This window comes from Bufo bufo, chromosome 6 (assembly GCF_905171765.1).
Source record: "Bufo bufo chromosome 6, aBufBuf1.1, whole genome shotgun sequence".
In the NCBI taxonomy this organism is placed as follows: Eukaryota; Metazoa; Chordata; class Amphibia; order Anura; family Bufonidae; genus Bufo; species Bufo bufo.
Window position 1 is genome coordinate 297,800,249 of NC_053394.1, and position 56,014 is coordinate 297,856,262.

The window sequence follows — 56,014 nt, forward strand, 5'->3', positions numbered from 1 at the left end:
AATATGGCTTTGGCATACTGGGGTGAAAAAACCCTCTAATATACTGTACATCTGGGATTAGACATGCATAAGTGACTGTCACATTTAGGCCAGAAATACGGCTTTTTAGTTACTGGGGTGAAAAAACCCTCTAATATACTGCACATCTGGGATTAGATATGCATAAGTGACTGTCACATTTAGGCCAGAAATACGGCTTTTTAGTTACTGGGGTGAAAAAAGCCTCTAATATATTGCACATCTGGGATTACACATGCATAAGTGACTGTCACATTTAGGCCATAAATACGGCTTTGGCATACGGGGGTGAAAAAAGCCTCTGATATACTGCACATCTGGGATTACACGTGCATAAGTGACTGTCACATTTAGGCCAGAAATACGGCTTTTTGGTTACTGGGGTGAAAAACCCACTAATGTACTGCACATCTGGGATTAGACAAGCATAAGTGACTAGATGAAGTAGAAAAATGCTCCAGCACCAGAGGACGTTTTGTACAAAATCCCGTTCTTTATTGAATTCTTCACCAAAATACAGGTACAGACAGCGACAGTGGCACGGGGACCCACTGCTTCCCACGACCATAAGTCGACTGTCACATTTAGGCCAGAAATACGGCTTTTTGGTTACTGGGGTGAAAAAACCCTCTGATATACTGAACATCTGGGATAAGACGTGCATAAGTCAGTGTCACATTTAGGCCACAAATACCGCTGTCATATAGAGTTAAAAATAAATAAAATTGAGTGCAATACCCTACATCAGGGTTTTTATTGGCGGTTAATTATTTTAACAGACTTAACCACTTTTGACTTTGCTTTGTAAATGCTAACTATGAGGCAAACATCTAATAAGGGATGCGGTCATGGTCGTGGTGGTGGTGTTGGTGGAGCCTCTGGTGCAGGGAGAGGACGTGGCCGTTCTGCCACAGCTACACGTCCTACTGAACCTACAACCTCAGGTTCCAGTAACCGCCAGAATCTACAGCGATGTTTGGTCGGGCCTAATGCCGTTCTAAGGATGGTAAGGCCTGAGCAAGTACAGGCGCTAGTCAAGCACGTTCGCATTATCTCCCACCCAGTCTTCTGCAGAAAGCGCACAGGTGGCGCCTGAAACCCATGCCCATCAGTCTGTCACATCACCCCCGTGGGAACCTGTCTGAGCCTCAAGTCATGCAGCAGTCTCTTATGCTGTTTAAAGACTCTGCTGGCAGGGTTTCCCAAGGGCATCCACCTAGCCCTTCCACAGGGGTGGAAGACATAGAATGCACTGACGCACAACCACTTATGTTTCCTGATGAGGACATGGGAATACCACCTCAGCACGTCTCTAATGATGACGAAACACAGGTGCCAACTGCTGCGTCTTTCTGCAGTGTGCAGACCGAAAAGGAGGTCAGGGAGGAAGACTGGGTGGAAGACAATGCAGGGGACGATGAGGTCCTAGACCCCACATGGAATGAAGGTCGTGCTACTGACTTTCAGAGTTCGGAGGAAGAGGCAGTGGTGAGACCGAGCGTAGCAAAAGCGGGAGCAGGGTGCAAAAGCAGAGCAGTCGTCTCCAAAACAGTTCGCCTGCTACTGGCCACCATCACCAGGGACCGAGCACACCAAAGGCAGCTTCAAGGAGTTCCCTGGCATGGCACTTCTTCACACAATGTGCTGACGAAAAGACCAGAGTGGTTTGCTCGCTGTGCCATCAGAGCCTGAAGCGAGGCATTAACGTTCTGAACCTTAGCACAACCTGCATGACCAGGCATCTACATGTGAGACACGAGCTGCAGTGGAGTAAGCACCTTCAAAACCAAGAAAGGGCTCAGTCTTCTGCTGCTGCCTCGGCCTCTTCCTCCGCCTCTGGAGGAACGTTGGCACCTGCCGCCCAGCAAACAGAGGATGTGCCACCAACAACACCACCTCCGTCACCAAGCATCCCCACCATGTCACACGGGAGCGTTCAGCTCTCCATCTCACAAACCTTTGATCCCTAGCCACCCTCGATCCCTGGCCCTGAATGCCAGCATTTCTAAACTGCTGGCCTTTGAAATGCTGTCATTCAGGCTGGTGGAGACGGACAGCTTCAAACAGATCGTGTCGCTTGCTGTCACACAGTACGTCGTTCCCAGCCGCCACTACTTCTCCAGGAGAGCCGTGCCCTCCCTGCACAACCAAGTATCGGATAAAATCAAGTGTGCACTGCGCAACGCCATCTGTGGCATGGTCCACCTAACCACAGATACGTGGACCAGTAAGCACGGCCAGGGACGCTATATCTCCCTAACTGCACATTGGGTAAATGTAGTGGCGGCTGAGCCCCAGGCGGAGAGCTGTTTGGCGCACGTCCTTCTGCCGCCAAGGATCGCAGGGCATCATTCTTTGCCTCATGTTGCCTCCTCTTCCTACTCGGCTTCCTCCTCCTCTTCTACCACCTCCTCATCCGGTCAGCGACAGACATTCACCACCAACTTCAGCACAGCCAGGGGTAAACTTCAGCAGGCCGTTCTGAAACTGATGTGTTTGGGGGACAGGCCCCACACCGCGCAGGAGTTGTGGTGGGGTATAGAACAACAGACCGACGAGTGGTTGCTGCCAGTGGGCATCAAGCCCGGCCTGGTGGTGTGCGATAATGGGCGAATTCTCGTTGCAGCTCTGGGACTAGCCGATTTGACGCACATCCCTTGCCTGGCGCATGTGCTGATTTGGTGGTGCAGAAATTAATTCACAACTACCCCGACATGTCAGAGCTGCTGCATAAAGTGCGGGCCGTCTGTGCGCGCTTCCGGCGTTCTCATCCTGCCGCCGCCGGCTGACTGCTCTACAGCGTAACTTCGGCCTTCCCGCTCACCGCCTCATATGCGACGTGCCCACTAGGTGGAACTCCACCTTGCACATGCTGGACAGACTGTGCGAGCAGCAGCAGGCCATAGTGGAGTTTCAGCTGCAGCACGCACGGGTGAGTCGCACTGCGGAACAGCACCACTTCACCACCAATGACTGGGCCTCCATGCGAGACCTGTGTGCCCTGTTTCGAGTACTCCACCAACATGGCCAGTAACGATGACGCTGTTAATGTGCCATCCTTAATTCCCTCACTGGAGCGTGATTGAAAGATGCGCAACTACAGGAGCACGCTGGTAGACGCGCTCCTGAGAGCATTCCCGACTGACGCCGGGGGACAAGTGGAAGCACAAGGCGAAGGCAGGGGAGGAGGAAGAGGTCGCGAACGCAGCTGTGTCAGCTCCAGCACCTCAGAAGGCAGGGTTAGCATGGCCGACCAATGTGGAAAAGCTTTGTCACCTCGCCGCAACAACCGGCCCCAACTGCTGATATGGAGCGTGTTAGCAGGAGGCAGCATTTGAACAACATGGTGGAACAGTACCTGTGCACACGACTACACGTACTGACTGATGGTTTTGCCCCATTCAACTTCTGGGTCTCCAAATTGTCCACATGGCCAGAGCTTTCCCTGTATGCCTTGGAGGTGCTGGCCTGCCCTGCAGCCAGTGTACTCTCTGAACGTGTATTTAGCACAGAAGGAGGCATCATTACAGACAGACGCAGCCGCCTGTCCACAGCCAACGTGGACAAGCTCACGTTCAATTAAATGAACCAGGCTTGGATCCCACAAGACTTGTCTGTACCTTGTGCAGAATAGACATTTATACCACCATCAAACATACATTCTTGTACTCAAGTCAAGTGCAATGATTCTTTGTTTTCTTTTTTTTTATTTGTCCCAATATTTTGGGGGCTACCTACCCCAATAAAAAAAATAAAAAAAAACATTGTTGGCTACCTCCTCCTCCTCCATTGCTACCGCCTCCACCTACAACACCACATTCACCGCCTCCTCAACCTCCGACTTCATATCCACCTCCTTCTCTGAGTTGCAGGTTAATAATTTGTAAATTTTTAGTTATTTTATTTCATTTTAAGTCATTTCCCTATCCACATTTGTTTGCAGAGCAGTTGCAATGCTCTTAAGCACATTTTACTGCCTTTTACATCCCTCTAGCCTTTTCAAGGACTATTTTAGAGCCATTTTAATGCAAAAAAGTGCCCATTTTAGTGCCCTAAATTGAAAAAATTCTTATTTTCAATTGTCGGGTGACATTTTACCATTTTTGGCGTATACAAACCCCTGCTGTGCCTCAGTGACAGGGGCCTAAATCTCTCAAAATCCTCTGTTCTATTGCTGGGTAACATGAACCCCATGGGTGACAAGGAATTACAAAATTAGAAACAAAAGAAGGAAGGTATATGGAAGAAGATAAAGAACTAGCTGTCTGCCTCAATGACTACTTCTGTTCAGTCTTTACAAAGGAAAATGAAGGAAAAGGACCTCAGTTAGGAAAGAAGACTAATGAATCTTTTGATGCATGTGTCTTTACAGAGGAAGAGGTTCTAAGTCAGCTGTCTAAAATCAATACAAATAAGTCACAGGGGCCTGATGGGATACACCCAAAGCTATTAAAAGAGCACAGCGGTGAACTAGCAAAACCATTAACAGATTTATTTAACCAATCACTGGCAACAGGAGTCGTCCCAGAAGATTGGAAATTAGCAAATGTTGTGCCGATTCACAAGAATGGTAGCAGGGAGGAATCGGGCAACTATAGGCCGGTAAGCCTGACATCAATAGTGGGGAAATTAATGGAAACCATACTTAAGGAGAGGATTGTGGAACATCTAAAATCCCATGGATTGAAAGATGAAAAACATCATGGGTTTTCTTCAGGGAGATCATGTCAAACTAATCTTATTGATTTTTTTGATTGGGTGACTAAAACAATAGATGGCGGAGGAGCAGTAGACATTGCTTATCTAGACTTCAGTAAGGCTTTCGATACTGTCCCACACAGAAGGCTTATCAATAAATTGCAGTCTTTGGGTTTGGACTCCCATATTGTTGAATGGATTAGGCAGTGGCTGAGGGACAGGCAACAGAGGGTTGTAGTCAATGGAGTATATTCAGACCAAGGTCTTGTTACCAGTGGGGTACCTCAGGGATCTGTTCTGGGACCCATATTGTTTAATATCTTTATCAGCGAAATTGCAGAAGGCCTCGATGGTAAGGTGTGTCTTTTTGCTGATGACACAAAGATTTGTAACAGGGTTGATGTTCCTGGAGGGATACACCAAATGGAAAAGGATTTAGGAAAACTAGAGGAATGGTCAAAAATCTGGCAACTAAAATTTTATGTGGATAAGTGCAAAATAATGCACCTGGGGCGTAAAAACCCGAGAGCAGAATATAAAATCAGTGATACAGTCCTAACCTCAGTATCTGAGGAAAGGGATTTAGGGGTCATTATTTCAGAAGACTTAAAGGTAGGCAGACAATTTCATAGAGCAGCAGGAAATGCTAGCAGAATGCTTGGGTGTATAGGGAGAGGCAGGGCCGGGCCGACACAGAGGCTGGGGAGGCTCCAGCCTCAGGGCGCAGCCTGGCGTGGGCGGAAAAACAAACCTCTTTTTTTTTTTTTTATCACTTACTTGCTGCCGGGCGCCCTCCCCTCTCCTCCCCTCCCCAGCCAGTGTTCACTCTAAGCTGCGCTTGTAGATAGGAGCAGGAGGCTGCTGATTGGCCAGTATCAGCTAGCTGCCCTGCCATTGGTCCATCCTTTCACACCCCCTTCTCTCTGGAGCTGAACACAGCAGGAGGTTGTGAAGCCTGCGTTCTCACAGTGGATCATGTGACCATGAAGGAGCATGTGACCAGTGACGTCACAGACCTCCTTCTAACAAATCCATTCTAGCATCTACCCAGCATGTATGGCAGGACTCTGCTGAGCAAAGACCATGTGCCCAGGTGAGGTGACCACAGAAGTGCCCTGGCATCTGTCTGCTGCTGGAAGCTCAATGTGGAGCTTTATGAATGTAAAAACTAATAGCCAAGAGGCTAAACAAAGCCCTGCTTGTCTGCTTCTGACCCTAATCTTAACACATAACATTCATTTGATTGCAATTTACTCTAACACCTAAAGGGATTTTTTTAAAGCCTGCTGTTTCTCTAGAAGATGACCTTATGCTGATAGTAGTGTTAATAGAGTCTCAAAGGTCTGTAAAAATAGGGTAACTGCTTATATAGACCCTTGAGACTCTATTAACACTACTATAAATATAAGGTCACCTAGAGAAAGAACAAGTTTTTTAAATTATCTTTTTCCTTTAGGTGTTAAAACATAACTTATTTGATTGCTTGAACACCTAAAGGAAAACAAATGAAAAACCTGCTGTTTCTCAAGATGACCTTATGTTGATAGCAGTGGTAATAGAGTCTGAAAGGTCTATAGAAGCAGTTACCCTATTTTTACAGACCTTTGAGGCTCTATTAACACTACTATCAACATAAGGTCATCTAGAGACACAGCAGGTTTTTAAAAAGATTTTTCCTTTAGGTGTTACAGCAATCAAATGAAAGTTATGTTTTAACACCTAAAGGAAAAACATAATTAAAAAAACCTGCTGTTTCTCTAAATGACCTGATGTTGATAGTAGTGTTAATAGAGTCTCAAAGGTTTGTAAAAATATTGTACCTGCTTCTATAGACCTTTGAGACTCTATTACCATGACTTTTAGCATAAGATCATCTGGAGAAACATCAGGTTTAAAAAAAATAATAATATTTCTTTAGGTGTTAGAGCAATCAAATGGAGGGGGAGAAATGTGACATGGGTGAGGATGGGGTTACATGATGGGCCGGAGACAATGACTGTAGTCTGTCTGTGCCATGGACGGGGAGAAATATGACACGGAGGGCTGATGGCTAACATGGGGTCTGATCTCAGGCATTGGGGCTGTGCTTGTGAGCTGGGGTCTGATGGCTGGTCTGACCTGAGGTGGAATGAAAAATATTGTTTCCTATTATCCTCCTTTAAAACCTAGGTGCGTCTTATGGGACGAACCTACATTTTGGCGCACCCCCCCCCCCCCTTCCCGCAGGTGAGCTGAAGGGGGAGGGGGGGTCGGGGGCGCCAAAATGTAGGTTCGCTTGTGTTGGTAAAAAACTTTGCACCGGCCCTGGGCGCAGGCAGGGGGGGGGGGCGCACTTGGGCAGCTCAGCCTCTGTTGGTGGTGGACCTTGTCCCAGCCCTGGGGAGAGGCATACTAGTAGAAAGAGGGAGGTGTTCATGCCGCTCTACAGAGCACTAGTGAGGCCTCATTTGTAGTATTGTGCTCAGTACTGGAGACCATATCTCCAGAAGGATATTGATACTTTGGAGAGAGTTCAGAGAAGAGCTACTAAACTAGTACATGGATTGCAGGATATAACTTACCAGGAAAGATTAAAGGACCTTAAGGCTACATTCACACGTCAGTATTTTTCTATAATCCGATTTTCTGTCCGTTTTTTGCGGATCCGTTGTTCCTGAAAATGTTTCCGTATGTCATCCGTTTTTTGCGGATCCGCAAAAAACGGAAACATGTATAAATTTCAATAAGCAAATAAAGTTGTTTGGATTTCTTTAAAAAAAAAAAAAAAATTAAAATGTAATTTCCAGGAACGGATTCCGTATAAAACGGATGACATACGGAATGACATCCGTATGTCATCCGTTTTTTGCGGATCCATTGACTTTGTATTGTACCAGGATCCGATTTTTCAGGACAAGAATAGGACATGTTTTATATTTAAACGGACATGCGGAACGGAACAACGGAAACGGACAGCACACATTGTGCTGTCCGATTTTTTCCAGGACCCATTGAAAATGAATGGGTCCAGATCTGGTCCTGATCTGTTCCTGAAAAAACGGAACAGATCAGGAAAGAAAAAACGGACGTGTGAATGGACCCTAACATGTATAGCTTGGAAGAAAGACGAGACAGAGGGGATATGATAGAAACTTTGAAAAATATAAAGGGAATCAACAAGGTAAAAGAGGAAAGAATATTTAAAAGAAGAAAAACTGCTACAAGAGGACATAGTTTTAAATTAGAGGGGCAAAGGTTTAAAAGTAATATCAGGAAGTATTACTTTACTGAGAGAGTAGTGGATGCATGGAATAGCCTTCCTGCAGAAGTGGTAGCTGCAAATACAGTGAAGAAGTTTAAGCATGCATGGGATAGGCATAAGGCCATCCTTCATATAAGATAGGGCCAGGGGCTATCCATAGTATTCAGTATATTGGGCAGACTAGATGGGCCAAATGGTTCTTATCTGCCGACACATTCTATGTTTCTATGTTTTGCCATGAATGAACCCCTGCTGTGCCTGGGTGACAGGGGCCTAAATCTCTCAAAATCCTCTGTTCTATTGCTGGGTGACAAGAACCCCCTTTTGCCGTGAATGAACCCCTGCTGCTGTGCCTGGGTGACAGGGGCCTAAATCTCTCAAAATCCTCTATTCTATTGCTGGGTGACATGAACCCCCTTTTGCGGTGAATGAACCCCTGCTGTGCCTGGGTGACAGGGGCCTAAATCTCTCAAAATCCTCTGTTCTATTGCTGGGTGACATGAACCCCCTTTTGCCGTGAATGAACCCCTGCTGTGCCTGGGTGACAGGGGCCTAAATCTCTCAAAATCCTCTGTTCTATTGCTGGGTGACAAGAACCCCCTTTTGCCGTGAATGAACCCCTGCTGCTGTGCCTGGGTGACAGGGGCCTAAATCTCTCAAAATCCTCTATTCTATTGCTGGGTGACATGAAGCCCCTTTTGCCGTGAATGAACCCCTGCTGTGCCTGGGTGACAGGGGCCTAAATCTCTCAAAATCCTCTGTTCTATTGCTGGGTGACAAGAACCTCCTTTTGCCGTGAATGAACTGCTCTGCATTGGTTACAGGGAACTAAATTTAGTGAAAACTGATCAGAAGATGTTACTGATCAGAAGATGCGCAACTACCAGCGCACGCTGCTGATGATAGCATTCCCACCTGACAGCAGGGGCACAGTGGAAGCACAAGGCAAAATCAGAGGAGGAGGAAGAGGTCGCCAACGCAGCTGGGGCACCACCAGCACTTGAGAAGGCAGGGTTAGCATGGCCCAAATGTGGAAAAGCTTTGACAGCCTTGGAGGTGCTGACCTGCCCTGCAGCCAGTGTATAGTGTGAACGTGTGTTTAGCACGGCAGAGAGCATTATCACAGGCCGCAGCCAATGTGGACAAGCTTACGTTTATTAAAATGAACTAGGCATGAATCCCACAGGACTTGTCCGTACCTTGTGCAGAATAGACATTTATACCAGCCTCAACCATCTATTCTTGTACTCAAGTGCACTTATTCTTCGTTTTATTTTGTTATATGTCCCAATATTTTGGGGGATACCCCAATTTAAAAATAAAAAAATAACACAAATCAGTGTTGGCTACCTATTCCTCCTTCACCGCCGCTTCCACCTACACCGCCACGTCAACCTACACCATCAAATCCACCCATCCACCGCCTCCTCAATCTCCTACTCCTAGATCCAGATTGTTATTTTTAATTCTTCTGTATTTTATGTTATTTTAAGTCATTTCCCTATCCACATTTGTTTGCAGAACAGTTGCCATGCTCTTAAGCACATTTTGATGCCTTTTGCAGCCCTCTAGCCTTTCCAGGACTATTTTAGAGCCTTTTTAGTGCCCAAAAGTTTGGGCCCCCATTGCCTTCAATGGGGTTCGGGTTCGGGGTCAAGATCGGGTCAAGTTCGGGTCCCGAACCCGAACTTTTTTTCAAGTTCGGCCAAAACTGCCGAACCCGTAAATCCAGGTGTCCGCTCAACTCTAGTTAGGATGGCAACAGTAATATGGGGACACGTAACCAAACAGCAGGCACATTTTTAGGGGGACCTAGGGTAGCACATAATGGTACAATATTGGAGGTTACAAAAGGAACACAACAGAAAGCAGCAGGAGGAAAATTAAAGGGGTTGGTCACTTTCTGGCTACTTTTGACTGATGTGTAGGTAACACATGACACTTACTAATATAGCCTATGTTGATATTCTGTGCTGTTTGCTATATTTTGTAATATCCTCTTCTTAGACAAATGTTCTGGGCTGTCCACATAGAGCTCCTGTCCATAAGATGGCCATTAATGGAGCGTCATGTGACCAGAAACATTACTCAGCTTCGTCCATTATAATACTCTACACCTGCACTAAACTCCCAACAGTGCAGATGGTCGGTGTAGTGTATTTGAAGGAGTGATGACTCTGGAGTTATTTTTGCCTGGTCAAATGACCCTCCATTAGCTGCCATTTTATGGACAGGATAGGACCTCCATGTGGACAGCAGGAAAGACTTGGCAAACAAAGGGGCACACTTTATGAAATTGGTGCAGAATATCATTAAAAGATATAATAGTTAGGGCAACATGGTCATCTTACCAACACCCTTGACAGCAGTAGCTACAAAGTGGCCAGCTCCTTTAAAGCAAATAACTACAATCAGAGAACACCATAATACTTAGACTGTAGTGAGAATTGTGTCCTTCAACAGCTGTAGGTCCATACCTAATTCTCCCATATGTCAAACACAGTCCTTGAAAAGGCTTATCATATACAGTACATCAATATGTGCTGCAATCGTACTAAGATTCTTTAAAATCTCCCCAAAAAGGAAGCTAAAAAAACTATTACTAATATATCAGAAAGTCCCTCATGACTACAGCCTTGCTTCGTGAGCTCTGCGAGTTGGCGAGCAAATGGAAATGTTATAATTGCTAAGATATTTGGCAGAGCTGCTTGTTCTGTCTCATCATGTCCCTGGTCAAAAAAGTAACCTCCCATACCTCAGGATGCAAATAATAATTTTACATTCAAGAAGAAAAAATACAGCCCCTGAAACCAAGGCTGTTAGAGTAATTTGTGTTTATATTTCATTTTATTAATGATGAGAGATCTACCCTTTCAAGATTCAGCTGGCTGCAATCACAGGAAAGAATATATACAGTATACTGTATTCATATATACTGGCTTGACAAAGGCTACATAGAGAGAGCTGAAACGTTGCTGTTCACACAAGGGTGAATAAAATACCCTTCTGCTTTTTACGGAGATTTGTGTGCTGCCTTGGATTCTTTTTCTACGTATACTGCATTCATATATACAGAACATTTCAGACAAACAGACAGATACTTATTCATCATGCAATACCATCAGAAAGGCACCTGATTGGCACCAAATGTATTCTGCAGCAGCAGAACAACAACCTCAAACATACAGCCAATGTCATTAAGAACTATCTTTTGCATCAAGAAGAGCAAGGGGTCCTGAAAGTGATGATATGATCTCAAATGAGCCTGTATGGGATTACTTGAAGAGACAGAAGGATTGGAGCAAGTCTACATCCACAGAAGAGTTGTGACTAGTTCTCCAAGATGTTTGGAACAACCTTCCCGCTTAGTTCCTTCAAAAACTGTGTGCAAATTTACGTAGAAGAACTGCTGCTCTATGGAAATCATGAACAGACTGGAGCCAGAGGTGGCATTTAGTGTTGAGCAAAGCGAAGCCTTTGAAGCTAAATTTGGTCTGAAGTTTAGGAAAACTTTGATTCGCAACGAATCCGAATCAGTTTTTGATAAAATGGCTGCTGCACATGTTACAAAATGAAAGTAAGAAGCCTGGGAACGTGAGATCACCCACAATGATGTGCAACCAGCCAATCCGCAGATAGCCATCCCTTGTGATGCCCTATAAAGCCCTCATCCTGCATGGCCTTCGCCATTGTCCTCTGAGCTGAGCATAGGGAGAGATGTTGAAAGATGTTGCTGAAAACGATTAATAGAAGAATATTGGAGAGGGAGAGTGCAGGGACAGTGCAGGGACAGTGCAGGGACAGTGCAGGGAGAGAGCAGGGAGAGAGCAGGGACAGTGCAGGCAGACTTATGCTGAGTCAGTTTTATTTATTTATTCCTACATTTACTTATTCCTACACCAGCAATAAACTAAGATTTGTAATTCAATACCAATAAGGCTACTTTTACTCTTGCTCTTTACCTTTCCGCTATTGAGATCCATCATAGGATCTCAATAGCGCTGGTAAAACGCTTCCGTTTTCTCCCCATTCATTGTCAATGGGGACAAAACTGAACTGAATGAAATGGAATGCTGCAAAATGTGTCCCCACACAATGTAAGTCAATGGGGACGGATCCGTTTTCTCTGACACAATAGAAAACGGCTCCGTCCACCATTTGACTTTCAATGGTGTTCATGACGGATCTGTCTTGGCTATTTTAAAGATAATACAACCGGATCCATTCATAATGGATGCAGACGGTTGTATTATCAGAACGGAAGCGTTTTTGCTGATCTTTGATGGATCCAGCAAAAACGCATGTGTGAAACTAGCCTAAGATGAAAGCCTTTATTATTCCGTTGCCAGCATGCCAACCAATACCATCCAATCTGCACCCGTTAGGAGGGCCAGATCTTAATGATGACCATCCTCATTCATTGCTGGCTTTACTTCTTCCAAATCTTCCTATAAAGTCTCCCTGTCCTAGAAAAGTCAGCAAGATGCAGAGAGAGGAGGAGATGGATGTTCCTGATGACATATTCTCATCAACATTAGATGATGTTGAAAAGGAGGAAAAGCAGATGGCAGAAGAACGGCTCCCACCTGTAGGGCAGGAGAGCGCTGGGTTGGAGAAGTGGGTATGCCAGAGCTGATTAATATTCTGTGTTTACTGTCAAATAACCTGCAGGAGATTGCAGACCAGAACAGCAATAATTTGCATATTGTGCCCTCACCTAACCAGCCAAACCCCATACTAGCAACGGTCCCTGTTTAAAGGTGTCAATGTAGAAGGACTGTACAGTGTGGTCTTCATTATTAAATGAAAGGCAGCTGTGGGCTAATTGGCTGTGCCTTTCTTCACCGTAGCATGGCTGCAACTCGTCCGCAGCACGAACACTCCGTAGTGCCAACCCTAAGGCAGAGTGGCCTGGGTATACCTGATTTATAGTGATTTGTGATTAATTAATTCCTAACTAATTAAATTTCTTGGCTAACTTTTAGTTGCCTAAAAGAATTTTTCAAAACGTTGCTCATCTCTAGTGGCATCCTGAGACAATGCCATGTTTATGACACACCCAATGTGCAACTCAATAATTAGGCTGGGTGTTCACATACTTTTGGCTAAATAAAGTACTGTATATGTAAATGATTCAGCAATATAGACAATTTTGGTAATAATTATCATATCTACCGGTATTCGTGCAAGCCAAATCACAATAGTCTTTAGAATGGAGCACCAAAAGCAGCTACTTTGCCTCTTGTCTCAAGTTGGTGAGGAATACATAACAAGAATACGAGGAATATATACTGTAACCTTCCACTAGCACTTAATTTATGCTCTTAAAATAGAAACCTGCTCAGTAGTTTTCGCCAGAGACAGCGCCACTGTTATCCATTGGCCAAAGCTGGTATTGCAGCTCAGCCTCATCGAGTATTTAAACTGAAAGAGACCCAGGGTTTAGATGGTCACCACCAGTCTTGCTGAAATTTTCAAAGTTGCAACAGAGCTTAAGTAATTAGTTCATGGTCATTGTTAATTTTTTTTATTTATTTTTTTTAAAGTAGGGGGAGGGGGGTCTTGCCTACAAAACAGCTATTCTGGTTTCCTACTCAATAAAAATTAGGACAAAGGAAAACTGGAATGGACAACCACAAGACTGTATCACAGTGGTATAAAGGGTTACATGTGCTGTACCAAGGCTAGCTTAGGCTACTTTCACACTTGCGGCAGTGTGATCCGGCCGGATCCGCCAATTTGGATGTGACTGAAAGCATTTGTGAGACAGATCCAGATGCGGATCAGTCTCACAAATGCTTTGCAAGAACGGATCCGTCTCTCCGCTTGTCATGCGGACAGACGGATCCGTCTTGTATTTTTTTTTTAGATTTTTACCAGTCTGCGCATGCGCAGGCCGGAAGGACGGATCCGACACTAATACATTCCTATGGGGAAAAATGCCTGCATTCAGGCAAGTCTTCATTTTTTTTCGCCGGAGATAAAACCGTAGCATGCTACGGTTTTATCTTTTGCCTGATCAGTCAAAACGACTGAACTGAAGACATCCTGATGCATCCTGAATGGATTAGGGCTCTTTTACACTTGCGTTGTTGGGTTCCGGCATAGAGTTCCATCGTCGGGGCTCTATGCCGGAAGAATCCTGATCAGGATTATCCCAATGCATTCTGAATGGAGAGAAATCCGTTCAGGATGCATCAGGATGCCTTCAGTTCCGAAACTGAACTTTTTTGGCCGGAGAAAATACCGCAGCATGCTGCGCTTTTTGCTCCGGTCAAAAATCCTGAACACTTGCTGCAAGGCCGGATCCGGAATTAATGCCCATTGAAAGGCATTAATCCGTATCCGGCCTTAAGCTAAACGTCGTTTCGGCGCATTACCGGATCCGACGTTTAGCTTTTTCTCAATGGTTACCATGGCTTCCAGGACGCTAAAGTCCTGGTTGCCATGGTAAAGTGTAGTGGGGAGCGGGGGAGCAGTATACTTACCGTCCGTGCGGCTCCCGGGGCGCTTCAGAGTGACGTCAGGGCGCCCCACGCTCATGGATGACGTGTCGCATGGATCACGTCATCCATGCGCATGGGGCGCTCTGACGTCATTCTGAAGCGCTCCGGAAGCCGCACAGACGGTAAGTATACTGCTCCCCCGCTCCCCACTACTACTATGACAACCAGGACTTTAATAGCGTCCTAGGTGCCATAGTAACACTGAACACATTTTGAAGACGGATCCGTCTTCAAATGTTTTCAGTTCACTTGCGTTGTTACGGATCCGGCGGGCACCTCCGGCAAATGGAGTGCACGACGGATCCGGACAACGCAAGTGTGAAAGAGCCCTTACTCACCATTCAGAATGCATGGGGATATGCCTGATCAGTTATTTTCCAGTATAGAGCCCCTGTGACGGAAGAAAAACGCTAGTGTGAAAGTACCCTTATCCAATTGAAAAAAATTCTGAGGAGAACGCTAGGGTTCTCTTCTTTTCTTTGATATATATTTATTTGGCTATAGCACCTATGTACCCCCAGGCAAGATCAATGACAACCTGGGCTACAGAAAGTAGGCATCTCACCATGTGGCACGGTTCCTGTGGCTTCCAGCAAAAGTCTTCGAATATGAAGCATTAATAATTTGTTTAGACAAGTTTAGAAAGCCTTCAGCAGCTTAAAGACAATATAATGATGGGATAATGACACTCCACCCATATTACCTGTTTGATTTAATAAACATAGCTGTAGGCAAAAATATTTGCACATAGAAGAACATATTAAATAGGAATAAATTATTCACCTGGGCACCAAATCCCTAATCTTACACAACAGTTATTTCTTCCAACTGAAGATTAAAAGAGGATACACCCATCATTATTTCATATAAAAAGAAGGGAAACCTAACTGCACTACCGTCTGGTCGTTACAACAGCCACAGATTGCACTGAAAGCTCCACCATCATGACAAGCCAATATGCAAGGTCGTTAGGTGGTGGCCAAAGTTCAGGGTCTGCTTCATTTAGGAGATCAACACAATTCAGTCAGAAATCTGGGGGAAGTAGTGCAGGTGGAGGATATGGTGGGGGTCAAGGAGGAATAATAATGAATGGAGCAGGCTTTGGAAATTTTGGCTATGATGAATTCGGTGGTGAATTTGGTGAAGGTTTTGCTGCGGGGGGTGGTGGAGGTTATGGATCAGGATTTGGTGGAGGTGTTAGTAGTGGCTATGGAGGGGGATTTGGTGGAGCAGCTGGTGGCGGAGGTGCATTTGGTGGAAGTGGGGGTGTAAGATTTGGTGGAGGAGTTAGTGGTGGATATGGTGGAGGATTTGGTGGAGGCATAGGTGGAGGATTCGGGGGTGGAGGAGGTGCAATGGATGGAATTTTAGGAACCAGTGAAAAACACACCATGCAGAACCTAAATGATCGTTTGGCTGCCTACTTAGAAAAGGTCAAGGATTTAGAGGAGGATAATACTGATCTTGAGCGCAAAATCCGAGAGTGGTATGAAAAACACCGCCCAGGCTCCACTACTGAAGGAGCACCAGACTACAGCAAGTATGAAAAAATTATTGAGGATCTCAGGAATAAGGTAAGACATTACCATTGAGTGATTCCAGTTTTTCATTTAATGTATGTTGTGTTTACTACTGTGCATTGGGCTGCTTCATAGATGGCTTCAAATTCCTGTTCCAGATGGGAAAATGCATGTATACAATGGCTGACCTAAAGGGGTTCTCCAAGTTTTAACAACATTGACAATGGCCTTTGGATAAAGCTTACATTTTTAAAACCCATATTTTAGAAAAGCCATTAAATGAACTATATAACTATTGATGTAAAATTATGTACCAGAAATGTTGCCTCTTGGGCCCACATAATTGATGTAAGCTAATGTTGTGATCCTCCATTTTGCTTGAAGGTTGAAAGGACCTGAGCAGGGTTGTTAATCCTTCAACTTGAGGGAGACTAACAGTTGCTTTAGTGTCATACCATAATTCAGTTCTAGACATGAGTTAGAAGCGTCAATTTTTCATGTTTGGTTTTTGTGTCATAATAGTATGAAATCATTGTTTACACCTCATATTTTAGATCTTAGCTGCCACTATTGACAACGCCAAGATCATTTTGCAAATTGACAATGCCAGGCTGGCATGCGATGACTTCAGACTAAAGTGAGTAATATAATCAGGTTTATATGTTTAAGGTGAATAGCTGGTTGCACTTGAACCCATAAAGATGACAGTATATTAATGGAGATGATGTCTTCACAGATATGAGAACGAGCTGGCTCTCCGACAGAGTGTGGAGGCTGATATTAATGGTTTACGCAGAGTCCTTGATGAACTAACCTTAGCAAAAAGTGACCTGGAAGTACAGATTGAAAGCTTTAATGAAGAATTGATATATCTCAAGAAGAACCATCAAGAGGTAGGAAGTCAAACTCTATGTGGCTTTTACTGTGTGTCTGCCACTGGCACTAGACTGGTTTATGTGCAAATATAAATGTAAATATGTTCTTAGAAGACTACTCCTCCAAAAGACCATTTTTCACTACAATTTTGGGTTGTCATCTCAATGAGGTTTTACTGTTTTTAAAACTGTATGTTGCTGCTTTGCACCATCCAAAAGATCGATTCTATGCTGGATCCAACCCTGTCAGATGCAAGAATTGCACTACTGGAAATATTCATCAGAACTTTGACCGCTTTTTTTCAAAATTGTGTAGACCAAGTTTGAGGTCCACTATGACATCATATGCCACTTCTTTATAGCATGAACATTCAAGGGGTTGTTTAAGATAATAATAATTAAAAAAAAGCATTATACTTACCCCTAGTTCCAGTCCCAGTTTGGTCCACCTACCGTTGTTTTAAAAAAGATAGCAGTGGTAACGTGCCTGAATATGGCAGGTGGCCGCTGAAGCCAACCACTGTTTTCAGTGGTCTGCCGCTGAGGACAGTGATTAGCTGCATAAGTCACTATGCACATCATCAGCATGCCACATAGTGAAATCCTAGGATAGGGCATGTAACCACTGCAGCCAATCACAGTACTCATCGGTACACTGCTGAGGACAGAGATTGGCTGCAGTGGTCCCATACCCTATCCAGGCATGTTACCACTGCTATTTATAAACAAACAGAAGTAGGAAGACCGCACCAGCTCCGCCCAGAACGGTGCTGGAGAAAGTGATGAATATAATATGATTACATTTTGATACATTTTTGTACAAGATTTTTAATTACCAGACAACCCCTTTAATGGCTTCTTCTAATTAAGGATAAGATCATTTTTCAACCTCTCAAAATCATTGGAAGGTTACAAATGTAGTAGAGCAGAGTTTGTCACTTGGCTGAATATGAAGCACTTATTGTGTATTCTCCAGACATCAATGCACATTTAGGCCTCTTTCACACGGGCGAGATTTCCGTGCGGGTGCAATGCGTGAGGTGAACACATTGCACCCGCACTGAATCCGGACCCATTCAATTCTATGTGCACATGAGCGGTGATTTTCACGCATCACTTGTGCGTTGCGTGAAAATCGCAGCATGCTCTACTTTGTGTGTTTTTCACGCAACGCAGGCTCCATAGAAGTGAATGGGTCTACATGAAAATCGCAAGCAAGTGCGGATGCGGTGCGATTTTCATGCACGGTTTCTAGGAGACGATCGGGATGGGGACCCGATCATTATTATTTTTAAGAGAAAATAATAGCATTCTTAATACAGAATGCTAAGTAAAATGTGGATTGAGGGATTAAAAAAAAATTATAATTAACTCATCTCCTCCTCTTGATCGCATAGTTGGCGGGCTCTTCTTACTTCTTTAATCATGAGCTGCCGGCTAAAGGACCTGTGGTGATGTCACATCACATGGTCCAATCACATGGTCCATCATCGTGGTGATGGATCATGTGATTGGATCATGAGATGAGCTCAGTGACGTCACCACAGGTCCTGAAGAAAGAGCAGGAGACTGGCAGCTACGCGATCAATTGGAGGAGGTGAGTTAATTATTTTTTATTTTTTAACCCTCAATTGACCTTCTACTAAGCATTCTGTGTTAAAGAATGTTATTATTTCCCTTATAACCATGTTCTAAGGGAAAATAATAAAATCTACACTACAACTAACCCAAACCTGAACTTCATTGAAGAAGTTCGGATCTGAGTACCACATTCAGTTTTTTTCTCACGCGCGTGTCAAACGCATTGCACTCGTGCGGAAAAAACTGAACCACGCAACGCAATCGCAGTCAAAACTGACTGAAAATGTGTGCTCACTCGCACGATTTCTCCGCCATGCACCCGCATCCTATCCGGCCCCAATCCATAACACCCATGTGAAAGAGGCCTTAGGAAGTTACATAAGACAAAGGTGTTGATGAACTTTTGGATGGATGATGAATACAGCATGATATAAATGATGATTATGATTGATGTTGACTCCCATAATCTACAATTATCCTTTAAATAAATAACTGAAATATGTTCAAGTAGCTGAAGTTCAAACATATTTTCCCTCTGGCAACTGAGCTTTTGATGTCTAGAACCTGCCTGTTCATGACTTACATCTGCAGGAATTCTTCAAATCTTTGATTATGGGTGCTCTGTAATTTACATTCTCTCCTCGGTGGTGTCAAGAAAGTCCCAAATTCTACAGTATGGAGACCCTGAGCAAAGTCTTCCCTTCTGAGTAATGGATTTATTTAAGACCCTTCAAATAATGCTTGTATGAGAGTAGGAACAACGGTCTGTCTGTTGTCCAGAAAGTGTCTTGTGTTTGGGCTGCATCTGATATTGCAGCTCATCCCAGTGCCTTGGTGGCTGCAATACCTGCCATAGCCATGGAAAAAGGTGCCTTGGTGGCTGCAATACCTGCCATAGCCATGGAAAAAGGTGCCTTGGTGGCTGCAATACCTGCCATAGCCATGGAAAAAGGTGCCTTGGTGGCTGCAATACCTGCCATAGCCATGGAAAAAGGTAGCACTGTTTATGGGATGGGGGGTGGTGAAATGTAGACCCTTAATATAATATGTACAAATTATGAACTCTGTAAGATGATAGGCTGAGAGGGGCAGGTAATCCTGGTGCCACTTTGAAGGTCTATCAGACATTAGATTGTCAATGGGACCCAACAAAATTAGTATGTTTGTCCAGCTACTGTCTATGGGCAACTTTTGGGCAAAGATTAATACTATAAAATAGTTAATAAAGTAAGTTTCCAAAATAAAGCCAGAACTCTATTATAACCAGAGGCAACCAACACTAATTAAAAAGCCTATGAAAATGTATACACTGTTGTCCACCAATATTGGGTTGTTCATTCAAAGAGGACCTGTCTGCTATTTTTCTAAAAATATTTAAAGCCCCTTGAAATAGCTATTCTGTCACATCTTTGCCTAGAAGTCTGCAAGGTGTGGATCCTCTGTTATTCTTCCTAGAATCATACAATTAAATTGCCAACTGGGTGATAGCATTCATCTTGTCAATAGGGTGTGTCCTTACATATTCTGACACTGACTAACCACAGCAAACACTGTCAGACTGTGTAGGCACACACCCCATTGACAAGAGGAGTGGTAACACCCAGTTGAAAATGTATTCATAGCAGAGGAACAATGCAGACTTCTAAGGCTACTTTCACACTAGCGTTTCCATTTTCCGGTATTGAGATCCGTCATAGGGTCTCAATTCCGGGGAAAAAACGCTTCCGTTTTGTCCCCATTCATTGTCAGTGGGGACAAAATGTAGCTGAACAGAACGAAATGCTCCAAAATGCACTCCGTTCAGTTCTCGTACCGGAGAGCAAACCGCAGAATGCTATCCGTCATGGGATGCGGAGCAAGATGGATCCTTCATGACCCACCATGCAATTCAATAGATGCGGATCCGTTTTCTCTGACACAATAGAAAACGGATCCGTCCCCCGTTGACTTTCAATGGAGTTCATGACAGATCCATCTTGGCTATGTTACAGATAATACAACCGGATCCGTTCATAACGGATGCAGATGGTTGTTTTATCAGTAACGGAAGCGTTTTTGCTGAACCCTCTGTTGGTGTGAAAGTAGCCTAAGAAAAGATGCTCTAGAACTGTTATCCGATGGGGGAGTATTTCCTAAAACAGACATGTTAGGAGTCTGAAAGGTCTCTGTAATACTGAGACACAATGTGCTTCAGTGATATTCTCCAATAGTTTAGTTAAAGTTAAGCTAATAAACAGAGATTAAGATGACCCTATACGCTGATATTACAGTTGTATCTTATATGTCGATGCTACATATTATTCTTCAAAAGCGATAATGAGCTTAATTCAATTTCCTTTTGTTGTATCTAGGAGATGAATTCTCTTCAAGGTTCACAAACCGGAGAAGTTACAGTTGAGATGAATGCTACTCCGGGTACAGATCTGACCAAAATTCTGAACAACATGAGGGAACAGTATGAAGCAATTGCTGAGAAGAACAGAAAGGAAGCTGAGGCTCGGTTCCTTGAGCAGGTATATGGAGATATCATGTTTTTATGTAAAAAAGGTAATGAGAGGGGTAAGCCATGGTGTATGTGCCCAGAGTCCAGGGTTCCAAGATGAAGGCCACACAAACCACTCTAAATTGGATAGGGTCTTTACGGTAGATTCAGGACTAGGGGTGCAAACATAAGGGTAACAATTCTTACTTAAAAGAGGAAAGTGCCTGTTCTGGACCCTTAACTATTAGTCAGCGGCATTACTTAAAAAAAAAAAAGCAGGGCCACATAGCAAATTTTTGAACAGGCCCCCCCGCCAAGCAACTTCCCTGCAATCCCCATCCTGTCAGCACTGACCGCATTCGCCTTTCAAACCCCCACTCACTAAGTCCTGTAAAAAACATGAAAATGAAACACTTACTAGTATTGGACAGGAGGAGGAGTCAAGAGTTTACTTTACAGTATGCCACCTGGGCCCTGTATGCCCCCTTAATATCCCACACAGTAGCTATTTCCCCTTAGTGCCCCCTTCACAGTAGTCATGCCCCCTTAGTGCTCCCACACAGTTATGCCCCTTTAGTGTCCCCACACAGTAATTATGCCCCTTTAGTGCCCTCACTCAAAAGTTACACCCTCTTAAAGCTTCCACCCAGTAGCTATGCCCCCTTAGTTCTGAAACACAGTAAAATGCCCACTTAGTGACCCCCCTCTAGTGTTGCCTCTGTAAAATTATCAAAAGTAATACTCGCCTAGCTCAGTTCCCCTGTTGAACAGAGCACATCATGCTCTTCTCAGCAGCATTGTACTTGTTGAGGTAAGAAGAAGAGGGCACAGACCTAGCTGCTGTGTATGTTATCCATTATGGTGTGGGCCTCACCTGCCACACGCACCCACAGTAGTCATTACATCTGCAAGCCCTGTAGGGCCACTAGTAGTTCCGCCCCTGCTTATAGCATTCGTAACCAACATCTCTCACTCTGGAGGATCTAGCACATCTATATGTCACAAGGACCGACCTATTCAATGAGAACTGTTTGCTGTGACTCTTTATATCCCCTGCAGGGAAGGGAATTAGACACTCGCTGTCAGGTACCACCATGGTTTACGGGTAAATATTGTGGGTCCTAGCAGTATGTCACCCTCTAATGATCTAATTGTCAATGGGCTCTTTGTACCTAAAAGAATCGTGTGAAGGACACAACTTCTTTCATACATACCATCCCCAAAAAAAAAACTACATGTGATTTCATATGTTAATTTAGAATTGATTTGTAATCTACTACTTTGCTGTTTCAGAGTAGGGAGCTGAAGAAAGAAATTACAGCCGGGGTGGCCGAGGTGCAGACCAGCACTACTGAGATCTCTGACCTGAAAAGAAGTCTTCAGTCCCTGGAGATAGAGCTACAGTCCCAGTTGGCAATGGTATGAATATAATAGTGTTAAACAAGAATACTAGAGCCTATGAGTAATCTAATTCTAAATCTAAGTCTAAATCTAAATCTAAATCTAAGTAATCTAAATCTAAGTCTAATGAATAGATGGGAAATTGATGCTACATAGATTTACCATATTACACAACACAATAAGACAAATGCTCAAGGCTAGTGATCTTTGTTAGCTACAAAACTACAAGTTCTGGCCTGCTGTAAGCCGCAGCTTTCCAACAGCAGGAACACCAAAGGTTACAGATTACCACTGAAAGCAATGGTGCCAAGGTTAGGGAACTTTCACACTTGCGGCAGAGGATTCCGGCAGGCAGTTACGTCGCAAACGGATGCATTTGTGAGATGGATCCGGATGCGGATCCGTCTCACAAATGCATTGCAATACCGGATCCGTCTTTCCGGTTGTCATCCGGAAAAACAGATCCGGTATTTATTATTTTTCTCATTTTTAAAGGTCTGCCTATGCGCAGACCGCAAAACCGGATCCATTTTTTCTGGAACACTTGGGGCCAGATCCGGCATTAATGCATTTCAAAGGAAATTGTTGCCGGATCCGGCATTCCAGCAAGTGTTCCGAATTTTTGGCCAGAGAGAAAACTGCAGCACGCTGAGGTATTTTGTCCGGCCAAAAAACATAAGAGGGACTGAACTGATGCACCCATTCGGAATGCATTAGGATAAAACTGATAATTTTTCCCGGAATTGAGCCTCTGTGACTGAACTCAATACCGGAAAACAAAAACGCTAGCGTGAAAGTGCCCTTAGTAATCTCTTACACCCCACCATTCATTTTCTCTGATGTCAAAGTTTAGAGTTCCAGTTCCTGGTGTTGATTTGTCTTCTTCCTGATCAATAATTTTTAGTGCTGGGAAGGAGCCATAATGAGCCTACATGATCACAACAAGTCTGTTCTTGAAAGGAATCTGTCGTTTTCTCAAGAGAACTGGGGGCTATAATCTGTCATTTGCTAAATTCTTTATGATATCAGGAACTACTGTCAGATGATAGATGCTCCCTTTTCTTCGATTTGCTAAGCAAGTGGTCCAACTATTCACACAGACATGAAGCCGACATGGCAGTGCAGAGGCCTTATGCTTCGCTTGTACCAGGTTTGTGGGCAGCCGTACAGGCTTTGTTGAGTGACAGAAGGAATCTCTGAAATCTTGTGTGTGAAATCAAAGCTATACAGAGGTACAGTAGAGGTCTCATGCACCTCTAACTCAGCCTTGCTACAGCTGTGTACAATACAGAGCTGTTGTAGGTGCATGTGTCCACCTGAAGGAACATATGCTGCCATACCATATCCTATGCCTCAGTTATCGTCATCTATTGGCATCTTCATTGCAGGGAAGTATGATTTAATATATCACATATTATAGTATCTTTACTATACTTCCACCTATAAAAGGTAAAATCCTTAAAAGGGTTTTCCAAGACTTTAATACTGATGACCTATCCTCCGGATAATTCATCAGTATCTGATCAGTGGGGGTCCAACACCCGGACCCCTGCTGATCAGCTGTTTGAGAAGGCACCGGCGCTCCAGTGAGCACCACTGCCTTCTCTGTGCTTACCAAGCACAGCGCAGTACATTGTATAGTGGCTGTGCCCCATTCATTTCTATTGGGGTGGCTTGCGCCTAGGCCACGAGATTTATGAACGTGTCATCACTGGCCTAGGAAAAGGTGTGAGCTCCGCTGCCTTCTCAAACAGCTGATTGGTGGAAGGCCCAGGTGTTTGACCCCACCGATCAGATACTACTGACCTATCCTTAAAATAGGTCATCAATATTAAAGCCTCAGAAAAGACTTTAATACATGATACATGATTACTTTTGTTCACATCTGCAGAAAAGATCCCTTGAATCCACATTGGCAGAAACTGAAGGTCGGTATTGTGCCCAGATTGCACAAATACAGAACATTATCAGTAGCGTGGAAGAACAATTGGCCCAGCTGAGATGTGACATGGAACGTCAAAGCGATGAGTATAATCGGCTGCTCGATATAAAAGTCCGGTTGGAGCAAGAAATTGAGAAATATCGTCAGCTACTCGATGGAGAATGGTATGGAAGATAAATAAGAATAAATTATGGTATGATGGCTTCTTCTCACATCCATGTTTTGACTAACAAAACTCTTCCATACTCAAGGTCAAAACTGGGCATTTCATCAAGTTCTTCTACAGTTAGAAGGTCCCCGGCAACTTCAGTGGACTCCTCTAAAGGTAAGCTGTCTTCAAGAATTACCATGAAACAGAATAACCTGAATAACGTGCTGTCTAAGACATTAGCATGTACAGTATGCAGTAATAGTGAAAACCAATCTGCCATCTTGTACATGAAACAACATAAAAAAAAGTCAAAGACAACTCAGACATAATTCTCCAAATATGCTAAGTTAATTATCACAAAAACAATGAGTAACATCAAGTCCCCTTTAAAAATGTAATCTTTATTTAGATACGGTAGATATTAAAATAGATCTTCGCAAATTTGTTTGTTGTTTCTCTACTATTCACGAAGATCTATTTGATTATATATCTAAATAAAGATTTAATTTTTAAAGGGGACTTGATGTTACTCATTGTTTTTGTGATAATTAAATTCATCTATTGAGTATTCCCATAGGATATATCTAGGATTATAGTGTGGATGATATAGAGTGAAAATATGCTAAGTTTAAAACAGACTTTGTAAGGGCTGTCTCATTAAGATATTGACGTCAAGGAACATCTCTCTCTTTGGGGGACCTGACCCATCCATGTATTACATGGTCATTCATTTATTTGGATAGTGTACTATAGGAATGCAAGGCTGCCCATAACTGTGTGGTAACTATTATCTCCAGCTGGACCACAAAAATTCCCATTTGGCATGAATGAAGATTAAGTGGATACTGAAAACGTCTAGTGCCACCTCTCTGAAGGAAATGAATATGTCCAAACTCCTAGTTCCCCCTTTGGTAGATGGCTTGGATTAGTAGGCCATTTCTCATACACATCGGCAATGGCAATGTAATGTAATTAAACATATAATTAAACAAGTAGAGACATATTCCAACTTATTGGTCATGTATTAGTCACAGCAACAATTAGTCAGCAACACTGAACTTTACATATCCAAAAATGTATTTCCCCAGTTAAATTATCAACTTTATTTTTCCTCCAAAGATCCAAACAGAACAAGACTTGTCAAGACCGTTGTTGAAAACCTGGTGGATGGCAAAGTCGTCTCTTCAGAGGTTAGGGAAGTAAAAGAGAAATATTAACACAGACCTTTGCAGAAGCTGAGGAAACTTCCATTTCAGACCTTCCAGACCATTATCTTTCAAGGACCTTCTATTGTGCCTCCTTTTATAATGCTTTATGTGTCCTTTGCATGTTCTGTCCAATAAACGTTTGCAAGCAAGTTTATCTGTAATTGTGTAAGTTCGTCTTAGGCTATTTTCACACTCACGTTTGGTGCGGATCCGTCATGGATCTGCACAAACACATCCGTTCAGATAATACAACCGTTCAGAACGGATCTGTTTGTATTATCTTTAACCACCTCCGGACCGCTGTACGCACAGACGCGTCCTGGAGGTGGTTGATTCATTCCGAGTGGACGCGCCGTCGCGTCCTCTCGCGATGGCCGAGATTTCCTGTGAATGCGCGCACACAGGCGCGCGCGCTCACAGGAACGGAAGGTAAGAAAGTGGATCTCCAGCCTGCCAGCGGCGATCGTTCGCTGGCAGGCTGGAGATGTGATTTTTTTTAACCCCTAACAGGTATATTAGACGCTGTTATGATAACAGCGTCTAATATACCTGCTACCTGGTCCTCTGGTGGTCCCCTTTGTTTGGATCGACCACCAGAGGACACAGGTAGCTCAGTAATATGTTGCACCAAGCACCACACTACACTACACCCCCCCCCCCCCGTCACTTATTAACCCCTTATTCACCCTTGATCACCCCTGATCACCCCATATAGACTCCCTGATCACCCCCCTGTCATTGATTACACCCCTGTCATTGATCACACCCCTGTAAAGCTCCATTCAGACGTCCGCATGATTTTTACGGATCCACTGATAGATGGATCGGATCCGCAAAACACACACGGACGTCTGAATGGAGCCTTACAGGGGCATGATCAATGACAGGGGGGTGATCACCCCATATAGACTCCCTGATCACCCCCCTGTCATTGATTACACCCCTGTCATTGATCACCCCCCTGTAAAGCTCCATTCAGACGTCCGCATGATTTTTACGGATCCACTGATAGATGGATCGGATCCGCAAAACGCACACGGACGTCTGAATGGAGCCTTACAGGGGCATGATCATTGACTGTGTTGATCACCCCATATAGACTCCCTGATCACCCCCCTGTCATTGATTACCCCCCTGTCATTGATCACCCCCCTGTAAAGCTCCATTCAGACGTCCGCATGATTTTTACGGATCCACTGATAGATGGATCGGATCCGCAAAACGCACACGGACATCTGAATGGAGCCTTACAGGGGCATGATCAATGACTGTGGTGATCACCCCATATAGACTCCCTGATCACCCCCCTGTCATTGATTACACCCCTGTCATTGATCACACCCCTGTAAAGCTCCATTCAGACGTCCGCATGATTTTTACGGATCCACTGATAGATGGATCGGATCCGCAAAACGCACACGGACGTCTGAATGGAGCCTTACAGGGGCATGATCAATGACTGTGGTGATCACCCCATATAGGCTCCCTGATCACCCCCCTGTCATTGATTACACCCCTGTCATTGATCACCCCCCTGTAAAGCTCCATTCAGACGTCCGCATGATTTTTACGGATCCACTGATAGATGGATCGGATCCGCAAAACGCACACGGACGTCTGAATGGAGCCTTACAGGGGCATGATCAATGACTGTGGTGATCACCCCATATAGACTCCCTGATCACCCCCCTGTCATTGATTACCCCCCTGTCATTGATCACCCCCCTGTAAAGCTCCATTCAGACGTCCGCATGATTTTTACGGATCCACTGATAGATGGATCGGATCCGCAAAACGCACACGGACGTCTGAATGGAGCCTTACAGGGGCATGATCAATGACTGTGGTGATCACCCCATATAGACTCCCTGATCACCCCCCTGTCATTGATTACACCCCTGTCATTGATCACCCCCCTGTAAAGCTCCATTCAGACGTCCGCATGATTTTTACGGATCCACTGATAGATGGATCGGATCCGCAAAACGCACACGGACGTCTGAATGGAGCCTTACAGGGGCATGATCAATGACTGTGGTGATCACCCCATATAGACTCCCTGATCACCCCCCTGTCATTGATTACCCCCCTGTCATTGATCACCCCCCTGTAAAGCTCCATTCAGACGTCCGCATGATTTTTACGGATCCACTGATAGATGGATCGGATCCGCAAAACGCACACGGACGTCTGAATGGAGCCTTACAGGGGCATGATCAATGACTGTGGTGATCACCCCATATAGACTCCCTGATCACCCCCCTGTCATTGATTACCCCCCTGTCATTGATCACACCCCTGTAAAGCTCCATTCAGACGTCCGCATGATTTTTACGGATCCACTGATAGATGGATCGGATCCGCAAAACGCACACGGACGTCTGAATGGAGCCTTACAGGGGCATGATCAATGACTGTGGTGATCACCCCATATAGACTCCCTGATCACCCCCCTGTCATTGATTACCCCCCTGTCATTGATCACCCCCCTGTAAAGCTCCATTCAGATGTCCGCATGATTTTTACGGATCCACTGATAGATGGATCGGATCCGCAAAACGCACACGGACGTCTGAATGGAGCCTTACAGGGGCATGATCAATGACTGTGGTGATCACCCCATATAGACTCCCTGATCACCCCCCTGTCATTGATTACCCCCCTGTCATTGATCACACCCCTGTAAAGCTCCATTCAGACGTCCGCATGATTTTTACGGATCCACTGATAGATGGATTGGATCCGCAAAACGCACACGGACGTCTGAATGGAGCCTTACAGGGGCATGATCAATGACTGTGGTGATCACCCCATATAGACTCCCTGATCACCCCCCTGTCATTGATTACCCCCCTGTCATTGATCACCCCCCTGTAAAGCTCCATTCAGATGTCCGCATGATTTTTACGGATCCACTTATAGATGGATCGGATCCGCAAAAAGCACACGGACGTCTGAATGGAGCCTTACAGGGGCGTGATCAATGACTGTGGTGATCACCCCCCTGTCATTGATCACCCCCCTGTCATTGATCACCCCCCTGTCATTGATCACCCCCCCTGTCATTGATCAACCCCCCTGTCATTGATCACCCCTCTGTAAGGCTCCATTCAGAAATTTTTTTGGCCCAAGTTAGCGGAATTTTTTTTTTTTTTCTTACGAAGTCTCATATTCCACTAACTTGTGTCAAAAAATTAAATCTCACATGAACTCACCATACCCCTCACGGAATCCAAATGCGTAAAATTTTTTAGACATTTATATTCCAGACTTCTTCTCACGCTTTAGGGCCCCTAGAATGCCAGGGCAGTATAAATACCCCACATGTGACCCTATTTCGGAAAGAAGACACCCCCAGGTATTCCGTGAGGGGCATATTGAGTCCATGAAAGATTGAAATTTTTGTCCCAAATTAGCGGAAAGGGAGACTTTGTGAGAAAAAAATAAATAAAATCAATTTCCGCTAACTTGTGCCAAAAAAAAAAAAATTCTATGAACTCGCCATGCCCCTCATTGGATACCTTGGGGTGTCTTCTTTCCAAAATGGGGTCACATGTGGGGTATTTATACTGCCCTGGCATTCTAGGGGCCCTAAAGCGTGAGAAGAAGTCTGGGATCCAAATGTCTAAAAATGCCCTCATAAAAGGAATGTGGGCCCCTTTGCGCATTTAGGCTGCAAAAAAGTGTCACACATCTGGTATCGCCGTACTCAGGAGAAGTTGGGGAATGTGTTTTGGGGTGTCATTTTACATATACCCATGCTGGGTGAGAGAAATATCTTGGCAAAAGACAACTTTTCCCATTTTTTTATACAAAGTTGGCATTTGACCAAGATATTTATCTCACCCAGCATGGGTATATGTAAAATGACACCCCAAAACACATTCCCCAACTTCTCCCGAGTACGGAGATACCACATGTGTGGCACTTTTTTGCAGCCTAGGTGGGCAAAGGGGCCCACATTCCAAAGAGCACCTTTCGGATTTCACAGGTCATTTACCTACTTACCACATATTAGGGCCCCTGGAAAATGCCAGGGCAGTATAACTACCTCACAAGTGACCCCATTTTGGAAAGAAGACACCCCAAGGTATACCGTGAGGGGCATGGCGAGTTCCTAGAATTTTTTATTTTTTGTCACAAGTTAGTGGAAAATGATGATTTTTTTTTTTTTTTTTTTTTTCTTACAAAGTCTCATATTCCACTAACTTGTGACAAAAAATAAAAACTTCCATGAACTCACTATGCCCATCAGCGAATACCTTGGGGTGTCTTCTTTCCAAAATGGGGTCACTTGTGGGGTGTCATTTTACATATACCCATGCTGGGTGAGAGAAATATCTTGGCAAAAGACAACTTTTCCCATTTTTTTATACAAAGTTGGCATTTGACCAAGATATTTATCTCACCCAGCATGGGTATATGTAAAAAGACACCCCAAAACACATTCCTCAACTTCTCCTGAATACAGAGATACCAGATGTGTGACACTTTTTTGCAGCCTAGGTGGGCAAAGGGGCCCATATTCCAAAGAGCACCTTTCGGATTTCACTGGTCGTTTTTTACAGAATTTGATTTCAAACTCCTTACCACACATTTGGGCCCCTAGAATGCCAGGGCAGTATAACTACCCCACAAGTGACCCCATTTTGGAAAGAAGAGACCCCAAGGTATTTCGTGATGGGCATAGTGAGTTCATAGAACTTTTTATTTTTTGTCACAAGTTAGTGGAATATGAGACTTTGTAAGAAAAAAAAATAAAAAATAAAAAATCATCATTTTCCGCTAACTTGTGACAAAAAATAAAAAGTTCTATGAACTCACTATGCCCATCAGCGAATACCTTAGGGTGTCTACTTTCCGAAATGGGGTCATTTGTGGGGTGTTTGTACTGTCTGGGCATTGTAGAACCTCAGGAAACATGACAGGTGCTCAGAAAGTCAGAGCTGCTTCAAAAAGCGGAAATTCACATTTTTGTACCATAGTTTGTAAACGCTATAACTTTTACCCAAACCATTTTTTTTTTACCCAAACATTTTTTTTTTATCAAAGACATGTAGAACAATAAATTTAGAGCAAAATTTATATATGGATCTCGTTTTTTTTGCAAAATTTTACAACTGAAAGTGAAAAATGTCATTTTTTTGCAAAAAAATCGTTAAATTTCGATTAATAACAAAAAAAGTTAAAATGTCAGCAGCAATGAAATACCACCAAATGAAAGCTCTATTAGTGAGAAGAAAAGGAGGTAAAATTCATTTGGGTGGTAAGTTGCATGACCGAGCAATAAACGGTGAAAGTAGTGTAGGTCAGAAGTGTAAAAAGTGGCCTGGTCTTTCAGGGTGTTTAAGCACTGGGGGCTGAGGTGGTTAACATAGCCAAGATCCGTCTTGAACACCATTGAAATTCAATGGAGGACTGATCCGTTTTCTATTGTGCCAGATTGTGTCAGTGAAAACGGATCCGTCCCCATTGACTTACTTTGTGTGTCAGGACGGATCCGTTTGGCTCAGTTTGCCTCCAAATCGGAATGAAGGCGGAACGGAGGCAAACTGATGCATTCTGAGCGGATCCTTATCCATTCAGAATGCTTTAGGGCAAAACTGATCCGTTTTGCACCGCTTGTGAGATCCCTGAATGGATCTCACAAACGGAAACGAAAACGCCAGTGTGAAAGTAGCCTTAGCAACGTAATATAGTTTTTCATGCAGATAATTCTAGAAATGTTTCCAAGGCACATCCTCTTGAATTATGATCAGGTGTTGTCCTAAGCTGAGCAATCCCTTTTAAATATTTAGGGGGAGATTTATCAAACTGGTGTAAAGTTGAACCGGTTTAGTTGCCCATAGCAACCAATCAGATTCCAGCTTTCATTTTCCAAAGGAGCTGTCCAAAATGAAAGGTGGAATCTGATTGGTTGCTATGGGTAACTAAGCCAGTTCTACTTTACACAGGTTTGATAAATGACCCCCTTAGTTTTAAGTCTGTTCCAGATGAGGTGAAAGCCTGTAGATTCACTGGAAGTCTGAGTATTGCAGCTGGAAGATAAGGATCTAAAGGGGTTAGGGCTTCTACAAACATGCCTCAAAGTAGGTGTTCCAGGAAATGTTGTGGGTTTCCCTGGTTGCATAGGAGGAGGGTTTAAAATGTTCCAGAAATAGTGCTTCAACTGTTCTGTGGTATAGGAATACAGATACTGAAATACATTGTGGACACCTAAAACTGGCCTCAGCACACACACATCTCCCACACCTATCAATGAGCAAATAAGGACATATGGACAAGACAAGGATTTATTTTACAAGACAAGGTCTTCACCTTTCCTTTTTTAGGCTAAGGGCTATGCTGGTCATAACAACATAAAAACCATGCAGCACTGGCATATGTCACCTGGATGGCAGCATAGAAAAAACTACAAAGGTCAACCACTTCCCAGGTCAAAAATCACATTGAAATTTTTTATCCTGAGCTTTACTTTATAATATATGTGTTACAAGTTGGTACATATGTTACCTACTACCTATAATAATTATGAGACATCTAAAGCACATGGACCATATGATCTATGATGTTTATTTCTATAGAGAAGACCAACCAATGGGAATTACATTTATTTTGGGGTATTTTCTGGTGTATAGCAGTGATATACTGCCAGTTATACAACAGGTGGTCTCATAGCCTTCCCAAAAGGACTCAAAGTTCTCCCAGCATTGCTTGTGAAACTTTGGACAACCTCTTGTGATGGAGGCAATCTCCAGTAAGTATTGAGGATGGACCACATGGTTGCATTAAAGTAAGATTTTAGCCAAGTGTGGGATCGGGGAAAGATGGAATGTGAGCCCCTTGAATGCTCAAATATTTTGTCCCATTCAATCAATTCAGATAGTATGCAGGTGGTATGCAGAGAGCAGGAGATATTCTAGGGTCTTAAAAGATTAAGAACACAAGTCCTAAGTCTTGTATCCTTGTAGGGTTGAAAATGCCCTCTGTAATTCTTGGTAATTGTACATTATAAATGGTGACTTTACAGGTGGCCTGTGAAACCGGGATAATGCCTTTGTAGGCCATATATCATCAGACAGGATTGGAGTGGGTGAGCATGGTGACCATGCCCATCAGAAGGAGCGGAGCAGAGGGGGACATGAACCACCGCCATAACACCCACAAAGTAATATTGTCCCTTTGTGCCCCCTGGGGAATAATAATGTGGCCTTGACAGTAATAAAGTATCCCTTTTCTGCCCCAATCTAATAATATTGATCCCCTTGTGCCCAACTCACAGTAAAAATAATTAAAGGTGGACATTTTGTGTCGTGGCATTTATGTTTTGGGGCAGAAAGAGGGTAATATTATTATCACCCTGTTTCTGCCCCTAGGACAGTAAAAAAAAAACACTTGTGCCCCTTACACTGCCTTAGATGCCCTTAGAGGAGGTACTGGCTCTCCTTAAAGAGCACCTGTCTGTCAGCAGGATCGACCCCGTTAAAGCAGATATACTGCCTAGTAGTGTTGATCCTGTTGATTAAATGGATACCTGTCTTGTGAAAATCAATTGCAGACTTTTATTCTTTATGTATGAGGGCTTTAGTGAATTAGCCAGCATGGCCGGCACAGGAAAACTAAGGAGCTGAGGTGTACTGAGGTGCTAGCCCCCACACCTCTGTGGATAAAGAATACAAGTATTTTTAACTCTACAAGGCAATAGGCCGGGGTTAACGTGTTGATCCTACTGATGGTTGCTCTGTATGGAGACTTAGTAGCAATGCTCCATAGGAAAACAACATCCAAATAGGTATCTGCAGTGACCCCCTGAGGAGTCAGTGCAGAGGATGGGAGTGGTAGTGGCCTTGATGAGATGTTGTGTCATGATGAACTTCATCAGGCAGATGCTCTCTGGGGATCTGTGCAGAGGAAAGGTGGTTAAAAAATTTGGCCAGAAGTTAGGGGCAGACTGGGAACTTAAAGTGGCCCTGGAAAAAATAAAAAAGTGTCCCAATGTTGTAGGGGGGTCCGAACTGAAAGAAGATGGGCCAACACAAGTAGGCAGGGACAACAGAAGTTTGCGGGGCCTGTGATACCATAGTGCAGCACAAAATATCGCCCCAGCAGATCCTAATATCACAGTGCGGCACAAAATACTGCTACCCTCACCAGAGTATTCAAGTTTGAGGATGGTGATACAGTTGAGTTCAGGAAGGCACCTGCAGCCATTAGCCAGGTACCTGATGCTCCTAGCATTAATTAATGCTGAGAGCATCAGATCATTATGTACCTGGCCGGTGGCCATAAGGAGGGCAAGGGTGGTCCCCAGGGTATTGGTTCACCGGGAAATTTCCTTGTATAGTCTTTGGTCAGTCTGCCCCTGCCAGAAGTAAATGACAAAAAAAAAGTAACTTTTTCACTGACTAAAGGGATAACTTGTAGTACATCCAGCAGTAGTTCATACAAATTGCAATTTCTATCCCCAGATGATGAGGTATGGTGCCTGAGATATAATGACACATCTATTGTGTTATCTTGGTAAAGACTTTCTCTTGCACTTCTGGCTAACAGCTGTATGCTACTACTTGTGGCTATGGGTGTCCATTGTGAAATGCAGGCTTTTAGTTGCTCTGGTCTGGATGCGATCTAGGTGATGGGTGTCTAAGCCATAGTCCCTCATCTGCAGCATGATCTGTAAAGCTGTGGTTTGCTGGTCACTTCCTGGATTAGTAGTCTCACAAAAGAGCTGCATCAAGACTAGTCCCTAAGACCCTTGGAGCAGTTGGACATGCTTCCTGACTCCTCACTATCGAGACTAGAACTGACCTTCTGGTCAAGAAGGAGGACTAGCCCAGTCCTATCAAGAGGGCAGGAACAGGGTGGTTAACCCTGTCCCTTCCAATCATACCATGTTATGCTGGGTGTATAAAGCATAACGTAACAACAGGAACAAACCAAAACATTTGCAGATACCCCCAGGTCTGGGGTACTGCATATCACATAGAGAAATTAAAAACAGTTTTGCTAGTGCCACCTTCTGGAAGTGGCTCCCTATAAATCAATGTCTCACTTTTTAAAGTGATTACCTGACCCCCTTAGCTTAGGGTTGAGCGGTAAACTGGTGTCAATGATATACCGCGGTATTAAGAAACAGCGATATAGCAATATTGCTGTTTCCAAATAACCGCGGTATTTTGTGACATCATAGGAGCGGTCATATGCACGCTTACCGCTCCTAAATCTGTGTCAGCAAGCCCCTACATCGTGCATATGCGTACCATACATAACATATTAGTTCCTGCAGCGGCCGCCCACGGCTCCTCCTCCCATATTCAAGTCTCTGCCCACTGGCTGAGCACAGGAGTGAGGGGCGCAAAGTCAGTCAGCAGTCCATGTCTGAGCCAAGGTGGGAGAAGAGGAGTGAGAGTGCCTAACGGCCCGGGTGTCATGAATAAAGGTTATACCGTTTGTCTATGTCTTCTACGGCCCTGGCCCTGCTTGCAAGCTGCACTGCACATGGTGATGGCACTTGATCTCTAATAGCAGGCATTAGGGAATAATATACAGGTCATCATGAGTCCCATCAGTATCATAGCCTCATACAGTATAAGGTCTCCCTGTTGCCCCTCTACAGGAGCAGCAAGAAGACATTACTGTATGTGGGCCACAAGACATTATTATACTGACGGGGGGTTACAAACTGTTGTCCCATACAGTATAATGTCACCTTATGGCCCCCTTACAGTATAGTTCCTGAGTCCAGACCATATAATGTCTCCTGGTGGGCCCATGCAGTATAGTGACTCTTGTAGCCCACTGCCTGCCCAGCAGCCAGCCCATACAGTATATAATGTCTCCTTGTGGCCCACTGCCTGCCCAGCCAGCCCATACAGTGTGTAATGTCTCCTTGTGGCCCTCTGTCTGCCTAGCAGCCATACCATACAGTTATTAATGTCTCCTTGTGGCCCGCTGGCTGCCCAGCGACCAGCCCAAACAGTATATAATCAGTGGCATCGCCAGGGGGGGCCAGAGGGGGCCGCGGCCCCCCCTACATCATGCTGTGCCCCCCCCCATGTGCCCACCCAACTAAAATGCCCCCCCAACTGAGCGGCTGCAGCCGGGCACAACAGGGAGATGAGCGCTTCCATTGCGCTCATCTCCATAGTCATCTGCCTGTGCTGCGGCAGGGGAGGGAGAGGTGTGTCCCTTCCCCTTCCTCTGATAGGCTGCAGGCACTAGGCCGGCAGCCTATCAGAGGCCGGCGCAGGCGGCGCGATGACGTCATCGCGCCGCCTGAGCCATACAGCGCGGGACACAGGCCGGAAGAGGCCTGCATCGCATCGCTGACATGGAGGTAAGTATCAGTGTTTTTTGGTTTTTTTTACAATAGTTTTACTGGCACATTAGGGGGGCTCTTGTTACTGGCACATTGGGGGGGCTTATTACTGGCACATGATGGGGGGGCTTATTACTGGCACATGATGGGGGCTTATTACAGGCACATTAGGGGGCTCTTTTTACTGGCACATTGGGGGGGCTTTTTACTGGCACATGATGGGGGGCTTATTAGTGGCACATGATGGGGGGCTTATTACTGGCACATGATGGGGAGCTTATTACTGGCACATGATGGGGGGCTTATTACTGGCACATGATGGGGGGCTTATTACTGGCACATGATGGGGGGCTTATTACTGGCACATGATGGGGGGCTTATTACTGGAACATGATGGGGGCTTATTACAGGCACATTAGGGGGCTCTTTTTACTGGCACATTGGGGGGGATTTTTACTGGCACATGATGGGGGGCTTATTAGTGGCACATGATGGGGGGCTTATTACTGGCACATGATGGGGAGCTTATTACTGGCACATGATGGGGGCTTATTACTGGCACATGATAGGGGGGCTTATTACTAGCACATGATGGGGGGCTTATTACTGGCACATGATGGGGGGCTTATTACTAGCACATGATGGGGGGCTTATTACTGGAACATGATGGGGGCTTATTACTGGCACATGATGGGGGGCTTATTACTGGCACATGATGGGGGGGCTTATTACTGGCACATGATGGGGGGCTTATTACTGGCACATGATGGGGGGCTTATTACTGGCACATGATGGGGGGCTTGTTACTGGCACATGATGTGGGGCTTATTACTGGCACATGATGGGGGGCTTATTACTGGCACATGATGGGGGGCTTATTACTGGCACATGATGGGGGGCTTATTACTGGCACATGATGGGGGGGCTTGTTACTGGCACATGATGGGGGGGCTTATTACTGGCACCTGATGGGGGGCTTATCACTGGCACATGATGGGGGGCTCTTGTTACTGGCACATGATGGGGGCTCTTGTTACTGGAACATTGGGGGGCTCTTATTACTGGCACGTGATGGGGGCTGGGCTCTTATTACTGGCACGTTATTGGGGGCACTTATTACTGGCACGTTATTGGGGGCACTTATTACTGGCACGTTATTGGGGGCACTTATTACTGGCACTTATTGGGGGCACTTATTACTGGCACGTTATTGGGGGCACTTATTACTGGCACATTATTGGTGGGCACTATAGGGGCATCTATTGAGGCCACAAAGAAGGGGTATTTTATATGGGGGCTCTGTACAGTAGCATTTTATACAGGGACACATTATGGTGGGTACTATGGGGAAGGGGGGAGAGGAGTACTATGGAGTCATCTAAGGGGGGCACTAATAAGGGGAATTTTATACTTGCAAATTATGGGGGACACTGAGGGCATCTACTGGGGCACGATATATGGGGCATTTTATACTGGTACATTATGGGGGGCACTAGGAGGAAGGGGGGAGAGGAGCACTATGGGGGGATTTACTGGGGGCACTATATAGGGGTATTTTATACTGGCACATTATGGGGACATTAGCTCAACTGGAGGCATTACAAGGGGGTATTTTTTGCATTGTCACATTATAAGGAGAATTATTTCTACTGGGGGGGGGGGGGGGGGGCATTATGGTGGGCTTTATTACTCCCCCCGGCCAAAGTGTTGAAGTGGTGTCCGAGATCCCCAAGGGTCAAGCCAAGTAACTGTAAGTTTTCATGTGAAATATGTTTGTTATACACATATAGCATACACTGCCCCACACAATATACAGTATACCTCTACACTATGCCACACAATATACAGTATACCTCTACACTGTGCCACACAATATACAGTATACCTCTACACTGTGCCACACCATGTACAGTATACATCTACACTGTGTAGTCTGTTCTATAAGCACCCTTGTTCTGTGGCGGCGGACAGAAAATAATCTGGAAGTGCCCCTCCCGAGACCAGGCTCTGGATCGCCACTGGACCGCTCACAGGAGTGTACATTTCTTCTAAACTGTAATCCGTATCCTCTGACCTGCAGAAATCAGCGCTCGCTTGGTAACAACTAACAGGCAGTGCATGTAGGCTGTAACCTGGCCCTGTTACCGAAGCTAGCCGAGTGGTGTAAGGTTAAGGTACTAGTAGAGATGAGCGGCCGCTGAATCCTGATTTAAAGTTAAAGTTACTGCAGGATATGGATTACAGTTTAGAAATGTCAAATGTACACTCCTGTGAGCGGCGGGGAGGGGGATCTGTGCTGTTCTTTCAAATTTAATTCCTGCACTGTATTATTATCTCTTCTTACTATGTTGTTTCATCTATTGTTCTCTGCTGCCATCTGCTGGCCGGAATTCGTATGCTGCACGCCTTGTTCCTTGTCTATAAAGTTTTTCTCTCTGGGCGTGGTTTTAGCAGCCTTGGTCCTTGTCACTTCCTGTAGCCATTTTCAGTGCTGCATTCCTGTGTGACTGGAGACACACACCTTGGCTTGTGAAGGCATCAGTTTTTGACCAGCAGTTAGCCTCAGGAAAGACATGCACATCACAGCATCTATGCATTCCTGTATTGCATCACCGTATGTCACTGCTCTGGATCAAATAAACCCACGTTTGATTGCATCCTCATGTCTACGTCTGGATCCATCTAACCTGAGCATCTGCCGGTCCGGTCTGCTCCACTGCTTGGATATGAAGGTAGGACAGTCACAAAGTCATTATCAGTTACACCTTCATTCGCCTTCATGTGGGGACAGAACAGGATCTGTGGATGACACTATCATGGGGTGGATCTGTGGCTGACACTGTTATAGGGAGGGGAATCTGTGGATTACACTGTTATAGGGAGGGGGATCTGTGGCTGACACTGTCATAGGGAAGGAAATCTGTGGATGACACTGTTATGGAGGGGGAAATGGGGATGACACTGTCATGGGGTGGATCTGTGGCTGACACTGTTATAGGGAGGGGAATCTGTGGATTACACTGTTATAGGGAGGGGGATCTGTGGCTGACACTGTTGTAGGGAGGGAAATCTGTGGATTACACTGTTATGGAGGGGGAAATGGGGATTACACTGTCATGGGGTGGATCTGTGGATGGATCCATCTAACCTGAGCATCTGCCGGTCCGGTCTGCTCCATTGCTTGGATACGAAGGTAGGACAGTCACAAAGTCATTATCAGTTACACCTTCATTCGCCTTCATGTGGGGACAGAACAGTCAAAAACTGCCTTAAAGCCTTATACTCCAGTCAATATCTGTCTGAATGTCCAATGCCCGGCTACAGATTCCATCAGAGCCCAGTACCACACTCGGGAACCTCCCCTGCAACAGGCCCACTCCCAGCAAATCTGCCTGGCAACAGTGCATGTCCCATAAGCCTAAGGGGAAGCACGGCGTGTCCGCAGTAGATATACTCTCGCCTGGAAGTCCTCCACTACTCGCCAAGCCACTTTCTACATCCTATATTAACCCTTGCTCGCATGATATAAGAACTGTTCACGCACGTGGGGCCTCCCTCAAACCAAAACCCTGCAATTCACTCAAAACACTTTGGGAACCTCATCGGGGTGCCTCATCTGAGCCGCACTGCAATTTTCAGCCACCAATTCAAAAGTTCAATTTCTTAAAGAGACAGCGCACCTTAAATCAAAATGGCCGAAAAGGACCTTGTACAGTTCTCCAGTGATGAAATAAAGCAAATGCAACCTGATACTGATCATTATGAAGAGCTGGAGGTAGAACCCACACTTCCAGCAGACCAAGTCATGCGACCAAGGCGCTCTCTCAAACCAACTATAAAGATCACGGAAGACTATCACACCAGGAACGATGAGCTATGTGACAACCTGGAAGAGCTATGGGAACGAGTTTCCTCCCTCATATCAGGACTTAAGTCCTCCTCAGGCGATGCCACCAGTTTACAAGTTGCCGTCGGGCGGCTGAACGCAGCCCATGAAAGATACAAGAGACTGTCCACAAGGTATATAACCTTTCTAAAAGACTCTAATATTGAAGAAGCCCCGGCAGAATTGTGCAAGGCAGAATCAATAGACAGACAAAGAGACACCATGGTGCTGGATGCTAAAGATAAAGTGGAACTCTGCATCTCTCATTTGCAAGAAACCAGATCACACAGATCGCATTCATCCAAACATTCCTCGCAGTCCTACAGATCATCATGCTCTAGAAGCTCCGCCCTGAGCGACGGATTACTAGAGGCCCGCATAAATGCAGAGCAATCCAAAGTGAGGCGTTCCTTCACCGAAAAGGAAGTCCTTGCAAGGGCTGAAGCGGAGGCGGCGGCCAAGAGGGCTGAAGCGGAGGCGGCGGCCAAGAGGGCTGAAGCGGAGGCGGCGGCCAAGAGGGCTGAAGCGGCGGCCAAGAGGGCTGAAGCGGAGGCGGCGGCCAAGAGGGCTGAAGCGGAGGCGGCGGCCAAGAGGGCTGAAGCGGAGGCTCGAATAAAGATCCTTGAATCAGAGAGGGAAGAGGAAATTGCATTAGCAAAAGTAAGACTACTTGAGCAAGCATTGAGCCAAGGCCTTGATTCAGTCCGCTTGCCACCAGAGGAGATAGACGATCCAGCTGATCGCACCAGCGACTATCTACTGAAACAGTTATCTGCACCACCCCCAGTTTGCAGTGCTGTCCAAGCCAACAACACTGAAACCTCCAAGTCAGCTCTACCCACAGCACCCGAGCAATCCAATAGCAGTCGCCCAGATGCGCCCTCTCAAGGGCAGTTATTACAGCAAGATGGCTACCAGGTGTTTCCTGGCCTACCTCCACAGCTCAAGCAGCAGTCATCAAAATCTACAGAGGCTAGACCACAGCTCAACCCTGCAGCAACATCATTCTACCCGGAAGCATCTCACCCTTTCACACCACGCAGCCTATACGCCCCAGGGGCATCACAAGTTGTCATGGTAACAAGCAGTGAGAAATCAGATATGTCTGAGTTTGCCAGGTTTATGGTGAGCAGAGAGCTAATTAACACCAGTCTCTCAAAATTTGATGACCGTGCGGAGAGCTACAGAGCCTGGAAGGCAACCTTCAAAGCCGCCATCGCCAACCTCAACCTAACTGCAGAGCAGGAGCTCGACCTCTTGATCAACTGGCTGGGCCCAGGCTCCACAAATCGCATCAAGAGCCTTAGAACTGTCTATGTGGGACAAGCAGGTCTCGCTGCAGCCTGGCAGAGACTCGAACGCACCTTTGGCAGTGCAGAAGCAATAGAGAAGGCACTATTCAGGAGAATGCAGAACGTCCCCAAGATCAGTCTCAAGGATGTCCATAAGCTTCAGGATTTAAGTGATTTGCTCATGGAACTGGAGCTCGCCAAAAGTGACCCTCGTCTGTCCGGGCTGTGCTACCTGAATACAGCCCATGGGGTGAACCCAATTGTCGTGAAGTTACCATACAGCCTGCAAGAGAAGTGGGCGGCATCAGTCTCAAGGTACAAAAGAGTGCATGACATCACTTTTCCCCCATTTATTCATTTCTGTAGATTCATCGATGAACAGTCCCAGATGAGGAATGACCCCAGCCTCGACTTCCTGGAGTTCAATACTACAGCCTCAGTGACACCATCATCAAGGTATGAAAGCATTGTGCATAAACACAGAGATTTTAAGAGCAGCGTGAATGTTAGAAAGACTAACCTACCATCATCTGCAGTACCCACTGGTAAACAGTACACTACCTCATCAGGAGACAAGGCCTTCAATCGTGAATGTCCCATTCATAAAAAAACACGCTCGCTGAACAAATGCAGAGGATTTAGATCCAAAACCATACAGGAGCGCAAGAAAGTCCTCACCGAGCTTGGGGTATGCTTCAGGTGCAGCGCTTCATTGGAGCACATGGCTAAGGACTGTAAATCCATCATCAAGTGTGAGGAGTGTCATAGTGAAAGACATCCCTTAGCTATGCACCCAACTACACTCACAAGGGATTTACCTGCTGCAAGTACTACCTTCAAGTACTACATTAAGTACTAGTAAAGAGATATTGCAGGAGACTGAATAGATTCAAGAGATACTGCAAGAGATTGGCTTAGAGTCTCCAACTGGCTCATCTGTGTTGTTTTTGCTGATCATTGCTTGAGAAGAGGTAAGGAATTTGGTCAGGTGTTTGCTATTGTGCGTTTGCTAATGAGCCTAGCTCACTAAGGTGTTACATTTGTTGCTGGGGGAGGAGTTTGGGAAGGAGTGTGTGTATATATAGAGACAGACTCATTAGCTGGCCTAATTCATTAGCTGCAAGTACTACCTTCAAGTACTACATTAAGTACTAGTAAAGAGATATTGCAGGAGATAGTCAGGAGGTAGGCTGGAAGGTGGAAACAATACAAAAAAAAAAAAAGGTAAGATTTGTTTGATTTATTTGATTTAAAGTTACAATTTTTTATTTATTTTTTCTCCTCTTTAAAATGGCAGACTTGGTTCAGTGCAGGAATTGTTGTGCATTTATTTCATGTTCCACTCTTTGGAGATTCGGATGCTGTCAGATCTGTAGACAGTTCTCCTTACTGCAGCAGGAAATTGCATTTTTGAAAGCTGAAATATTTAAATTATCTGTTAAACAAACTCCAGCTAGGACTGCTGCAATGCCACTGCCACAGAGGACCCCCAGAAATGGCAGATGGGTTACTGTAGGTTCTGGAAGTCTTAGAGTGGTGGATAGAAGACATGTCCCACAGTCGGTGGTTCTCCATAATTCATTTGAAGCACTCTCAGAATGTAAGGACAACATGGATATGGACTCAAGCACAGAGGGTGAGAAACCATCGACTCCTATGTCTAATGTATGCAACAAAAAAGATAAAGTGAAGTCTCAAAGGAAGCAGCTGTTGCTGGGTGATTCAATCATAAGAAGTGTGGAGCTTAAAGAAAATGGTTTTGTGAGATGTCTCCCTGGGGCTACTGCTAGAAGAGATAGAAGACGTATTATTAATATTGTTAAGCAAGAAAAGCAGGAAGGGGACGTGGATGTTCTTGTCCATCTAGGGACAAATGACCTGGCTTGCAATGAAGTGTCATAGGTGAAAAAATCTTTTATCACACTTGGTAATGACGTACAGGATTTTGCATCCACCATTTCATTTTCTGAAGTTCTGCCTGTGCATAATGTTCAGAATGATAGGCAGAGGCGCATAAAGGAGTTCAACATATGGCTTGGTAAATGGTGTCAAGAGCAAGGATTTGGCTTTGTTTCTCATGATAGCTCTACTTGGAATAGAAAGGAACTGTACAAAAAAGATGGTTTGCATCTTTCTCTCAAAGGAACAAATGTACTTAGTGAACAACTCCAAGAATTTGCGAAAGAGTATTTAAACTAGGAAGGGGGGGCAAAAGAGTGAAAATAAAAGAGTCCAAGTGCCCCCCGAAACAATGCCAGAACAGGTCAGAAGCACAGAGGTTAAGAAATGATAAGCTCAGAGTCCTGTCTACAAATGCTCGCAGTTTAGGTAAAAAAAATCAAGGAACTTGGGTCAATAATGGCATCTGAGAATGTAGATTTAGTGGCTGTTACGGAGACATGGTTTAATGAAAGAAATGACTGGGACATAACCATACCAGGGTACTCTTTATACAGAAGAGACAGAGAAGGCCCTGTATGTGAAAGATAGCATTAAATCTAACCTAATACAAGTTGGTGAGGCCAACATAGAGTCAGTTTGGGTTACGTTGCAGTTTGCTAACCATGCAGTAACTCGTGTAGGTGTGATATATAGACCACCTGGTCAAGTTAAAGAACTAGATGATCTACTAGTTGAAGAAATAGCTAAAATGACAATGAAAGGAGAAGTTATCATTATGGGAGATTTCAATCTTCCAGATATAAACTGGAAAACCAAAATAGCAAGTTCTACCAGGAGTACAGATATTCTAAATTCCCTACTGGGGTTATCTCTACAACAAGTGGTTGAGGAGCCAACCCGGAGGGAGGCCATTTTGGATTTGGTATTCACAAATGGGGATTCGGTATATGATGTCATTGTAGGTGAAACCTTGGGATCTAGTGATCACCAGTCAGTGTGGTTTAATATAAGAACTGTGAAAGAGTCCCACCACACAAAAACAAAAGTTTTAGATTTTAGAAAAACAGACTTTTCAAAAATGAAATTAGTCATAAATGAGTCCTTATCAGACTGGAACGGATTACATGGAGTCCAGGAGAAATGGGACTACTTAAAAGGTGCTTTATTGAAGGCAACAGAAAATTGCATTAGACTTGTCAGTAAAAGCAAAAAAAGGAGGAGACCACTGTGGTACTCAGCAGAAGTGGCCCAAATCATTAAAAATAAAAGCTAGCATTTTGTAATTATAAAAAAACCCAGAGCAATGAAGATAAGGAAATCTACAAGATTAGGCAGAGAGAGGCCAAGCAAGTTATAAGAACTTCTAAAGCGCAGGCAGAAGAAAAACTAGCTCAGTCTATGAAAAAAGGGGATAAGACATTCTTCAGATATATAAATGAAAAAAGGAAATTAAAACAAGGAATAACTAAATTAAAAACAAAGGACGGAAGGTATGTAGAAGAGAATAAAGGGCTAGCCGACTGCCTTAATGAATACTTCTGTTCAGTTTTTACAAAAGAAAAAGGAGAAGGACCTCCACTAGAAAGAATGACTAATAAATCGTTTGATGCATGTATCTTTACAGAGGAAGATGTTCTAAGTTTGCTGTCTAAGGTGAAGACAAATAAGTCACAGGGGCCTGATGAGATACACCCAAAATTATTAAAAGAGCTTAGTGGTGAGCTGGCAAAACCGTTAACAGATTTATTTAACCAATCATTAGTAACAGGAGTCGTCCCGGAAGATTGGAAATTGGCAAATGTCGTGCCCATTCACAAGAAAGGTAGTAGGGAGGAATCGAGCAACTATAGACCAGTGAGTCTGACATCAATAGTAGGCAAATTAATGGAAACCCTATTAAAGGATTGGATTGTGGAACATCTAAAATCCCATGGATTGCAAGATGAAAAACAACATGGGTTTACTTCAGGGAGATCATGTCAAACAAATCTTATAGATTTTTTTGACTGGGTGAATAAAATAATAGACGGTGGAGGTGCAGTAGACATCGCATATCTAGATTTTAGTAAGGCTTTTGACACTGTCCCACATAGAAGACTTATCAATAAACTGCAGTCATTGAGCATGGACTCCCATATTGTTGAGTGGATTAGGCAGTGGCTGAGTGAAAGACAACAGAGGGTTGTAGTCAATGGAGAACATTCAAAACAAGGTCATGTTACCAGTGGGGTTCCACAGGGATCTGTACTGGGACCGATTTTGTTTAATATCTTCATAAGTGATATTGCAAAAGGCCTCAATGGTAGGGTTTGTCTTTTTGCTGATGACACAAAGATATGTAACAGGGTTGATGTTCCTGGAGGGAAACGCCAAATGGAAAAGGATTTAGGAAAACTAGAAGAATGGTCAGAACTCTGTAAACTGAAATTTAATGTGGATAAGTGCAAGATAATGCACCTGGGGCGTAAAAACCCAAGGGCAGAATATAGAATATTTGACACAGTCCTGACCTCAGTATCTGAGGAAAGGGATTTAGGAGTAATTATTTCAGAAGACTTAAAGGTGGGAAGACAATGTAATAGAGCAGCACGAAATGCCAGCAGAATGCTTGGATGTATAGGGAGAGGTATAAGCAGTAGAAAGAGTGAAGTGCTTATGCCGCTGTACAGAACACTAGTGAGACCTCACTTGGAGTATTGTGCGCAGTACTGGAGGCCATATCTCCAGAAGGATATAGATACTCTAGAGAGAGTTCAGAGAAGAGCTACTAAACTAGTACATGGATTGCAGGATAAAACTTACCAGGAAAGGTTAAAGGACCTTAATATGTATAGCTTGGAAGAAAGAAGAGACAGAGGGGATATGATAGAAACTTTTAAATACATAAAGGGAATCAACTCGGTAAAGGAGGAGAGCATATTTAAAAGAAGAAAAACTACCACAAGAGGACACAGTTTTAAATTAGAGGGGCAAAGGTTTAAAAGTAATATAAGGAAGTATTACTTTACTGAGAGAGTAGTGGATGCATGGAATAGCCTTCCTGCAGAAGTGGTAGCTGCAAATACAGTGAAGGGGTTTAAGCATGCATGGGATAGGCATAAGGCTATCCTTCATATAAGATAGGGCCAGGGGCTATCCATAGTACTCAGTATATTGGGCAGACTAGATGGGCCAAATGGTTCTTATCTGCCGACACATTCTATGTTTCTATGTTTCTATGCTGTCACCACCAGTCCTGCTCAAAGTCAGAACCACGCTAACACAGCCACTGCTGTTTCCTGCTCATGCTTGGACGTATGTGGGGAGGGCCAGAGTGAGAAATGTTGTGCCCGCATATGCCTAATCAAGGTCTACCCGGAGGGGCTACCAGAAAAGGCAGTAAAAATGTATGCCATCATTGACGACCAAAGCAACCACTCCCTAGCAGGACCTAAATTCTTTGAAGCCTTTGGAATAAAGGGACTATCAGAACCCTACATCTTAAACACCTGCTCGGGTCGCTTAGAGACTAGCGGCAGGAGGGCACAAGGATTCATCGCTTGATCCGTCAGTGGGGATATGGAAATACCTCTACCGACGCTGATTGAATGCGATCAAATACCCAACCATAGGGATGAAATTCCTACCCCAGAAGCTGCATTTCACCATCCACACCTAAGGCACCTAGCCAACGTTATCCCACCTATGGACAACAACGCCGAGATTCTACTCCTGCTAGGCAGAGACAATCTAAGGGTACACAAGGTGCGTCAACAGTGTAATGGTCCCTACTATGCACCATATGCCCAGAGACTGGACTTGGGATGGGTGGTCATAGGAAATGTATGCTTGGATCAACCAAGAATCCGCTCTTTAAAAACGTACGTGCGTGGAGATGGACGCACAACTTGCATTAAGCCTTGCCCTCATCACTATGAGGTGAAAGAGAAGCCTCCAGACCTCATACAACCACCCGACAACATTCCTCCCTTCTTTGCTGACAACTTGGGAAGATTAGTCTTTCACACAAGCAAGGACGATGATAAAGTAGCTTTGTCAGTAAAGGACAGAGAATTTATCAAGATAATGGACAATGAGTTCCTTAAAGACGAAACCAATCACTGGGTTTCTCCATTACCCTTCCGAACTACCAGGGTGAGACTCCCGAACAATAGGGAACAAGCTCTGTCTAGATTTAACTCTCTTCAGCGTACCATGAACAGTAAGCCTGAGATGAGAGAACACATCGTTGCCTTTATCGACAAAATATTCCACAACAACCATGCAGAACCAGCTCCATCCTTAGGGAAGAACGACGAGTGCTGGTACTTGCCTTCATTTGGAGTGTATCACCCACGGAAACCTAATCAAATTAGGGTTGTTTTCGACTCAAGTGCCAAACATCGAGGTGTATCTCTTAATAACCTAGTTGGAGTGCTGATGAGGTTCAGAAAAGAGCTCGTTGCCATCACCGCTGACATTGAACAGATGTAGTCAGAGAGGACCACCGGAATTTCCTCAGGTTTCTGTGGTACAAGAATAATGACACCAACGCAGAGATGGCGGAATATCGAATGAGGGTACACGTATTTGGAAACAGACCTTCACCTGTCGTGGCAACTTACGGCCTTCGGCGCACTGCATTAGAGGGAGAATCTGAGTACGGTAAAGACGCCAGAGACTTTGTAGAAAAGGACTTCTACGTAGACGATGGACTCAAATCACTACCGACTGAAGAAGCGGCTATCGATCTGCTCAAAAGGACTCAAAGTATGTTGTACCAAGCTAAACTTAGACTACACAAAATTGCTTCAAACAGCCTGGCCGTTATGAGGGCCTTCGAATCAGGCGATCATGCACCAGGATTCAAGGACATTAACTTGGGACTGGACAGTCCACATGTGCAGAGGAGCTTGGGCCTCAGATGGGATCTCTCGGCTGACTCCTTCGGTTTTCAGATAAGTTGTGCAGCCAAGTCCATTCAAGATCAGTTGGCGGAAAAGGGTTGCACCTGGATTTTCGATCCTCCTCATAGTTCCCACATGGGGGGCTCCTGGGAGAGAATGATCGGCATCTCACGCAACATCTTAAAGGGCTTCTGTCACCCCACTAAAGTCATATTTTTTTTTTGGGCTAGTTAAATTTACTTATATTGAGATATATGAAAATATAATGGTCTTACTTACTTTGATTCAGCAGTTTCTGTAAATTAGGTCTCTACCAGCAAGTAGGGCAGCTACTTGCTGGTAGCAGCTGCAGAAAACCGCCCCCTCGTCGTGTTGATTGACAGGGCCAGCCGGGATATCCTCCTCCGGCCAGCCCTGTCGGCATTTCAAAAATCGCACGCCTGTGTTCATTCGGCGCAGGCGCTCTGAGATGAGGAGGCTCGCCTCCTCAGAACTCCCTCAGTGCGCCTGCGCCGATGACATCACCGAAATAGAAGACGTCATCGGCGCAGGCGCACTGAGGGAGTGCTGAGGAGGCGAGCCTCCTCATCTCAGAGCGCCTGCGCCAAATGAATACAGGCGCGCGATTTTTGAAATGCCGATAGGGCCGGCCGGAGGAGGACATCGCGGCTGGCCCTGTCAATCAACACGACGAGGGGGCGGTTTTCTGCAGCTGCTACCAGCAAGTAGCCGCCCTACTTGCTGGTAGAGACCTAATTTACATATTATAAAACTTCGTTTTTAGAAGAAACTGCTGAATCAAAGTAAGTAAGACCATTATATTTTCATATATCGCAATATAAGTAATTTAACTAGCCCAAAAAAAAAAATGACTTTAGTGGGGTGACAGAAGCCCTTTAAATTCTATGTTGATGGATGTTAACTCGTCTAGACTCACACATGAGACTCTAGTCACCCTTCTCGCTGAAGTTTCGGCCATTATCAACTCAAGACCCCTTGTGCCAGTGTCTATGGATCCTGAAACACCAGCCATACTGACTCCAGCTATTCTATTTACCCAAAAAACTGAGAGTACGCTAATACCTAGTGGAGAATTTACTCATGCTAACATCTACCAAAAACACTGGAAACATGTACAATATCTAGCAGATTACTTCTGGAACAGGTGGCGAAAGGAGTACCTCAGTATTCTTCAAGGAAGAAGAATATGGCAACACAACAAACCAAACTTGAAGGAAGGAGACCTCGTATTGATGAAAGAGCAACAAACCGAAAGGATTGACTGGCCTATCGGACTAATTTCAAAGGTTTTCCCTAGCAAGGATGGCAAGGTCATGAAGGTGGAGTTGAAGATCTTCAGGAAAGGCGAGCTTAAAACGTTCTCAAGACCAATCAACAAACTCATTTTAATATTACCCATCGAGAACGTCCCTGCTGGGTGAACAGGACTGCATCTAGCTTCGCAGATCTTCTCCATTCCAAGTTGGAAAACAGGACTAATCTATGTTTTGCATTCTAACATGTTTTTTTACAGGTTGTTTATATTTTATGGACATTCGTCATAGTGAAATCCCCAAAGTAAATTTCAGAAGGGGAGTGTGCTGTTCTTTCAAATTTAATTCCTGCACTGTATTATTATCTCTTCTTACTATGTTGTTTCATCTATTGTTCTCTGCTGGCAGGAAATCGTATGCTGCACGCCTTGTTCCTTATCTATAAAGTTTTTCTCTCTGGGCGTGGTTTTAGCAGCCTTGGTCCTTGTCACTTCCTGTAGCCATTTTCAGTGCTGCATTCCTTTGTGACTGGAGACACACACCTTGGCTTGTGAAGGCATCAGTTTTTGACCAGCAGTTAGCCTCAGGAAAGACATCCACATCACAGCATTTACTGCATTTCTGTATTGCATCACCGTATGTCACTGCTCTGGATCAAATAAACCCACGTTTGATTGCATCCTCATGTCTACGTCTGGATCCATCTAACCTGAGCATCTGCCGGTCCGGTCTGCTCCACTGCTTGGATATGAAGGTAGGACAGTCACAAAGTCATTATCAGTTACACCTTCATTCGCCTTCATGTGGGGACAGAACAGGATCTGTGGATGACACTATCATGGGGTGGATCTGTGGCTGACACTGTTATAGGGAGGGGAATCTGTGGATTACACTGTTATAGGGAGGGGGATCTGTGGCTGACACTGTTATAGGGAAGGAAATCTGTGGATGACACTGTTATGGAGGGGGAAATGGGGATGACACTGTCATGGGGTGGATCTGTGGCTGACAATGTTATAGGGAGGGGAATCTGTGGATTACACTGGTATGGAGGGGGAAATGGGGATGACACTGTCATGGGGTGGATCTGTGGATGACACATATAGCATAAGATGCTATATACGGTATGTGTCATCCACAGATCCCCCCCATTGCAGTGTCATCCACAGATCCCCCTCCCTATAAAAGTGTCATCCACAGGCAACTAGGACATGTTGAAATCTGAGTGATTTTTTTTCTTTTTTAAACCACAGACAGCAGGACTTTTCTTCCCTGTTGTGGTTTTAGGTATTGGGTAAAGTATCAAATACTAAATAAGAGCGGAATAAGGCGGCACTGCTACTGCATCAGGTAAACAAATTCAGCCCCGTCTTCTGGCTCAGCGCCAACAAATGTAGTGACTAAATCTTCGTGTGTGGTGCTCAGCATTAAGAGAGAAAGCAAAATCGGATGCAACAATGTAGAGAAGGTAACAAAGCGAACATGCGGCACTCACCGAAGTAGCAAAAATGTATCTCTTTATTCTTCCTTCATTCAGGATGATAGTAAGTGGGGTCTGGGGTGGACAAACTCTTGCAGATGATCGGCGGCTACGGCCGTACTATCGCGCTTCTTCTGGCCGCTATAGACGTCATTGCGCAATGTTGCATTTTATAGAGGCGACGCCCCACAGCCGGAGCCATCAGCAACAGCCGTGCGCCGCAGGTTAGTGACGTTAAAAACATACATGTTAAGAAAACAAACTACATACAAATCAATACCACAGGTTAAGTCAGTCTTCATAATAATTCATATATTACGCATCGCTGTACAGTAATATTACTAATTTATGTAACATATAAGGGTGATCGCTATACAGGCCCCTTTCACACGGGCGAGTATTCCGAGTGGATGTGATGCGTGAGTTGAACGCATTGCACCCGCACTGAATACCGACCCATTCATTTCTATGGGGCTGTTCACATGAGCGGTGATTTTCACGCATCACTTGTGCATTGCGTGAAAATCGCAGCATGCTCTATATTCTGCATTTTTTGCGCAACGCAAGCCCCATAGAAGTGAATGGGGTTGCTTGAAAATCGCAAGCATCCGCAAGCAAGTGCGGATGCGGTGCGATTTTCACGCACGGTTGCTAGGAGACGATCGGGATGGAGACCCGATCATTATTATTTTCCCTTATAACCATGTTATAAGGGAAAATAATAGCATTCTGAATACAGAATGCATAGTAAAATAGCGCTGGAGGGGTTAAAAAAAATAAATAAATAAATTTAACTCCCCTTAAATCCACTTGCTCGCGCAGCACGGCATCTCCTTCTGTCTCCTTTGCTGAACAGGACCTGTGGTGACGTCACTCCGGTCATCACATGATCTTTTACCATGGTGATGGATCATGTGATGGATCATGTGATGACCGGAGTGACGTCACCACAGGTCCTGTTCAGCAAAGGAGACAGAAGGAGATGTCGGGCAGCGCGATCAAGGGTGACTAAGGTGAGTTAAATTATTCTTTTTTTTTTTTTTTTTAACCCCTCCAGCACCATTTTACTATGCATTCTGTATTCAGAATGCTATTATTTTCCCTTATAACCATGTTATAAGGAAAAATAATACAATCAACAGAACACCGATCCCAAGCCCGAACTTCTGTGAAGAAGTTCGGGTTTGGGTACCAAACATGCGTGATTTTTCTCACGCGAGTGCAAAACGCATTACAAGGTTTTGCACTCGCGCGGAAAAATCACGGGTGTTCCCGTAACGCACCCGCACATTTTCCCGCAACGCCCGTCTGAAAGAGGCCTTAAGGGGTCATAGAAACCTTTATTCTGACAAGGCTCAACACAAATAGGTTTCCTAGTGTCTCACTCCATATCTTAGAGGAATACGGACATGTCATTCCTATCGTTCAGCCCCGCTGCTCCAGTGGCTCTGGTGAGTAAAATCAACCTTGCTTCCCTCTGCAGGAGCAGCCGGTGTCGATCCCCTCCCTTAGGGATGGGTCGAACCTGTTCCACTCCTGCAAAGGAAAGACAACGCGGGCGGCCGCCTTACGCGGCCCTGATATGCTCAATCAAGCGGGGACATCCCCTGCCTGAAGGGATAGAATTGACATGTTCTCGTATTCGCTCGAACAGTGGACGAATTGTTTTGCCAATATAGAATCTCTAACAAGGACAAAAAACAACGTAAACAACAAAGGGTGTGCGGCACGTTATAAAATCCCGCACCACGTGTTTAACTCCTCCTATTTGTAACCACTTACTATGCAATTCACCCTCAATTACGGGGGTGAGTCGCTTGAATTTCTGAATGTGCGCGTCACAGTGAAGGATGGTGTATTACACACCACGGGCTTTCGTAAGCCCACAGCGACTAACTCGCTGCTTCACCAGACCAGCTTTCATCCGGCGTCTGTGAAGGGAGCCGTCAAAAAAGTAACCTCCCATACCTCAGGATGCAAATAATAATTTTACATTCAAGAAGATAAAATAATAAAATACAGCCCCTGAAACCAAGGCTGTTAGAGTAATTCGTGTTTATATTTCATTTTATTAATGATGAGAGATCTACCCTTTCAAGATTCAGCTGGCTGCAATCACAGGAAAGAATATATACAGTATACTGTATTCATATATACAGAACATTTCAGAAAAAAGGATACTTATTCATCGTGCAATACCATCAGAAAGGCACCTGATTGGCACCAAATGTATTCTGCAGCAGCAGAACAACAACCTCAAACATACAGCCAATGTCATTAAGAACTATCTTCAGCATCAAGAAGAGCAAGGGGTCCTGAAAGTGATGATATGATCTCAAATGAGTCTGTATGGGATTACTTGAAGAGACAGAAGGATTGGAGCAAGTCTACATCCACAGAAGAGTTGTGACTAGTTCTCCAAGATGTTTGGAACAACCTACCCGCTTAGTTCCTTCAAAAACTGTGTGCAAATTTACGTAGAAGAACTGCTGCTCTATGGAAATCATGAACAGACTGGTGCCAGAGGTGGCATATAGTGTTGAGCAAAGCGAAGCCTTTGAAGCTAAATTCGGTCTGAAGTTTAGGAAAACTTTGATTCGCAACGAATCCGAATCAGTTTTTGATAAAATGGCGGCTGCACATGTTAAAAAATGAAAGTAAGAAGCCTCGGAACGTGAGATCACCCATAATGATGTGCAACCAGCCAATCCGCAGATAGCCATCCCTTGGGATGTCACAGCCCTATAAAGCCCTCATCCTGCATGGCCTTCGCCATTGTCCTGTGAGCTGAGCATAGGGAGAGATGTTGAAAGATGTTGCTGAAAACGATTAATAGAAGAATATTGGAGAGGGAGAGTGCAGGGACAGTGCAGGGACAGTGCAGGGACAGTGCAGGGAGAGTGCAGGGACAGTGCAGGGACAGTGCAGGGAGACTTATGCTGAGTCAGTTTTATTTATTTATTTCTACATTTACTTATTCCTACACCAGCAATAAACTAAGATTTGTAATTCAATACCAATAAGGCTACTTTTACTCTTGTGCTTTACCTTTCCGCTATTGAGATCCGTCATAGGATCTCAATTGCGCTGGTAAAACGCTTCCATTTTCTCCCCATTCATTGTCAATGGGGACAAAACTGAACTGAATGAAATGGAATGCAGCAAAATGTGTCCCCACACAATGTAAGTCAATGGGGACGGATCCGATTTCTCTGACACAACAGAAAACGGCTCCGTCCACCATTTGACTTTCAATGGTGTTCATGACGGATCTGTCTTGGCTATTTTAAAGATAATACAACCGGATCCATTCATAATGGATGCAGACTGTTGTATTATCAGAACGGAAGCGTTTTTGCTGATCTTTGACGGATCCAGCAAAAACGCATGTGTGAAACTAGCCTAAGATGAAAGCCTTTATTATTCCGTTGCCAGCATGCCAACCAATACCATCCAATCTGCACCCGTTAGGAGGGCCAGATCTTAATGATGACCATCCTCATTCATTGCTGGCTTTACTTCTTCCAAATCTTCCTATAAAGTCTCCATGTCCTAGAAAAGTCAGCAAGATGCAGAGAGAGGAGGAGATGGATGTTCCTGATGACATATTCTCATCAATATTAGATGATGTGGAAAAGGAGTAAAAGCAGATGGCAGAAGAACGGCTCCCACCTGTAGGGCAGGAGAGCGCTGGGTTGGAGAAGTGGGTATGCCAGAGCTGATTAATATTCTGTGTTTACTGTCAAATAACCTGCAGGAGATTGCAGGCCAGAACAGCAATAATTTGCATATTGTGCCCTCACCTAACCAGCCAAACCCCATACTAGCAACGGTCCCTGTTTAAAGGTGTCAATGAAGAAGGACTGTACAGTGTGGTCTTCATTATTAAATGAAAGGCAGCTGTGGGCTAATTGGCTGTGCCTTTCTTCACCGTAGCATGGCTGCAACTCGTCCGCAGCACGAACACTCCGTAGTGCCAACCCTAAGGCAGAGTGGCCTGGGTATACCTGATTTATAGTGATTTGTGATTAATTAATTCATAACTAATTTAATTTCTTGGCTAACTTTTAGTTGCCTAAAAGAATTTTTCAAAACGTTGCTCATCTCTAGTGGCATCCTGAGACAATGCCATGTTTATGAAACACCCAATGTGCAACTCAATAATTAGGCTGGGTGTTCACATACTTTTGGCTAAATAAAGTACTGTATATGTAAATGATTCAGCAATATAGACAATTTTGGTAATAATTATCATATCTACCGGTATTCGTGCAAGCCAAATCACAATAGTCTTTAGAATGGAGCACCAAAAGCAGCTACTTTGCCTCTTGTCTCAAGTTGGTGAGGAATACATAACAAGAATACGAGGAATATGTACTGTAATCTTCCATTAGCACTTAATTTATGCTCTTAAAATAGAAACCTGCTCAGTAGTTTTCGCCAGACACAGCACCACTGTTATCCATTGGCCAAGGCTGGTATTGCAGCTCAGCCTCATCGAGTATTTAAACTGAAAGAGACCCAGGGTTTAGATGGTCACCACCAGTCTTGCTGAAATCTGCAAAGTTGCAAAAGTTGTGACTAGTCCTCAACAGAGCTTAAGTAATTAGTTCATGGTCATTGTCAGGTGGGGGTGGGGGTGGGGGGGTCTTGCCTACAAAACAGCTGTTCTGGTTTCCTACTCAATCAGTCTCACAAATGCTTTGTAAGAACGGATCCGTCTCTCCGCTTGTCATGCGGACAGACGGATCCGTCTTGTATTTTTTTTCACATTTTTACTGGTCTGTGCATGCGCAGGACGGATCCGGCATTCCGGTATTTTGAATGCAGGATCCGGCACTAATACATTCCTATGGGGAAAAATGCCAGATCCGGCATTCAGGCAAGTCTTCAATTTTTTTTGCCGGAGATAAAACCGTAGACATCCTGATGCATCCTGAACGGATTACTCTCCATTCAGAATGCATGGGGATATGCCTGATCGGTTATTTTCCGGTATAGAGCGCCTAGGATGGAACTCAGCGCCGGAAATGAAAAACGCTAGTGTGAAAGTACCCTTATCCAATTGAAAATTTCTGAGGAGAACGCTAGGGTTCTCTTCTTTTCTTAAAAATTTACTTTACACCTAGCATGTGCTACTTTGTGTAGACCATCTGAATGATATATATTTATTTGGCTATAGCACCTATCTACCCCCAGGCAAGATCAATGACAACCTGGGCTACAGAAAGTAGGCATCTCACCATGTGGCATGGTTCCTGTGGCTTCCAGCAAAAGTCTTCGAATATGAAGCATTAATAATTTGTTTAGACAAGTTTAGAAAGCCTTCAGCAGATTAAAGACAATATAATGA

The 56,014-nt window shown here is 44.5% G+C and overlaps 1 protein-coding gene across 1 annotated transcript; it reads left to right on the plus strand.

The window, feature by feature from the left end:
• The first annotated feature begins 15,355 nt into the window (after positions 1-15,355).
• On the plus strand, positions 15,356-25,773 carry LOC121005516 (keratin, type I cytoskeletal 47 kDa-like). The gene is made up of 8 exons (XM_040438285.1): positions 15,356-16,037; positions 16,538-16,620; positions 16,720-16,876; positions 20,791-20,952; positions 22,215-22,340; positions 24,214-24,428; positions 24,516-24,589; positions 25,535-25,773. The coding sequence occupies exons 1-8, from the start codon at positions 15,408-15,410 to the stop codon at positions 25,630-25,632; spliced, it is 1,545 nt and encodes a 514-aa protein (XP_040294219.1). The 5' UTR covers positions 15,356-15,407; the 3' UTR covers positions 25,633-25,773.
• The last annotated feature ends 30,241 nt before the right edge of the window (positions 25,774-56,014 follow it).

Excerpts from the sequence above, each read along its gene's own strand:
- LOC121005516 (XM_040438285.1), top strand. The coding sequence starts at position 15,408 with ATGACAAGCCAATATGCAAGGTCGTTAGGTGGTGGCCAAAGTTCAGGG. Across the intron at positions 16,877-20,790 it reads TCAAGAAGAACCATCAAGAG|GAGATGAATTCTCTTCAAGG; the intron begins GTAGGAAGTCAA and ends TGTTGTATCTAG. Across the intron at positions 24,429-24,515 it reads CAGCTACTCGATGGAGAATG|GTCAAAACTGGGCATTTCAT; the intron begins GTATGGAAGATA and ends TCCATACTCAAG.